General features: G+C 31.5%; 1 protein-coding gene across 1 annotated transcript; it reads right to left on the bottom strand.

The window, feature by feature from the left end:
• Positions 1-26,127: 26,127 nt before the first annotated feature.
• On the bottom strand, positions 26,128-54,195 carry LOC125072597 (titin homolog). The gene is made up of 6 exons (XM_047683226.1): positions 54,079-54,195; positions 52,442-52,653; positions 47,850-48,063; positions 35,918-36,095; positions 26,767-26,903; positions 26,128-26,210 (listed from the first exon to the last, which is right to left on the bottom strand). The coding sequence occupies exons 1-6, from the start codon at positions 54,152-54,154 to the stop codon at positions 26,128-26,130; spliced, it is 900 nt and encodes a 299-aa protein (XP_047539182.1). The 5' UTR covers positions 54,155-54,195.
• Between the last annotated feature and the right edge of the window lie 17,894 nt (positions 54,196-72,089).

The following is a 72,089-nucleotide window of genomic DNA, read 5'->3' on the forward strand; positions in this document are numbered from 1 at the left end:
GAGAATCAATGTTGTATCACCCGATTTTTTTGTGTTTGGCACATAGAGTTATTCACAATGTTTCATTCAAAAAGAATTCATTGTATTTGTTGGATTTCGTATATTTATTGTAATAGGAAATATTAAATGTTGTATTTAATTTGCGTTCTCGTTTATTTTTATGATAAAAGCTCGTATCGTACTATATATTTTTTGACTAAAATGTTTTTACTAAAAATACATAGAAACATTAAAATTATCTGACTTAATATTATGCTGTTTTTTTTTTAAATAATAGTACAAAACATACTTATTCATAATATCACAGTAGAGTATTTTGCTGTGTGCTAAGTCGTGTTTATAATTTAGAGAAACGATATGAAGCCTGTTTGTAATTTTAAAACATTCGTCTACTAGAAACTTGAAAAGGATTTCAATAGAACTCTTTATATCAAAGGTATTAATGTTTTCACTCAACTCCTCGAAGGTTCATTCAAAATTTTAAAACTACTTTTTTAAAAACTTTCACACAGCTTAGAGTTGAATAAACGTTTGAATCGAAGTAAACGTAAAAAAACCTTTTAATTACTTTAAAGGGAAATACGGATTTCTCTTCATCCATAGCCTTTTAGCTTTCATGTATTCTGATAGTTGTTTTTTCTGGATATTTAGAATTGAAACTTAGAACTTCCCGTGTACTAATAAAAGTGGTAGATGAAAACCAGTTAAAAATCTTAATTAAAAATGGAACGACATTTATTTTTCATAATGCCTAGCTGAAAATAACTCTCTTTCTCTCTGGCTCTCCTGTGCATTTATGATTCCCATCTGATGGTGGGGTCTGCTTTCCCAGTCTTTTGCTTCCACTTCGCTCTATTTGACGAATAACTAAATAACTATTTAACCAATATACTTAAAAGTGTTATCAGAAGGTCACACAGGTTTGTTCCGGTTCTCGTCGACATATTCGTATATTGTATGGTGTCTATGGTACTATAGCAGGGAAAATTGCTGATTTGCACGTGTCATTGATATGCTGAAAAAACAGTGTAGGATATAGTGCGCAAGATAATGGACAACTGTTGATAGATGCATGTTTTCCCGAGACGAAAGGAAATTTCGAAAACAGCGATTTGTACTCTCCCAAATCAAAGCTATGTCCTAACTGTCCGCTAATGCTTGCCCCATGGACTCAACTGCTTGCTGCTCTATGCGTCAGAATAAGTAGATCAAAGTCTTGTCAACCCAAAACGATAGCTAATCAGCTGGTGCTCTTTTAGGTACCGCAAGAACTTCACAGAAACTATTTAATCCATTTCTAGGGGTCGATGCCTTGTCCCTGATAGCCTCATTATTTGACATCCACTACACGCTGACCCACCTATCTCGAGTTTTATACAGTGTACAATTGTGGGCCATTCCTAACTGCTTCCGATTTCATGAAGGATGTAGTTGTGTGGTGGCCTTAGGTGAAAAATAAAACTGGTGATGTCAGACAAAAGTAACTAAAACCTATTTCTCTGGTCACCAATGCCAAAGTGTTTGACTGCGTTCTTAATATAAAATTAAATTTGTGCGTTAAATTGCAATTTGGTTTTTGATCGGCGAATTTGGAACTCCAGGCAATGGGCATGTTAGCATAGGCGCGAGACAACTGCTTCCATTAGAAATGCGAAAGAACAATACGTCACTCGTGAGCAGTTCGTGGGCAAGAACCAACACCATTTTGAGCATAATTGCGTATAAATTTCACTGTTTTTAACAGACTTCAAAAAGAAGGAGGTTATCAATTCGTTATTTTTTTATATATATATGATATTGCTGCGATGGATATGTTACTACAATATCAATGAATATTTAGATATGGATCATTCATTCAATATAAATTTTAAAGCCAAATATTTTATTTTACGTAATATTCATTCTAGAAAAAAAATGCAATTTATTAATACATAAAATAATATTATATAAATATAATTCAGACCCAATAGCACTCAGGAATAATGCAGTTCTAAATTAGTGTTTATTTCTTTTAATTAGATTATCACTTCCGGTGACTTACCCCCATAATTTTACCTGCTTATAATGTTAGTACAGATATTATCGTTCTAATTGCAATTAATTTAATCTATGCTTAAAATTATTCCTTTTATGTGAATTAAAAATTTGACGGCCTGAGTTGAGTTTTTTAAGGATCGGGTGCACCAAAGCAGTCTTCCTATATATTCAAATATTATTAACACAAGTAATTTTTTTGGTACAAATTTTATCCAAAAAACATGAATAACTGCTATATAAGGCAACCATTGCTCTTTTTGAACGACCTTTAAAACTAAATTAAAGTTTTAGTACTTCAGAAACGCTTGAATTTGAAGACCAATAAAGATTCCTTCTTTTAGTTTAGCATCGCTTTGACTCAGAAATTTACTTCACAGGTACTCAAAGACTCCATCTTTGTTGAGTGCCATGACAAAGTTCTTCATGAGTCCCAATTTAATATGTAAAGGTGGAAGAACTTTTTGAAATTCTATTAAAAGTAGCTATTTCCCTTAAAGATTCCTGTGGGTTGTTTTACGTTATAGGAACAGACGGTCAGATGGGCTAACTTATGATAAGTGGTCACCGCCATTAGACATTGGCGCTGTAAGAAATATGTATTAGCCATTTTTTATGTCGCCAATGCGCCACTAACCTTAACAGCTGAGATGTCATGTCCCTTGTGCATGTAGTAACAATGGTTCATTGACCCTTAAAATCAGAACACATCAATATATCTGATGTGTAGATGATACCTATCCAGAAGGGCTTCCATTAAGCCCTACCTTCATGTCATGGAAGGAATGATGCATAAGTGTTATTATACAATATCGCATTTTACAAAAGTGATGTAATTGAAGCGTTTGACTAACACTTAAACTCTTACCGTTTCTATAACCTAACTCAAGTATATATGGGCGCAAGTCGCCATTTATCGGCAATGGTTTAAAATATTAATAATATAAAATAATAATTATAAGTATATTGTCAATTATCATTTTAATGTTTATATTTTATTATGTAAGTAAAACTTAATTTGGATTCGTCTTGTAGCGCCACCTGTAATGTGTCATAACGGACTATGTAATAAAAATATTATATTATTTTTTAAGTAATTCAATTGTAATTAATTAACAGCTATATTTAATAATAAGAACCAAATAGAAATTCATCTTTAATATTAAACTATATTTTAAGAATGAATTTGCAGTAATTGCATTAATTTATTATAAAAAGTTGTAGTTGTGAATATCCGTTTGATTCATTCGAAAAGGACGCCTTAGAAACGGGCATTGTTATAGCAACGCCATATTGCATTGACATTTTTTAAAAAAAAGACAATAAATTGTTAACAGAACTAATAAAGATTATTTATATTGATTGCGTTTCACTGCGATGGAAGCTGTAAACCCGACTACTTCTCCGACATATACATATTGGTAGAATTATTTATCATATATTAAAATAAATAAATTGGAATGTCCTTCTGACATCCGATTTTATAGGTTTACCAGAGATAATGTAGGGCTTAATATAGTATGTAAATATTAGTCTAAATAACTGAAAGCAAATTATTCTATCAAACAATTTTTATTTATTATATAAAATGTTTGTGGAAAGGATATAGACTATTTTTTTTAATTCATACCTTTTGGGGGTGAAATTTGTAGTGATGGCTTGTGACTTTTTGTTTTTTTTTTTTTTATTTGAATTCTAACTAACTAATAGCATAAAATAAGTTTATATAAAAGCGTTTATTATAAAAGAGATATATAGAAATCAAGGGAGAGGTCGCCCGGGAACATAGCGCTTTTTCCTTACGTATAAACCGCTTAAAAGAATTTATTACCAAAAAAAAAATATGTTTATTATATTATAATTATTATTATTCAGAAAGCGTATAGTACAAATAAAAGAGTACAAAGGAAAGTTACATGTTGCCATATTAAAGGACGATGTATATATTACATATTACACGAATTCATACAAATATTTCCACCCAAATCTGGTAAATTACCTTAGTGTTAATATTTAGCACGATGTCACCGCTCTGTACATATAATCGTGTAGATCGTAGACAGTAAGCACACAAACACAGAATTTGATTAAAATTCGTTGAGGCGTTACAAATTTCGGCTTAGTTTGGTTCCCACTGGAACTATGCATTTCAACGGGACGTAAAGCATCTAAGGAGCAATTCCAACATTAAACCAATCCACAAACCAAATTTTAATCAGATTGACAAACCGATTCTAGAGTTAGTTATAAACAATACACCACTGAAACTAGATTAGTCATGTAGGGTGTGGAGAATTTATATGTAATTTCAGGAAGGTAAGCGATCACCACCGCCTGCAAGAAATATTAACACTGCTTACATAGTCTATGCACTACTACCGTTCGTAACTTGGGCATGAAGTGACATAGGCTCATTTAGAATTCATACTGGAATACAAAAATACTAAATATTGCTGTTTGGTGCTAGTTGACGAATGGGTTTGCCCATTATCGCATTTTACAAAAGTGATGTAATTGAAGCGTTTGACTAACACTACTTACCTTTTGGTAGAGTTTACTACTGCCAGTGCCAGGTTATTGACATTGGCGTATTATGAAATGTTAAACATTTATTACAAAAACCAATAAGCCACCTTCGGCACTAAGTAGTATGTCCCTTGTGCCTGTGGTTAAACAGACTCAGCTTGTAACCGGAACACAAGAACACTAACTGTAGCTTTTTGGTGCTATAATATCTGATAAGTGGCTTTACATACACAGAAAGGGCTTTATGTTTCATATCTTATATACGATTCATTTATGTCTCAATACTTAGATAATTATCTTATTGGTTTCAAATTAAATTACTTCCATTACGATCCCAAATTTGTTATCAACCCACGACAACTAATGCTAAAGGTTTCTTGATTAAGTTATTGAAGTTTATTCATAATTTATAGATTCCAGTTAATACAATTATTGATCTAAAATACGTGAGGAAATTATAAAATGCAACCAAATTATGTAAACGTGGAATTAGAACGATTATGAAACGATTTTGATACTTCTAAACTTGATCCGTTTTTATTTGCCAGTGATTTAATTTTGAAAATGTCTCTAATAGTGGAAATAGTTTGGAATTCTGGTGGAGTTGTCACTGTTATCGTTCTAGCTTTATCGACACATTTAAGTTAATTGCTTTTTATTTAATGAACGATAGAATTTATCATATATACTATACACACACTATGTAGGTATGTAAATAATATTATGATTATTTATAACAATGATATCGTTTTTTAAATACTTTGTTTATTGTTATTTTGCACGTTTACTTAAATCTTTCGTATTTATTTTCGGGTCGACTGATAGTTTAAGCAGTTAAATTCAATGTCCGATGAAATATTGTATTATATTTCGGCGGATACACTATGCTACGAATAATAACGTCTTGAACACGGTCAAAAACGTTTTCCTTGGCACAAATCCATTCAACCGGATAAATAAAATTAATCGTACCAAAAATGGTCTTGGCTTACAAAGCCTAGGTAGATGTTTGATGAAATATTTATATTTAAAATATAATAAGACGTTTCACATGAATAAATTCTTTTTTGTTCATGTGAAACGTCTTTTGGTGCATTTTAGGGTTAAAGCCGACTCATATACCGTCGCGGCAAAGGACGCTCTCTTATGCCGTCATTCCAAAAACCATCCACCACCCTTCTCTACACTCTTTGGTGTGCAATGTGCAGGGCACCTATAGCACTTATAGTTATACTAGTGTGATATTAAATAATATACAATTTACTTAAAATTTCGATATTTCACACCAGTCATGTCACGCGACAGAATAATATGTTTTTAGTGTAAAACGTAAACTTTTCAATGTATGGATTAATAAAATATAATATATGAGTTTATTATTTTTTTGCATTAACTTTTTAATTTGTTGTCAATGTCTGTATCTTTTTTTTTCTGGCTTTATTTGTGGCAAAAAGGCACAGATTATTTCGCCAATATCACGTGCGATGGAGAAGACACGGTAGAGATTGATCGGTGCGGTCGAGATTACAGGCTCAGTTTAATTTTGAAGGCATAATAGTAGTAGACGGAATTAAAAACCCACAACCTAAAATGTCTGTATTTTATAGTTCTGGATTTGACGTGACGTGTGTCGTGGTGAATACTCATCCTGTAATCGGATTGCCAAATTAAAAAGACAAGAACAATTTCTGGTATTCATCGTTTGTGTGCTAAAAGTGTCTAATAAACGATTTATTGAGAATGTTTTATAATTGCTAACAACCCCCGTAAGCTGTATAGTAACTGAAGTGCTCTAACGTGCATTAAAATGTATATAAATGCAATATTTCGTCTGAGCAAGTATCGTTTCCGTTTGATTTGATCCGTTATTGTAAATTGAAAAATAAGTCTCACAATTGTATTATAGTTTACTTTTACTTTTTCAAATTTGCTGGCATTGTTACGTATTGCTTACATTTGAAAACTGTATTGGTCATTGTTTTGTCTTTGCATTTTGTTTAAGTGGTATGTTTTGTATTGTTTGTTTTATAAACAAAATAATATACAATTCGATATTCAAATATTTTTTTGTATGTGTGTTAAATATTAGTAATTTATCAAAAACATAAATGCACTTGTTTATTTTTAAGTTTTAATACGTAAATAATGTAAAGAGTCTTGCACAATTCATCCTTCATATAGTTCTTCTTTTTTTTAAATTGCATTTACAGATCGTGATAGAATAGTGTTATATATCATATTATAAAAATGTGGTTTACTTGGTGGTAGGGCCTTGTGCAAGCCCATCTGGGTAGGTACCATCCTTTCATCAGATATTCTATCGCCAAACAGCAGTACTCAGAATTATTATGTTTCAGTTTGAAGGCTGAGTGAGCCAATGTAACTACAGGCACTAGGGACAAATATCATTGGTGATGAAAGGAATGGTTAATATTTCGTGCGTATCGGCGTCATTGTCAATGGGCGATAGAGACCACTTACCATCAGATGACCCATTTGCTCGTTCACGTACCTATACCATAAAAAATTGTTTATTTATACTTATTTACTATTATTCCTTAAAAATATTCAGCATTTAAATCATTTAGAAGTTGAATTGAAAAATCATCTCGTACGTGTAAACTTTTTACATTCTGTTAGATTCACTGGTTTAGGCTGTGTAGGTATGTGCTTATGTCAGTTAGACATTTTTAAAAATATATTCGACGTGTGAACAACACTCTTTGTATTATAATGCTCATATCTCCGCGTTCCATGTCCAAGCCACGAAAGCTAGTTTTAAAGTTATCTTATATTTATAATCATTTTATATTCTATCCATTTTCGTAACTCCAGAGATACTTCACACCATTGTCGTATCAGCTGAATACTCGCCTGTGATTCGTCATCTTACTGACCAAGAAGCACTTTATATAACAAAATAATAATATTTTTTTGATACTGATGAAGTATTCAAAAGTGTTTTCGAATAAATATTTAAATTATTATTAATACCAGCTAACGACCCGTATTGACTTTACATGGGTATTGACTTTAGGACTTTTCTCTACTTGTTGATGAAAACCGCATTAACATCCCTTATGTAGTATAAAAGATCTAAGCGTACAGACAGCGGGAAGCGACTTCGTTTTATACTACGTAGAGTTTTAATCGAGTTGCTACTGACTTATAAAAAGTTATGATATTAAAAATATATATTTAATTAAATAATAATTGAAAAGCATTTTGTATGCGTTCATTTTGTGTTCTTAAAAAATCGCATACCAGTTCCTTAACTTTGTCTGCCACTGACTCAATAATGAGTTACAATTATCATTTTCATATTATTTATATAAAAATACTAGAAAAATAAATCCATAATTCTAGTGTTTTCGTTGAAATATTTGTTTAACAATTTCATTATGTCAATAATTGTTCAAGTTTTTGTATTTATATTTTCATAATATCGTTTAATGAGATCTATTTAAGCACGCTTCTAATAAACACGCTTAAATTATTAGTAATTATAGCAAAAGTGTTATACTTTTATCGTTATGATACATCGTTTACAATATAAGTAGGATTTCACTAAGTTACTTTAATTGGAAATCGTTAATTAGTATTCGAAATTATAGACGCATACAAAAATATCTTACGACATCAATTAAGAAATTAATATTTTTGTCTCTTGAATTTTAAGTGCTAGTGTACGAAATAGCACTCTGTATCTTAAACGAAGATCTCGAGTTCAAACTGGAGCAAGTACTACAATTGGAAGAAATAAAAATCCGTTGATAATAATCGTTTGCCATAACCGAAATTGATGTCGAGTATTGTGCTTTTTTCAGAATAGCTATTAATTTAATTTGGTAATACGACCCTCGTCAAACTCAAGGATAAATATTTTATTATACTTTTTAATATATAAGCTTATTTTCATTTCATTTCAAGTATTTTATTAAAACTATGGACTGTCTATGTATAGATTATCATAAAATAATATCTATACATCGTTATAATAATACTAGTCGTCTGTCTCGACTTCGTACGGATAAAATAAATATTTTATCCGAAGCATATTTTCAAATCCATGAGATAAATATCCACCAACGTTCTCTTCGCCCTTATTACGGTTGAAATTTTATATGGTACAAAACGACCTGCGTATTTTTTATGAACGTTTCATTCGTCCGTAATATTTATAAAACTAGTTCCAATACCAGAGCATAATAGAGGGTATTTATTTAAATAAAATACGTATAAATAATATTTACACATTTATATATGTACATGTAGGTGTAAATAAAGCATTTCATATTTATTAATAGTTTGTAACAGGTAAATAAATACAGTTGTCCTTTCTTTTCCCTTTACTGAGACTAATTTTTAAAAGACTAGTTCTCAACCGCGCCTTCGCTCTCATTTTAGGAGTTGGTTGTCAAGCGTTAGGCATAAAAGTGGCATATTTCCTACATTTTACTTGGTGAGAGGGCTTCGTACAAGCCAAACAGCAATACTCAGTATTGTTGGGTTCCGGTTTGAAGGGTTAGTGAGCCAGAATAACTACAGACCCAAGGGATATAACATCTTAGTTCCCAAGGTTGGTGGCACTTTGGCGATTTAAGGAATGGTTAATATATCTTACAGCGCCATTGTCTATTGTCAATGGTGACGTCTTTCCATCAGGTGGCCCATTTGCTAGTCCGCCAAACTATATCATAAAAAAAAATCATAATTCAAGCTTGCTTAAAGACTATTTTCACTGTTCTTGTTTATTTTTTTTATCGAGATATCTTCATTCAATTTTTAATGTTAAAATATAATGTTGTGTCATTAGGGTTCCGTTTACGATACTGTTATTCTATTTTGTAATGTATCTTTTCGATCATCTATACTAATATAATAAATCTGAAATTATATGTCTGTCTGTCGGTTGTTCTTTCATGACCATGCTACTGAATCAAATTTGACTATATTTGGCATGAAGCAAACTTGAAACCCTAGGAAGGACATAGGCTAGGCTAGGCTTTATAATACCTAACTCCTGACGAATAAAACGCGAGCGAAAATTATTTTCTCTAAAGAGCGAGTAAAAATTATTTTCTCCATATAAGTTAGCGTAGTGCTGAATGTCCTAAAGACAACGCTTAGTTATGTTAGAGATTTTTTTTTTTTTTTGTACTAAGCAGTTTATTCGTTATAAAGTAAAAACAATATTCCTTCAAATATTAAACAAACACTATTTCGTGCAGTAACAAAATAAATTCCTTAAAACTTTAATTACAAAACAAACCGATGTATCTCTTTTAAAATTTATCGTTACAGTTTCTGGAATGTTAGTGAGAAATACCACAATGAATAAGTTTTCTGAGACGTGATCACATGCCGCAGGCGTTTTGTTTAAAATTGAATCTTTCGTTACTTATTTTACAAAACGGCCAACTATAATAACATCCGTTTTGAGGTTGTACTTCGTTTGGCGCGTTAAAAAAATTATAAGAGTGAATTTGTGATGATGCGCGCACAGGGTGGCATCAAAATTACATAGCGTTGAATGGTAAATTAAGAGTCAAGTTGCTCGAAATAGACAACTTCACACCTTAAAATTGTAAATGAGTGTTCTATAGGTGATGAAAAAGAAGAACTTAAATTTATCATTATAAGTATTATTATTTTATGGCTAAATAGTTATTAGTTGAGATCGTGGTGTGTTATGCCGAAGAATGATAACCATTTTGTGAGAAAGGTCTTGAGTATGAATGTAGATGGATATAGAAGAAGGCGACGAACAAAGAAACGATGGATGGATTGTGTGAAAGATAATAAAAGCTGGAAAGGTTACTTGTGAGATGACGTCAGAAAGAAGTATGGAAGAAGAAGACATGCTACGCCGACCCCAAATAAAATTGGGATAACGGCAGGAGGTTGATGATGATAATATATTATTAAGCATTCAGCTTTTTTAAAACTATTTTTTTTACGAAGTAAAACTTTTCACGCATATTCTTAAGTACATGCATGCATTTCAATATATATTTTATATTATAATAGATGGGCCATTAAATTTAATTTAATTTAATTTACCCTGTGAACGCTTTCGCACCATCCTCAATGGTGATAATTCCGAAAATATAAATCATTAATCTTTTATTGTGATTATAAGATAACATAAAGTAATATGTTCCACTGCTGGGCTACGGGCCAAAATGTGGTAAGCCTCATTTTATATTTTAGGAAGTTTCCACAACAATATAATCCGTATATAATATATACAGGCATCCTCAAGACTCCTTCACCACCGACCATGAGATAAAAATCCAGTAAGATTCACGTGTATCAACCACTTAGCTCAATGGCAACACTTAATCTTTATTAATCTTAAGTATATCTTAAGCTAAGACTCGACGATTACTTGAAAATATATAAGTAAACATGTTTAACATTAATATAAAGTGTCATCCAAATATGTCTGTATTTGAGAAATTCTTAGAAAACTTTACGATCCAATTAAAATTGTCTAGACATGTACCTACTTACAAGATTTACCATTTAGTGACAGTATTTTTTATATAATTCGTGTTGTTAGTCTTAAAATTACTAACGCCATCGTGATATATCTTTTGGGTTTGTAATATACGTCTCTGACGTGTGTCTGTTAGTTATACGACTTATATGTTAAATATATTTTATTATTAAACAACACTATTATTCCTAAGCTTAATGTAAAGTAGCCGCCTGTGAATTTCCCACTACTGGGTTACGGCCTCCTATTAACGAGAAGGTTTGGACCTTATTTTACCATGCTGCGCCAATGCAGGTTGGTGGATACACGTGTGGCAGAATTTCGTTGAAATTAGACAGATTAAGGTTTCTCTCGATGTTTTCCTACACCGCCGAACACGAGACGAATTATATTATAACATACAGTTTAAAGAAGTTTATACAAATTTATGAAAATTTGTTTTGTCCCAGCTCATCAAGATGGATAGGTATCGATTATTCTACTGCCAAATAGCGATAATCTGTATTGTTAACTAATAATTTGACAAAAAAAAAATCCCACTGAGTTTCTTTCGCCGGTTCTTCTCAGGTCAGGGTGTTCCTTTTTCGAACCGGTGGTAGTGTTTAATTTGACCATCAATAAGTAAGTGTAATGCTTCTATGTTGAATAAAGGAATTTTGAGTTTTGAGTTTGAGTTTTGGTGAATTCTGGTTTGTAAGATGAGGGAGCCAGTGTAACGTTAGGTACAAGGGATATAATATCATAGTTTCAAGGTTGTTGGTTGATTAATGTATTAATGAAGAGTTAATGTTTCCGACAGCACCAATGCTGAGTATCTTTCGCCGGTTCTTCTCAAGTCAGGGGTTTTTCTTTTCCGAACCAGTGGTAGTGTTTAATTTGACGAAATGCTTCTATATTAAATAAAGGAATTTGAGTTTGAGTTTGAATAACACACCTGCGTTTCCTGAAAACGGGAAACGGGAGAAGAGTCGATTAATTATTTCTGAATAAAAATGTATCATCAAAGGACTTTTTTATGCGTTTTAATTAACAAATATATATTGGAAATTAGAGAGAGGGATGCGGCAAAATGTGATATTATCATATCTCAGACAGAGACATTGTGTGTAAGATTAGTTTATAGGAACTGCTTTGCGTAGTTAATCGTGATCAATAAAAACTCACCTACGAAAAAACTCAAGTCATTAAGTATGTACGTAATTATTTTTCCAAATTACTCTTATCACAATCGTCTTATTGTGGAAAAACTGGCGTATAAGCAACATTTTTTTTATTGATATAAATAACTGTCTAATTAAAAGTTACAAATAAATTATGTTGGTTTAAAAAATTGTTAATACAAATACCGTTTTAAATTTAGATACAATTGTTTGAATTGTTCTATAACTAAACATTATGCCGGCTAGACTCAGTGTGGGTCACTTGGGATAAAAAAAAGATTTAAAAATCAATGTATTATACTTACATTAATGCCTTCGACTTTTTGAATTGCAAACTAAGGCATTGAAGCACAAACAATAATTAAAGACTACTTAAAGGTCGGTAGCAACATGTTGTAAAAAGTTTTATCAAATTCCAAAACTCCATTATTTTTATGAAAAGATTCAATTCAATTCTTAGTTGCAGGAAGAGATATATGCTATTAAAGCAATAAAATACTATTCAATCACAAATTGACCATCTAGTGTCGCCAGTATCACAACCTAAAATACCTTAAATTAAATTATATATCTATTAAGCTATATCCATATTCAAATCAAAGAAATAAATATGGAATATATAATTTATTAAAAGCCACTTATAAGTTAAAATAAATCGTTTATAAAAAAAACACCAACAATTTTTATACAAATGTTAATCTCAATCGTGGATGACAGGTAATAAAAAATGACAGGAAACGATGCAAAATAACAGCCAAGCTAATAAAATAAACGAATCAGCTTGTAAATTTAAATTCCACCAATAATTTCACTCAGTCGTTAATATAAATGTAATTTATTTTATTACTAAAATAATAACGCAAAAGTGAGTATTTGAGTTAGCAACCCCAGAATATAGGAAGTAGAAAAGGAGCTAAAGGCACGGAATCCAGCGAATTGACACTTTTATGTTAATTATAAATAAATTAAAATTATAAAAAAAAAATGTAACAATATATTAGATTATTTTTATAACTTTATTTTCTTATTTAAGGTCATTGCAAACTCATTAGTCATACGCGACAGTGTAAAACCTACTTTATTAATTATAAGCAACATTATTACTTCATTAAAGATAAACTTTGAAACCTGAAAAATCAAATTTGGCCGTTTTATTATTCCGCGTTTAATAATTTGATTGATTGAATAATTTACGTCTACATAAGACTATCATATAACGGAATAATTAGATATTTATATTTAGTTTCAGCTAAACGAAGCCAATTTAATTATTTATACATTGGAATTAATTAAAACACATGTACTATCACGTATTTATATTACGGAATTACGGATAAATTTACGGATTAAAAAATGTTTAAAAAATATTTTTACTATTGGAATGATTTTTCATACGTGGTTCACAGTAGAGTGAACTGTCAGAATCAAGGAAGAAGCGTTATGCAGGATTCTTTTGCCTCTCTTTCTCTTTATACCTGTCTCTTTTTATCGTATACGATGTAAACTATACTAGCGGCAAGATACGATGGCCGTTTTGACACATTAAAAAAGTGATGTGAAATGTAAATTTATTATCGATATAATATATTCAAATCTTTGTTTTTTTGCAAGTAATTTAATTCAAGTTTTTGTTGCAAGTAGTATCTGATTAAAAAGGTTTAATAAAAAAAATATAAAATAAATTTAAGTAATATATTCGAACGAAATCAATTTAAATCAAATATTGGAATTAGAATGAATAACTTTATAAACATAATACACACAAGAAATACATTGATACAAAAAAATAAACCAAAAACACTAGTGGCTATATTTAATCGGAGTCGTCCATACTGCTGCTTTCACGCTCACTGCTATCGTCACTCACATTAATTATAAGTTCATTTTCTCAACGGCCATCATAGCGTGCCGCTACTATAACTTTTTGTTATTGTTTTCTTTCACACGAGACTTTTAATAAGAATATATTTATTGTTATTTAATTCAAACCTTCTTGATTTTTTTATTGTGTCTTTTATAGTATTTAAAACAAAATATGGTGTATTAATTTTTCCAGCACCCATAGACATATGGGGGGTGGTAACCACTTACCATCAGGTGACCCGTTTGCTCGTCCGCCCACCTATATAATGATTAAAAAACAGGAACCGTGCTGTTTTTCGGGATAAAAAGATACTTATAATAATTGTATCTTTGTGCGAAATTTCATTCAAATGGGTTCAGCCGTTCTGGTGTGATTGACTAACAAAAATCAAACTTTCACATTTATAATAATAGATAGGATAAATTAAAAAAAAAATTAAGATAATAATCACATACATTATCTTAAAACCTTAACATTAAGATGTTTATTTCATATTTGGATATATATATCCTTATCCTAAATTCCAATGTCGACAAACTCTCGTCCCCGTGGAAATTAAACTCAAATAGGAATTTCGTATGTAACATAGCTACGAATCCAAATTCAATTTCGAACATGTATTAAATAACATAATATAACATACAACATATTGTTAGAGATAATTCTTTATCGTAAAAGATTAGACACTCGAATTGATACTTTGATTAAAACAGACTTTGCTCTGGGTATTACATTACATTACATTACATTAACAGCCTGTAAATTTCCCACTGCTGGGCTAAGGCCTCCTCTCCCTTCGAGGAGAAGGTATGGAGCATATTCCACCTGCTCCGATGGAATATGCTCCATACCTTACGCTGCTCCAATGCGGGTTGGTGGAATACACATGTGGTAGAATTTCTGGGTATAAGAATTTTTTTTCTGATGCCTTATTTATTTATTTAAATACTATTGACCAACACAAAGTAAACAGAGCAAAAGGCGGACTTGGCTGGACTTGACATACCCACGAAGTAATTATTCTAGCGCCAAACATTGATACTTCGTATTGCAGCTATGTGCTAGTTCGAAAAGTGACTGGTACCGGTGAATGAACTTAATTACAACTACAAAGAATGGTACACTTCATTTCATAGTTAAACACTTTTAATCAATCTTGTAAAGTGACAATTGTTCTTCTTTTTTTATGGCATTGGTTGGTAGACGAGCATATGGGCCACCTGATGGTGAGTGGTCACCAACGCCCATAGACAAAGGCGCTGTAAGAAATATTAACCATTCCTTACATCACCTATGCGCCACCAACCTTGGGAACTAAGATGTTATGTCCCTTGTGCCTGTGATTACACTGGCTCACTCACTCTTGTAACCGGAACACAACAATACAGAGTACTGTTATTTGGCGGTAGAATATCTGACGAGTGGGTGGTACCTACCCAGACGGGCTTGCACAAAGTCCTACCACCAGTAGAGCCTTCTAAGAGTCTATTTAACTAAGCTATAATTACCACTTTACCTTGTATGGTCCAAGTGCCCGTCTGACTCACTAAAGCAAAAAAATGTGGAGTAACTATTGTATTTATATCGTGAAATATGATGTTTAGTTTCATGTAAAGTAAATAAAAAATTATAATAATATCTACAAATAAAAAAAAAACAAATCAAGTTATGAAAAGTAATTTAAAAATGGAATATTTTTGAAGAAATTAAAAGATTATTCGTTTTATTACACGAAACGGCAGATTCACCGACATTACTTACCTGTATTTATTAGGGTCGCCCTTTAAAGGGTCGGAGAAACTTGAGATTTTATACAAAACCAGTAAATAACAGTTCCGCACGCTTGAATAAAATGACCGTGATTTTTTCTAAAACTAAGACGAACTTCTGGAAAACTTTGGACGTTACAAATTTTTACAATCAGTTTTAAGTAAATTCGTTACTAAAATAAGTCAGTTTTACTGTATATAAATATACGTATGTCTTATAGGACATAAATTTATAATGCGATAAAAATGTACTGCAATCAGTACAAAGCAAAACCAATTAATTTGATAAAATAACACACGAAGAGAGAGAGAAGAAGAAGTATGTACAGAAGGCGATCTTTTCGCCAAAATATCGTTCTCTTCGAGATGACGTTTGGGTAGAGGACTTGTAAAAGTTTAGGATATGGAGTATGGACAATAGTTTATATAAATTAATAAAATATTTAATTTTTACTTATTATCATTGCATATATTCATATTATCAGCGGTGATTTTCGATATTATTTTACAGAATACCCATTACAGATAAAATCATAGAACTGAATTAGTTGTGAGAAAGATTGTAAAGAATTTTAATAGGAATTGCAAAATATTACGCAATTTGCAAATGGGCAACCAGAATTAAAGTTTTTTTTTAAATATTATATATACTTTTGCTTTTATTTTTAAAATTTTCCTAAGGATTAATTTATTAGAAATTTATAGATATATAAGTCAAGGAGCTAAATTTAAAAAAAAAAAAATTTTTTTTGCGATTCAACGACCAGGCCTGACAACTAATGTTAAGCGATTACCATCGTTCATGGACATTTGCAGAAGTAATGCATTGCTGCCGTTGTGGTATATGTGTGTCCAGTTGAATAGACCCATATTGGAATTTATAATCTACAGTTATAGATTTTATTAATGTATTTTTTTATTTTAAATTAACATGGTTATTTTTATTACTACATGTATTGAAAACGGTGGAGCTCGATTTTTTGACATTTTTCCCGTGTTTTACAGACGAAATTCACCGTATATCTTATTGATACACCGATCCAGTGATAGAGTTATGCAACCTTCGTATTATTATATAAAAAAAACGTGAATCGATACGGTGAGTTTCGTCTGTAAAAGACGGCATCGAGTGTCGAGTGCACGTGAAACAAATAAATAAGGGACAATAGTAAGGGGTGAAGGGACAATGTTAATGGTGACCAATGTTAACGCAGCAAACGTACGAGAATGGAGGTAGTCCGATATGGACTCCTTTAATGCCGTCAGCATCTACCCGCAAACTTCAGTCTCATGAATAAGACATTCGTAGATAATGTCGAAATATCGAGCTCTACCAAATAAAAATAAAAAACATCGTAAATATCCCTTTTTAAATACTTCTATTAATGTAAATGCTTAACAATAAAAACTGTCACTTATTTCATCCGTCATCTTCTTTCTGTTCCTAGACCTTAGTCAGTTTGTAACAGTAACAGTCTGTAAATATCCCACTGCTGGGCATGCAGCATCTCCGTTTGAGGAGAAAGTACCACGATATTGTTCAAAAATGTGGCAGAATTTTATTAAAATCATATGCATGCAGGTTTCCTTACGATTGTTTCCTTTACCGCCGAACCCGAAATTCTTTTTAAATACAAAGTAAGTACATAAATATTCAGAGGCGCTGGGTTTGAACCCGTAACCAGCGGTTAAGATGCACGTGTTCTACCCACTGATGCACATCGGCTCAGTCAGTTTGTGCTAGGAGTAAAAAACGTTACCGGCATATCATAGAAATAGGCTTTACAGGAGTTATTCTCGTACAAACCTTGTGGCCTATATCAGCGTTGAACTGTGTACGCACTGGAACCCATCAACTTTATAGTATCAATGAAGATAAAAATACAAAAGACCTGTGAAATTCGAATCCGATAATTGTTTTTTTTTTATAGTTGTAGGGCTTTGTGTAAGATAGATACCATCCACTAAGATGGATAAGCTAGTTTAACTACAGGCATGAGGAACATTTTAGTATCCAAGGTTGGTGGCACATTGGCGCTATAAGGAATGGTTAAATCTTCTTATGTCGTCAATGTTTATGGATAGTGGTGACCATTTACCAGTGCGCCTACCTATGCTATAAAAAAACAATTTAAGTAGAAAAGGTAAACAGGTGGAAAACTCGTTATATATATAACAGTAGCTGTGCTCGCGACTTCGTGCGCGTTTGAATTTAATAAAAAAGCGTGACTTTATTATTATTTTACATATAATTTTAAATAAAAGTAGCCTAAATTACTCCTTATTACATCAGTTATCTACCAGTGAAAGGGTCGTCAAAATCGGTCCAGCCGAGATTAGACGGAACAAACAGACATACAGACAGACAAACAAAAATCGTAAAAAATATTATTTTATGTGTTATTTTTATTAGGTAAATGTACCGTGTATACATATATACATATGCATTTAGTAAAACCCGGTTATTTTAATATTACAAACAGACATTCCAATTTTATTATATGTATAGATATACCTAATAATATATACTAAAATTTAAAAGGTATCCCTAAAAACGGAGTGACATTGATCCTGTACAGACTCAAGCATCTTAACATACCCGAAGATAAATTTACTGGACAGTGATTGTCCAGCCTTCCATGGTGGATACTCCATTCCATGGATATTCCTACAGCTCCCCTCGCGTCTGAAATACGTTTGTCACGTGACCAATCGTGGTTATACCTACTACAATAATGGTGGTGAAGGGAATACCGTTCTGTTTACCTAAAAGATCAGAGTCAGTAACAATAAAGTAGATAAACTTTAAAAATTGCCCGTTTTAGCCTCGATCGTAATGAAATACTTTGCTGTAGACGAGAGGATAATTTTCTATTATTTTATTGTAAATTTCCTTCATTTTGTTCAGTTTTTCTATACGCGATTTTATTTCTGTAATGGTTTCGTTCATTTATAACATGTTTTATGTTTAATAATTAATTTAGCCCTATCCATATATGGACAGATTTAAAACGAAATTTCGATGAAGGTCATTGAATTTGAATTGCTGAAATATCTAAAGTACGAAATATATACTTTCACAGAATTCGATTATTTTTTCGTAGAAGAATGCCTTTTGGTATTTATTTAATATGAAGATTCGGTTGGAATTTATTTGAAAAGATATCGGATGGAAACTAATTTCGTCAGCCGTATAAAATTACATTTTTATCGAAAGGTTTCAATATACGTAACTCAGAAAACAAAACAATAATTTGGTATATGCTCGAGATCTGATGACGGATGACGGATCTGGAAGGTGGACAGTGGATACTTTAATCACTACTAATAAGCTAATATAGTTTGAGCTCATTAAATTACAAAACAAACTTGAATATATATATTAAATTGTGTTACAATAAATTGAACATCAAATACACGTGCATGCGTATACAGCGTGTGCACTAAAAATAGAGTCAACTGCCGAGATGGCCCAGTGGTTAGAACGCGTGCATCTTAACCGATGATTTCGGGTTCAAACCCAGGCAGGCATTATTGAATTTTCATGTGCTTAATTTGTGTTTATAATTCATCTCGTGCTTGGCGGTGAAAGAAAACATCGTGAGGAAACCTGTTCATATGTTCTACCGCCAAGCAACAACACTGATATAGTATTGTTAGTTCTACCAGTTCGATTATATTAATGACAGTTATTATTTTTAAAAAAATCGTGTGATAAAATAAAAAAAATGCAGCTTCAAATATCTCTTTATTATGAACAATCATTCATATTCTTCCTTTATAATTACAATATCAATATCAGACAAATTGAATACAAGACAGGTTAAAATATATAATTATGTTTTATACACATTTATACACTGAATATTAAGTGACTTTGTACAATAACAACAAAAAAAAAAGTAAAACAAAAACATTAAGTTCAATACACAAGAATACTGCTGAAATTGAAAGGTCATCTAATATTTAAAATAATATCAATTGAAGGCAACATAATTTACATTACAGTATTAATTGTAACTTTCAAATGAACAACAAACAAAATTGAATTTTGTAATCCGATTAACGAAACGAAATAATTTTCTCATTTTAACTGGAAACAAATAGATTTATTAAATTGATTACTTTAAATTAAGTAATTTACCATTGTGTATATTATAAGAGTATTTATTCGATACAGTGATTTTAATTATACATATATACATAAATATATAACATTATTATGTAAAACAATTCAATACATTACACATTTTTTTCTATCTACATTATTATTTACAACGAGCATAATTATTGTGTACATAAATTCTTAAATACGATGCAATAATTTTACATAAGGCTCAATTTTCACTATGGGATATAAAATTTATTTATTCAAATAAACCCCTTTAGATGATTAATATAATTTTCCAGAAGAAATATCCCATAGCGAAAACCCAGTTTTAAATACATAAAACAGATGTTTTATTTATCGGACGTGTAAATTATATACATAACGAAAATGTATGAGAATGGCGTTTGTAATAATTATTGATCCAACTCACGGCCGTTTATTTATTTATAAATTAAATAATAAAGCCGATAAATATATTTATATATTTTCTACCAATGAAGTCGAGACTACCAGTCGAGTTTCGAATTTAAAGTAAATTAAAAAAAAAAGTGCGGTATTTCTTTATCACATTAGATATATGTAAGTAAAATTTATTTTGCTAAAACATAGTTTTATTACTTCTCGTCCGTATAATGAACACTTTATAAATGTAAAAATAATAACACACATGCATACCCTCTCGAAAGCGCGTCCTTCCACGTAAGACCGTAAACATAAAAATAAAAACAACAAAAAAACAGTTTTAATTTTGGTTATATGATGATTTTTTTTTAAGTATATCTCGTAACAAATTATAATTAGGTCATAAAAAAAAATTAAATGAAATTATTGTTTTTAAATATTAAAACCCAATAAAATTTTAAAATGCAACGAAAAATCTTTTAGAATATATGTGTGCAGTAAGAGAGGATTTTGCAAGATTCATCTCCTAAAAGGTTTAAATTGGGGATGAAAGTCTGTATGGAAGTTCATCATTTTTGAAAGTTAGAAATATGGAAATTGTTATTTAGCCTTTTGTATATTAGTTTATAGGCTGCTGTTAAAGCGTTTTTTTAAAAATTCATCACATAAAATGATGAAATTAGCGATGCAATTTTCTATGGCAGTCATTATTTAAAATAGAAATGTGAAAATCAGCGTTAAAGATTGTTTTTATAAGAAAAAACCATCGTTACTGTGTAAATCAAATAATATCTTCAACAGGAAAACGTATATTTACCTACATTATGTTGTCTTTCGAGTTATTATTATTTACATAATGTAATTTGTTTTTTTTTTCTGTCTTTACTTTTAGTGGTCTCACCCACACTAAGATATCTTACAAGCGGCACTCATGCTAATGCACGCCGATAATAAACGTAGAGGGTCGCGCCTTTAAGAATGAATAGTACTTAAATAAACATATACATAGTATATAAACACGTCTCGTTACTACCAACATAACAATTAGTATCTTGGCACTTTTAAATTACATTTTTTTTAATATTGACGGAATTGAAAAAAAACTGTAACGTCACATATATTTTCAATATCATTTGAAATACGATTTTTTTTTAAATTATTATCTCTGTTAAACTTTACGAGATGTTTCAACACGAAGTTGTTTAACTTTTAAAATTGTAATGATATTCAAATAATATTCTATTAAGTAACAATTTAAAGGAATATTTAAAAATATAGTGTGATAATACGAAACCTGCTTGCCTTTGAAGTTTATTAATCTGTTCAAACACTTAATATAGTTCATGTATATAATTCTTAGAATTTTTAAACGAAGCGAATGGACCGACTGTATTTGATCAGTCGACTTTACAAAGCGATAAATGTTCATAGCGGGCAACAACTTTCGACAGTGCCGACACGAATGAAAAGAAAATAACACTGAGCCCAGGGTTGCCAGATCGAATTTCAATTACAATAAATCAAATGTAAAATTGAATTAGCCTTATTTTTGAGTTTGAAAATAATTTTCAAAATTCGAATGATATTTGGTTTTATTCGGAAAATAAACTCGGAAACTAACGAAAGGGATACTAACAACCAACTTTATCTTATAGTTGCTAAGTTTAGTTTAGATTGCACATCTTACTTATAATACTTTGTGGAAATTTTGCGGATTATTTCTTTTTTAATATTTTATAGATACGTTTAAAAACTCTTTATAGTGATATCATTTTTGTATTTGTAAATATAATATATTTCAATTATAACACATTTTCGAAAGGTTATCATTTAGATTAATGAAATAATATTTAAAGCCAACTAACTTAAAAATACTTGCAAGTACTTTTGTTGTATCAAATGTATTAAATAAATTTTCATTACAAATATTAAGCATGTATTTTCTCGGTAGAATCCATTCCGAACCGGTAGTAGCTTTACTTTTAATATAGTTCTGTAAAATGACGAATCAAAAAGCCTGCTTGAATAAAGTATATTTTGATTTTGATTTTTTAAAACAGCATAAGTCAATACTAAAATTTGATAAATAATTAATAAAAAAAATTACGACGAAAATCATTAAAAAAATAATTTTTTTTTAGTCTTTTCTCTTGTTTAGATATCCGCCATCTAAATTGCAATGAAACATTAATATTACGATATTTCAGGGTAAGACGTCTAGGTCGAATTTTGGAATAGCGATGTTCATATTTAAAAAAACGAATAATTTCTTGTAAGAAGTACTTATTTTTAACTGTCATTATTTAATTTTTGAAGTGATAACTTCTTATGGGAGGGTAAACCGCTTCGTTACGTAACGCGTTACGTCGCCAGTCTATTGGCTTCCTTTATTGCTATTTGGTAGGGTAGGCAGGCTCTTCCTCTCTCACTCTAACCCACAGCGCTAGCCGTATTTCGGACAGACTTTTTTTTTAAATCGGGCGTCCCGAAACGCACCCGTATTTTTTTTATTTCAGTTAGGTAAGATTTCGGAAAACCCATTTATTAAATGTTTCATTCTTATGACGTAATTTAAACTGTTATTATAAACTAAGGCCGTTCTAAATGTTGATTAAATTAAGACACGATTTATGTGTGTTTTATCCCATATGTTTTGATTTTCTTTATATTGTGTTATTTGTTGTTGTGTATCTTTATAAAAATAAACATACGCGTTTTTCCGCATACATTTACAAACCTAAACTAAATAAAAAATAAAATCAACAATAAAACCGAAGTGGGTAAGCATTTCGGTATATTGGGTGTTGTATTTGATAATTGATATATTCCGTCACAGTGTTGCCATATGTAATGATAATAAAATTGGAAATTTATAACAATAATTTTATATCTAATTCTGAGGTCGATCGTCCTAGACAAATATTTACATCATTATAGGGAAATAAATACAAATATTATTTTTTACGTTCATTTGTTTTAGTGTAACTTTCGGAAAACGAAAAATTTAATTTTTAATATATTTTTTTTGTATACGTAGATTTTACACTTTTATTTTAACTCCACGCATCCAGCCTAACAGCACAAGGCGTTAGCAACAGGTAAAACCATAAATTGGTATTGATACTGCTCAATTAATATATTTTGTTTTTTTTTTTGTTAGTATTATATCGTATGTATACTCGTTTGGTAATGCAGCTATTGAAACTGTTTTAATTTTACTAAAAAGAGCAATATTGTTTATTTATAGTCTTAATGCTCGAAAATTCCTTGGGTATATTTTTAGCAAAGTATGTTTACGTACAGCTACAACAATTTTTTTTTTTTTATATTCACCATAGTTCATTTGCGTCAATGATATTTATATATATTTTTTTATTTTAAATGTAAATTTGTAACACCAGATTAATCTTTTAATGATTTAATATTAACATTATATAAGCCGTCGCGTCACAATAATGATTAACTTCTTAATGACCCAATTTTTACTATTAGCTATAATAACTCTTATCATCATATATTCAAATCATATACAAACTTCAACCTCTCACAAACCATTCCAGTTTGCTAAAAGATGAATATCACGTTGAGATATTTTATTTAATTTCAAATCAACATTTATTTTACGTTACTTGAAAGCCCGGTGAAGTTTTTTTTTTTTTTAATTTCACCAGGCAAAGGAAAACTAGTCGAGTTATATTCGTTGAAATTCAAAGTTAATCTCGAGTGGAGTGAGTTTCATCGTAAACAGTTGCAGTTAGACGGCTATGCGAAATTTATACACGTTGTTCTAGAGAAAACAATGTGAAACGGAAGAAAAACGAACGCTGTAAGATAGTGTTATGACACTTTACATTTTGAAATGGAAGACGCCGTTTTAGCAATAAAGTAGTTTCATACTTGTCGTAGAATTTTTAAATTAAAAACTTTTGACATGAAAAGATACGATTTAAACCAAACACGAAGCGAGTTTATTTAACCAATGCATTTAGTGACAATAAAATATGACATAACAATTTTTTTTATTTCTGAAAAATATATAAATATTAGAGGTAAAGTATCTGTCTGTTAATTATTCACTGTAAGCTGAAATAAGTCATACTTAAATGCATCAATTGCGTAAACACCATTGATATTGTTATGCGATACATGACAGAAATGTTTGCAAAGACATAGTAATTATTTTTACTTTTTAACTTGTGGTCTCACTGGCTTTTTTATTACAGACACTTAGTTTTATATATATTGTTGGTATTATTTTTGTTTTATTTTTCATTTATTTTCCAATTCTCAGTCTCTTTTAGTTATATGTGAGAACTGTTATTGGCCTAATAGTTATTAAGTATTTGTTATTTTTGTTTATCAACGGCTGTATGTTCTCCAATTAAATAAATAAATAAATATATACGAGGCAAAAACCATTTCGTATAAGCGACAGTTACATATTTATTTTAATTTATCATCGTTAACAAATAAATTTAAATACAAATTATAAGTAACAATAATTTAAAAATCCGTCCGGAAAAATACCAGTTCTAGGTAAATTGATTCGAGCGTATTCCATCCCACTGTTCCAACGTTTATTGGTCGACACAAAAGTGAGAATTTCATCCGAAAATTATATTAACAATAATTTATTACTTTAACACTGAAAACTTAATTATAAACACGATTAAAGCATGTGATAACTCAGTAGTTCTCGGTGTTCTTTTGGACCATCTCAACTGTCCATACAATATATACAAAACGAAAATATAAATTCAACGATATTTCCGATATTAAATTTTATTTTTGCGTTTAAAACGCATACATAGACGACACGTACACTGGCCGCAATAAATATCCGTATGGCTTTAGCAAATATTTGTCACGAGCACCAACCATACCTTATCACTGGAGACAAATTGAAACGACTACAACGTGCGAATGATATTTTTATTTTTGAATTTCGAATGCAGTAATGACTACACAACAAATATTGACAACAGTATAATAAAAGGTCTGGATGTCACCCGTCCATTTGGGATGTTTTATTTTATTTTTTATAATCCTTTCACGTTTTTTCCAGGATATGACCAAAGTGACAAATAAATGAACACTTTTCAAATTAAGTTGATGCTAAAACTAATTCAATATTGGTTGACATATAGTTTCTATGAATTTATGCACGATTTTATTTCAAGCAAGCTGATTCCCGCGACTCCGTTTGCGTGACTTTAAGCCTAAAAAGTAGAGGTATTATATGGTTGATCAAAGAATATTTAGATGTATTTTTTTTAAATTGTCATAGCTTTTTTATTTGTGGACTGATTTTAATAAAACAACCACAAGCCTATATGTTACCCCGAGTTTACTTCAGTGCATCAGTGAAAACCGCGTCCAAATGGGTAAAGACGTATCCGAAATAAGCGGTAACAAACGAACAGACAAACAGACAAAAAATCTTAAAACAAACATATTTTTTTATCTATTGCTCTAATAAATACCCCCAGTACTATTTTTTCTCAATGTACAGATATAGATCAAATTTTTAAATAAGGAGGTGCTTGATTGAATTTTAATTAATAATCATGTTTAGTTAGAAATATGTCGAATATTCTTTACGCCATTTAAAATAATTTAAATTAGTTATTTAAAGTTGAGACATTTTAAAATTATATAATAGCCACAAAATTTCCACAAAAATCTTTGTCCTTATACTATGATTAAATCTAGTCTATTTTTTACAGAATGTTGCGCGTACATAACGCGCTGGCTATATGTCAGCTGATGTAACTGCCAAACAAAATCAGCGATGGATGTAAGATGGACGCCTTCCCTCTTTGCATTGCTAGCGGATTCTCGCCTGTAACGATTTGAATAAATCGACAATTCGTAAAAAGGTATATTCGAAAAATGTTCGCAATGAAGCGGTTTTGTACTAAAATTTAACAAAAAATTTAAGTTTATTTTTTTGTTTGACTATTCAATAACTTTGGAAAAATAATTTATTAAAATGAACCAGAATAATGATGATATTCCATATGATATAAGATCGTTAATAAGAACGCCCATTATTCTAAATATAATTAATTCAATATTTTAGAAAGGCTGTCACTCTTACTAAAAGGTCATTGGCCTTAAATAGCCGATATAATACCAGCCGCAGGATCTAAGATGTCATGTTTCTTGTGGCTGTAATTACAAAGGCTTAAGCTACCTTCAAACCTGAACCCAAGCTTGTTCAACTTTAAATTTTGCATTGAATTATTTTTATACATTTTGTAATGATCTTGACTATTATTTTAGGCTATTTTTAACCTTCTAGGAAGATTCATGTCATTAATATACCTCAATAACAAGAAAAAGAGAACATTGCTTGGGTTATTTTTTTAATAAATATACTTACTCTAAATACTTACCCCTGAGCACGTGCACAGATACTGCTGAAGCTGCGACATCCGCTAGTGAGCACGTGTAGTTACCGGAGTCGTTTCTATTCGCATTTGCTATGTAGAGTCTTGACAAGGCGCCGTTAGATGTGGCTTCTGTCTTGACACTGTTGAAACGAGATCATTTACTATTACTTATATCCATGGCATTAAAAATTCACTGTTGACATTATTTCTAGTTAAATATACACATATATTTTATTGTATATTTATTTATATTTGCACAATTGCTGTCATAATTCGATGTAACTTAAAAATTACTGCAAACAGATACAGTATACAATTTTTCATCGTCTGTTTATTTAAAAAAAGCCACTGTTCTATTTTTAAAAATACTTTATAAAATAACGCTAAAACTACCTCGGTTAAAAGTTCTTGACATTTTTAATAATATATAAAAGTCGGTCCATTTCAAACTGTTAAGATCGTAACTTTCCAAACGTGCCAAGTCACACGTAATGACACTTACGACCTGGAATCGTCTTAGAAATATATGGAATCAGTGTTTTTATTAAACTTATTCGATTTTGATAATTCTCAAACGAAATTCACGAGACTTAACACCGCAATATTTCTTTCAAATAAATCTTGCCCCGAAAATGCCACATGCGTTAACAAAGGACCGCAAACAATTTCTTTGTTCAAGTTTCTTGGATGCAAATTGGCGGTGAAATTAACGCTCAGATCGGCTATCCTTTTCGTTATGTTTCATGGAATTTCGTGATAGGGCTCAGTTCAATTACAGATACCATTGTTTCTGTTTATTGGTCCGTCGAGCCGGATAAAGGAAAGTTGATCGCAAAACAATATACTTCTATAACTCCGTTTGATTGCGTCGGGGATTTCGTGTTTCTATTCTTATAGTGTTGTTGGTTTGTTAACATTAAGTGGATATTAAATACAAATAACGCAATATTTCAGAAATAAATAATAATTAGTTAATTAAGAGTAAGCATCGCCGTTCGATTTATTTGAATTAAATGTCTCATTGGTATAGAACATATTCTTCGTCTATACGATCGACCTGACTATCATAATTAAACCAGTTATAACTCTTTAGTGGAATAGTATTCCACTAAAGATTATATGTAGACCCGTATTCGTTCATTAGTTACTCTGCTGCCAAAAATCAATATGGTGATTTGTGTTTCGGTACAAGGTTGAGTGATATAGTGTAATTGTAGGCACAGGGAATATGATATCTTAGGACTTATATACAAGCGATTTGACGGTAAAGTATTTGTGTGGTTAGTAATATTTTTTTTATGATATTGGTAGGCGGACGAGCAAATGGGCCACCTGATGGTAAGTGGTCACAACCGCCCATAGACAATGGCGTTGTAAGAAATATTAACCATTCCTTACATCACCAATGCGCCACCAACCTTGGGAACTAAGATGTTACGTCCCTTGTGCCTGTAATTACACTGGCTCACTCACCCTTCAAACTGGAACACAACAATACTGAGTACAGCTGTTTGGCGGTTGAGTATCTGGTGGGTGTTACCTACCCAGATGGGCTTGCACAAAGCCCTACCATCAAGTAAAAGCCTACAAAACTAGTTATCAGGCCATGGATTTTGCTTCTTTAAAACAATTGACGACCTCCGTGGTCGAGTAGTGTGTACACCGGTTTTCATGGGTACGCCACTCCGAGGTCCCGGGTTCGATTCCCGGCCGAGTCGATGTAGAAAAAATCATTAATTTTCTATGTTGCCTTGGGTCTGGGTGTTTGTGGTACCATCGTTACTTCTGATTTCCATAACACAAGTGCTTTAGCTACTTACATTGGGATCAGAGTAATGTATGTGATGTTGTCCAATATTTATTATTTATTTATTATTTATTATTTAATTGTTTTCAATCAAATTATACTCCACATACAAAAAACAATATCGCAACACAATTCCTTACTATGCAGTAAAGGAACAAATCTCAAGAGTAAAGTTTTTCGCAAAAACTAGCGACGGTGGCCGAACGTCGCCCTCGTTTAAGATTTAATAATATAACAATTTTAACAAAAGAACGAGTAACCTTGCTCTATATAAGCCGCGTTTTAGATTTTTAGCACAATTTGGCAACAGCCTTTATTACTATATTTATAAAGCGATTCTGAGTATTGCGGAATTTTATTATGAAATTGTTAAAATATTTGTTTTAGGGATTAACTGGATTAACTGGATTTTCTGATTTTTTTTTTCAATATGACAAAACCTTGACCCACCCAACAATTTGTTCCACCTAACTTTAAGAACCTTAGCCCGCGATCTCACAGACACTAGTAGTACTATTTATTATTTATTTTAGCATTTTCTTTAGTTATTTTTTTAGCTTTAAGAAAGTATTCATTTGTTTTTACTTGGTATTTATACTTTTATTTTCAATTTGTGGTGCATTTAGAAATAAAAGAGAATTCCATTCTCTCATGTCGTTAACAAAATTAATTGTGATTTTTTGATCCTAGTGTTCTTATCCTAGTGTAGATGTTCTTTTATTAAGATTAAAACGTATGGTTCCGTGAATCTTGCACTGTAATGATATTACGCCGAGATGGCCCAGTGGTTAGAACGCGTGCATCTTAACCGATGATTTCGGGTTCAAACCCAGGCAGGCACCACTGAATTTTCATGTGCTTAATTTATGTTTATAATTCACCTCGTACTCGGCGGTGAAGGAAAACATCGCGAAGAAACCAGCATTTGTCTAATTTCAATGAAATTCTGCCATATGTGTATTCCACCAACCCGAATGGAGCAGCGTGGTGGAATATGCTCCAACAAACTTCTCCTCAAAGGGAAACAAACTTGGCAGTTGAAACAAAATATTTATTTAAAAAATGCCTATCATCATCCTAAAACTATTCATTCTGTGATAACAAAAGAAAAAAAAGTCAAAAGCATTTGAACCACTTAGTAATTCAAATATGCTCCAATTAAATTATTCAACGGCTAAGCCCTGGGTGCCTGCCAAATTTGAAAGGCTTAATTTTTTAACACTTATAATAGGTAAATGGATTGGTAAATTGGCCTTCTAATGGTAAGTTACTATTAAAATGGTCGAAGCTATCACACTATAGTCTATTTCAACCACAAGAGGACAAAAGCCAAATAAACAACATCTAAAATCGAACTGACTTTTGAAATTTGCGAAAAAAAATTCGTTTTCAACGTTGACGCTACTATTGGAACATTGGAAGTAAAATTCAAATGGATATAAGCAGTTAAGTGGAACACTGTAATATTATAAAAAAATGTTTATTAAGTACAGTCAGAAGAAGAAGTAGTCTACAAATTTAATGAGCCATTAGCAAATCGCATGGACTATGTAAATCTAAGATTTGTTTATATTCATTTCTTCTATATTGGAATCAGCTGTACGGATTCATACTAGAATGTTCGTTTTTATATTTTTAATTATGTAATAATTCTTTGTTTCAGTTTCGTTCAGTTGATTTCATTGCTGCTACATTACACACGACGCTCTTTATAAATACCATCTTTATAATCTGAATTATCAGGTATTATTTTAAAGTGACCACAAATAGATCACATCGGTTAGACAGCGAAGTTATTAATCACTAGCACAGATAATAAATGTATTTGATCTAAGCGTACATGTTTTATTTTAAACTATCAACAGCTGTAGAAACTGTTGCAATGATTTCGTATAAAATGTTGCCATTAAAAGCAACAGATACTCGCGTCGACTGGAGAGAATTCAGAGCTTAGGATCACAAGCTGACCAATTAACGTCCTTTACACACGCAATGTTAAAGTTTATATTCACACAAAGTAAAATTTATCGTTTAAAAAAAAAGACTTATTGTATTTTATTTTTATAAAACCGTACGTAAAAAATATGTATTTAATTTTTTAAAAGCTTTATGCTCTTCATATTAAATGTTCCTACGGCGTAGAGTGAATTATGAAATCATTTTAAGGACAATATGAGAATACTTTTTTAAAAATAAAATATACTATTAATATTCATAATATTATTAAAAATGCTTTCTGTATAAGATTTAATATTTAAGCTGTTGCCTGTTTTCTGAGTGTATGTTATATGTGTTATTTTAGGCATAAATATAATTTAATATATTTTTTTTTTGTCTTTTTTTATTATTATATTATAAAATGTCTTTATGTAATGTTTCGTTCCTTTTCTCTGCTATATCCTAATGATGTGTAGAAAATATCGCTTTCATTGTGACGTTAGATGTATAAGTTTTATGTCTGTATAATAAAAGAGTATTCATAATTATAATATTGTACCAGCTGATTTTATTTGTATCGGTTCAGCAGTTTAAGCGTGAAGAGGTAACAGGCAGAGTTTCGCATTTATAATTAATATAGATAATATATATAGTATAATAAAAGTAATAACAAGGAGTTTTACACTATAATCATTAAAAAAGTAAACTGATATATATATATATTTTTTTTTAATTCGTTTAATGATGTAAAGTACTATGCACTTATGTAAATAAATTTTAAAAGCAAAACTTTATCTAAATACAAAATTATAGCTAAATCGTTAGAAGCGTTTTCGAAATAAAAGAAAAAAAAATTAATGATGATTTTGATGTCGTCCTGACTGGTTTCTACCATCGCGGCCTATTGCTCAGCAGATACATTTTGAAACTGAAATAGCGGCAATATTTTCCTTGATTAAATAAACACATAAAAAATCACGCAGTGTATACATTACATACATATTACTTGCCTAGAAACAGAGCATTTATGTTATGTCATTAACTTAATAAGTAAATAAGACATAAATATGATTACAATAGTTACCTTAAAAAAATACAGTGTTATTCCTAATTATATATTTATGAGTGTTTACTACATGCAATAATGACATCATTTTATACAAATTTTCGACGACTATCTACATGGTGTAAGCTATGTAAAAATAAGTAAGATATATTGTACATAAATATAGTTTTGATTTGACTTTATGTGTTAAAATTTAAAAAAATTGACAATATGGTCAAGGATTTGAAAAAGACTGTTTGAATAGATTAGTTTTCAGTTCGTTCGGTGCTTTGATGGCGAAATCGATTAAAAGTAAGACTATCGTAGTGTTTTATAATAATTATAATCATTAATGTTAAAATCCGATTTATACATACAAAGTAAGTAAATCAATATACTATATATAAATGAAATCAAACTCATCACGAAATATTAGAATCTATTGGTCCGATTTAATTGAAATTTAACATAGTTACTACAGTAACTTGTAAAGGATTTTTGGAAATTTCAACTTCAAGGGGAAGAAATCAAGCGTAACTTTAAATGAATTTAACCCGTACAAAGTCGTGATGGTCAGCTGGTTGGTATATTTAATAAACCTAACCTATCCTAACCCTTTTCTCTTTTGTTAATCGGAACGCTTATAATAAAGAAACAAAGTATCTCCAAGTACAAATTGCATTATTCTAAATACGATAGCACTTTCTTATCAACTACATTTCTCCAAATATATACAAAACGCTTTATTTCCCAAGAAATTACCTAAATTAAAGCTGCCCTTATTTATTTAAGCAGCCGTTAAGATTTATGGGCGATTGTATTAAATAAGTCTAAATAGAAAAGGGAATTATCATTCCGTAGAACTTTAATTACACTTCCTTTGCTAATTATAATTTTTTAATTTATTGTACGAAAACAAGATGCCGTCTGACGGTAACAGGTAAACTTTAGCAATAGACAATTGTATAAGGAATAAAAAGAAATTCTTATGGGACATCAATACGCCATTCGATTAAACATAATATATACTCATTGCCTAAAATTTCGCTGCTACACTCATCAACATACAAAGTAATGATGTTCGATAGGAATAAAGGTGGTGAATGATTTCTTGATATGAATACGTTACTCCTATTACTGCTTATCGTATTAACGGAAAATATATTGCCTTGGTTCTGAACCGAATTGGGCAAAGAATAGATCTTATTCTGTGATTTCAGCTACACATCCGGAAAAATACTGATAATTTTTACGTTAGTATTTTTTTAATAATATCGCTGTGAGGCAACCTACTTATTTGAATTCAATTCTGCCCTATGTTGTAGAAATACTATTTTTCATAATGAGCAATTCGGTTTTACAAGAGGTCGCTCGACAACTGATGCGAGAAAAGCACTTCTCAAACATATTTACAATGCTTGGGGAAAATCATAGAATGCTATGATTATGTAATGGAGTATTATGTGATTTGTCTAAAGCATTTGATTGTGTAGAACATGAGACGCTTCTTTATAAGCTCAAATACTACGGTATTAATGATAAAGGTATTGATCTCATTGCTTCATATTTAAGTTAAACAATGCAGCACGTTTTCATTAATTATATAACGTCTTCTGGATTTACTTTAAAAATTGATGTACTACAAGGATCAATTTTGGGTCCCTTTCTATTTCTAGTATATATAAATGATATTCCTTTCTATGTTAAAGGTATTTGTGATAAAGTGTTGTTTGCTGACGATACATCATTGATTTTTAAGGTCGACAGAAAAAAACTAACACGATAACAGATAAACGATTGGTTAACAGTAAATAATTTAGTTTTGAATGGTCAAAAAACAAAATGTGTAGTTTTCATCCTACCCAATCTTTAAACGATGGCCGTCTTGATGTAACCAATACTACGATGTTTTTAGGAATAGCATTGGATTCCAAACTTCAGTGGAATCCTCATTTATCGTCCTTGACAGGAAGACTCAGCTCCGCAGCATACGCGGTTAGAAAAGTTGGACAACTAACTGATATAGACGAGCGGTGTCTAGTACATTTTGGTTATTTTCACAGTATTATCTCATGTGGCAACAGCGTGGTGAATTAAGCTTCAAAACCTTACAAGACAGGATTTCTGCACATCGAATTTACTGGATATCGTACCTAGTTTACAAATATGTCCACAATATTTTCATTCTTATTTAGTGTTATGCGTAATTGATGTTATTATTATAAATAAAGGAATTTGAATTAATAATATTTATTTTACTAACAAACCACAAACAACTTTATTGTGTCTCATTATATAAACAGGACAACAACACACACAGAAACACACAGAACAAATACACTTATTGTTTCTAACAAATCCATAAACATGCTTCACACATAAGATGTAGCTATAAAACATAGACAATGTTTTGATACATAACAATAACATATCAGATGTCAATGTCGGCAGCGAATGATTGATATAAACAATATTTTATTAGTTAATCAGATAAAAATATTATACTTCAATTAAAGTATGGCCACCGAATAAGAACATATATATTATAATAATTTTTAGAATGTAGATTCTACTGAGAACCGGTAACTCAAATCATCTTAATGAATTTAAATAAGCTTGACCGAATTATTTCATATGAGCGTCGCTTCAGGTATTTAATAATTGTAGGTGATAGTTAAATTGTATGTACTACTAGATAGACATACATAAAAACGAAACTCACCGAAATATTATAAACAATCGAAATTAAATACGTTTTCTCTTGTGTCTTTTGACAGCTTACAATCTCGCGAGATAGATTATAATCTAGAGGTTTAATTATATGTAAAATTATATAAAATAATTATACGATGATATGTATGACATTTCTTTTAAATAAAATTTAAAAAAAACTCGTTTGTGTACAAAAGGAGCGAGCAATGAATGCGTGACCACATTCTACAAATCCTTCCTCCTGGAATCCAAAAGCGAAAAAGCGCGGCATTGGTATGTCAGCCTTACATAGTTTTGGTCGGGAGTTATATATTTGTATCTTTGAAATCTATACAACAAAATGATAAAAATAAATTTAAATAATTGAGCGAACACACAGCCAATGATTACATTATAATATACCATAAATATTTTAAAAACTTAAAAATAATAAATAATTTTAACTATATATATTTTATTTTAATTTCATTGCTTAATTAAAAAGGTTTTATTGTTTTTTTTTTAATTCAATCACGTTTCTTCCACTCATGGATCACTGATCAAAAGAAAGCTTCCTATAGAGTATTTTGAATTATTAATGAATTCACGACGATGTTTTTATACGTTGGGACGATGTTTAATTAAACTCAATTTTCTCCCTTTCTGACATCATTGATTTGATATTCAAAAGTAGAAGACAACATGATTTTAGCAATCACTGCTGTAAAAAAATATTGGTAAAGCTGATATTTCATACTATTCATTTTTAAAGATTTTATACATATTCGTGTTCTAAATCAATGTGAGAACAATAACGACTGGACAGTTTAAACGACTTACAAATAATATTTGAAAATATACGCAATTTAACTGTAGACATATTCATGATTGATTTATGTATATTTATATATCAGATAAATCTCATTTATTTTAAACTCATACCTACGACATAATATTGTATAATCAACGAGATTATACCTATTGAATAAATCGAAACGATTCGTAATAAATTACGGCATTCCCTTATTAACGTTAATTTTATTGGATCTGCGGTTTTGATTTATTTTATAAGCATGATAATAACCCAAACATCCATACAAAAACGCAGACTGCAGAACATGAAAAATATTCGCCATTATTCCACAAAGAAAAAAATATCGAATTCGCTTTTATTTACCGAGCAACCATTACGCTTTAAAAATGATTATATATCTCGGCAGAATTACGAGTGTTCTATTTTTCCTTCCCAGGTTATAAAACAAAAGGCAGTTGGAGTGCGACGAGCATTACAGAGAAGCAACAAAAGCGAATACAAGTTAAAAGCGAAGGTAAATTCCCGTTATTGCAAAATGATGCGTATTTTGGTCAATACGCGAAAAGCTTAAATAGTTTCACTTTAATCATTAATTTAACTATTGACTTACAAATTGTTAATTCCTTACACACGATATTAAGGTAATATGTTAAATTTAATATCCAACGTTTTAGTTATTATAATTATAAAGTCAATATCCGAATCTAAGATTGTCCAAAATAAACAGTCATCGAGTTTTGATACATCTTGAATTTTATTTAGAAAAGTTTCAAAACCTCCGTTATTCAACCAAACAACTTTAATGCAAATAGTTCTTCAAATAATATATCAAAGTTGAATACAATCAATATCAACATACCTAACGCCTCCTCTCTTCGTATCATAGTTGAGCAATCTGCCTCCATGTTTCCAGCTGACTTGCCGCGTTGGTTGTGGAACTTCGCTGACCACGCATCTCAGTTCTATGATCGAACCTTCTTTGTAGAATTTATCTTGTAGAGGTCGACCACGTTCGTCCACTATCTCAACTTTTGGCACTGTTAGGACAAAGAAAGGAACATCAGCAAGGCAAAACTATTATACTTTAAAAAGTAACGTTCATACAAAATTGGTTTTCAATAAATAAATAAATCTATATACTTTTATTATTGTTATATTTGTATTCGCACACATATCTTGTCCGTGCGTTTGATGTTTATCTATTCTTATGTTTTTAATTTCCATCTTTTTTTTTAGTGTGCCAGTTTTTATTACCAGACAGCATAACTTAAAGTCTAGTTATGTTCCCTTTTTCTCTGTAAAGTAAAAGTAAAGTCTCCATGAAATCCTAAGCGAACATTAAATGATAGTAAAAACCCAATGTATTCAAAACATTATATTACTGAACTTTAGGAAAAACCCCAGATTCAAAAAAATGTCTGATTTCCCTATGGTGTCTTCCTTGACAACCAAATGAACTTTAATACGCTTACTTTGTATATATTAGAAATATCAGAAGTTTACCACATAAAAAGTCAAGATTCACATGCCACCCGAATATCTCGGTTCCATGATATTTAACACGATAGTAAAATCCCACAAAGGCTTTTTATATTACAAGTGGCCCAAATAAAAACTAGCACTTTTCTTTGTGTGTTTCTGCTTCAATACAAAGATTTCATGCAGACCCTTATTTTATCCGTGCGAATAGGAAATAGCTGGTAATTTCATAAAATATCAAAAATTAAATATTATTGATAAAAGATTATAACACATATGACAAAAAAAATATCGATTTTTATACGTATTAATTGATTGTTATTAAAAGTATTTACTTCGATTCAACAGACGGATAAAATAGTTCAGTAAATCTGTGAGCGCAATATGCTTGAAAAGGAGTAAAGTTATCTCTTCATAAACAGTGGACATACACTATTTAATTAGTTATCACTACATAGTATAAAACAAAGTCGCTTCTCGCTGTCTGTCTGTCCCTGTATATATTTAGATCTGTATAACATTTGCATAATTTATTAGAAAAACAGTGATAATTTTAGAGGTTTTTAATGAGATGTCGTATATAAACACATTGTGTCCGTCGCGGCTAAATCACCGACCGGAATTTGATGAAATTTTGTAAAAGCAAACTAACGTAGACTACTTTTGTATACTTAAAAAAAACCCTTAAACGCGAGGAAAAGCGCGGGCGAAATCTAGTTTCTATATTTAACTGGAAATGTTAGTAAGGCATTAATTATACCTAAAGGCTTTAAATCTGGTATGAAACAGAAACATAAACTTATGGCAATCAACAACGAAATTAATTCTTAGAACCGGTTGAAACTAGTTTATCCCACCTTATCCTACTAGTATAAATAAACTTTGTATATTAATATAGAACAGTCCTATATCACGACTAAGTACTAGGTTGCTTGTGACAATTTTGTCGTTCTATAAATTTCTAAGTTTACAATTAAGATCTCAGTTTATGTCTCATTTATTAATTTCTGCATGTATAAAATATCTGACGAAAATAAAAATCTACTTTATTCAGGTAGGCTCGTGAGCTACGCTACCTCAAGGTCAATCAGGGAAAACTATGTTATATTCTTTTCTACTAATCAAATGACATCAAAAATCTGAAACGTCACTAGCGCAATTGTTTCCGGTGTGCCTAGCGATGAAAAATTCGTAGGTTCGATTTTGACCCATATTTGTACCATGGGGGTAATCCTCTCCACTCCTACCACAAGTTTAAAGCGTAAAGGGACCTTCCATTGCTAATATTCTTTAAAAAAATATAGTTGGTTTGTTATGGAAATACAACATAATAATCTATATAATACTGTAATGAGATGGCCTAGTGAGCCGAGATGGCCCAGTGGTTAGAACGCGTGCATCTTAACCGATGATTTCGGGTTCAAACCCAGGCAAGCACCAATGAATTTAATGTGCTTAATTTGTGTTTATAATTCATCTCGTGCGGTAAAGAAAAACAACCTGCATGTGTCTAATTTCAACGAAATTCTGCCACATGTGTATTCCACCAACCCGCATTGGTGGAATATGCTCCAAACCTTCTCCTAAAAGGGAGAGGAGGCCTTAGCCCGGCAGTGGGAAATTTACAGGCTGCTAATGTAAAAACAAATGTAAAATGAGTATATCTATACCTCATTTATCAATGATTTCAACGTTTAAAGTGCAAATGTTTAGTTAGAGCTCTCATAAGCAATAATCCGTAAATTAACACGTAAAACAATATGATTTACGTAAGCTCCAATAAATTTCGAAACGTGACACTAGCCCAGAATTAACAAACACGGAAAGCAAATGTACAGTATTGTTCACCTGGCAATTGTAACGCTATATAAATACAGGTCCACTCGAATTTACACGATTTACCACTCTCATAAACATTTTGTTTTAAATTGTAATCGGATTTATACATTACAAAGCGCCTTATTCAAAAAACAATGTTATTTTTTTTTTTAATAAAAGTTGATACAATTTCGTTTTACTTACAATTATTTGAAAACAAAACGAACAAACGACCCAATTCATAATTTTGTTTGATGAAATAAATGTTTTGTTTTGTTTTAATTTAAGTTTCTTTTAAAGCTGCAGTTTGACAAAAGTGTTTTAGATTTCACAAAGTTAAATAATATGTCGGTAGTATAATATAATATACATCAAATTTATTCCTATATTTATTAAAATGGAATTTCATTAAAATTGCTAGACGATAATAAATCTAACGGTCCTCGTTTCATCGAATAATACGAAAATATTTGACCAACAAAAATGGTAATATTTTACTTGTTAAAATGTCAATATAATCATGATTATATTATATTTTAACGACGTAATTGTGCCCATTCCTACGACAAAATAATAAATGATTTAGCTTAAATAATAATCTTGCGGTTATTATGAATAAATCTTTTCTAAGGTCGAAGTAAATGTTAAGGACTATTGGATCATCTTGGATCCTGGAATTTAATTTAAGCTAGATGTTATTATTAGTTATGTTAAGGCTTGTGACATAGTAGGTTGATTTATTGGCAGACTACAAATGAATTATAAACTTGTGTTTACAAGTGTAGTAAGATTTTCTTTAACATTTAATCTCTATTCAAATTATCTGATATAGGTTTTAGTCATATTATTATTGAATGCCTGGTGTAAAGGTTTGCACCAAAATGACCCTAACGCTCGCTTTTAGATTTAACGTGTTTTTCTCTTTCATTTATAAATTTAATTTTATGACGATGATGACATTTCTAGCAATTTCGGCTACAAAGCCTAATAAACGAGACGAGTCAACTATGAAGGAGTAAATATAGTGTTAAAGTTTGGTCGCAAATTTAGGTACTCTCACTCAGTCTTATAAATGGTATGAAGAAGAGATGAAGAGTTGGCGGACTAGCAAATGGGCTACCTGATGGTAAGTGGTCACCACTAACCACAGACAATGGCACTCTAAGAAATATTAACTATTCCTTACATCACCTATGAGCCACCAACCTTGGGAACTACTAACACCAACTGGGAAGATGTTATGTCCCTTGTGCCTGTGATTACACTGACTCACACGTGGAGATAGCCACAGGCTCTCTCTCTCTCTAGTCCTAAACACGGTTATAGTTCACCATATTCTGCACGTCATTGCTCACTACATACATACATCATATTAACAGCCTGTAAATTTCCCACTGCTGGGTAAAACATCCTCTACCTTTGAGGAGAAGCTTTCGACCACGCTGCTCCAATGCGAGTTGATGGAATACACATGTGGCAGAATTTCGCTAAAATTAGACACATTCACGTTTCCTCACGATGTTGTCCTTCACCGCCGAGCACGAAATGAATTATAAACACAAATCAAGCACATGAAAATTCAGTCGTGCTTGCCTGGGTTTGAACCCGAAATCATCGGTTAAGATGCACGCGTTCTAACCACTGGGCCATCTCTCGCACAGTGCATACAACGTTTTTTGTACTTTCTTTTGCCAATCATAAGAACAATTAGCACTTAATCATCAAACTAATATTGTAAATTGGAAAGTATCACGACTAAATTGAACCGTTCACAATGTAATTTTACATAGAGACGATAGTTTGGTGCACGGTTAAGGGCAAAGGTATGTAAATTACGGGTTCTAACGGACACGAGTGACGTGGATAAAATGTAAATATTATTTATTCAAGTAAACTCATATAACACTTGAATCATTATGTTTCTGATTTAATTAAATATAAAGCTAACAGTAAATCAATCTACACTAGTGGGTCGCCCGCGAAACTTCCCGTTTAATCGTCATTTTTAGGAATTTCGAAACCCGTGACAACTTTTGTTTTGATTTCATTTCATTGTGTCTGTTCGCATGTTTTACATTTGTTGTTTTTTTTTTGTATACAGACATAGCGCCGCTCTCTACTCGGCCAGTAACTTTTTCCGCTTTCTAAAATTAATTATTATTTGTTAAATCGTAACAATTTATTCAATTGCAATCAAGAATCCTCTTTTTCCACCAACCTGCATTGGAGCAGCGTGGTGGAATATGCTCTTAACCTTCTCCTCAAAGGGAGAGGACACCTTAGCCTAGGCTAGCCTAAATTTGCAGGCTGCTAATCTAAATGTAATGTAATCCTCTTTATTTTTCTGCACATCTAACACTGGAGCTCTTCAAAGTAAGATTATAAACAATCTTCTACGTGCAGCTATCGTCTCATAATCACTGGGATAAAAATCGACCTATTAGTGTATACTAATTAAGATATATAAAATAACATGTCCTGACTGTCTGATTCATAATAGCCGAACGTAAATTATTAACGTTAAGTCTATGGAATTTGGTGAGTAGGATCGTTTTATTGAGTAAACACTCACTGAGGAAGGAATTTTGAAATTATACACCTAATGGGGTGAAATAACAGTTGAAGGTTTTTTTATGGAAGAGGAAACTATATTTAACTTTATTTTTTTTGTTTTTAAGTTAGAGGAAACTTTATTTTTAGAATACTGATAAAAAATTAGAAAATATCTATTTAATCGTTTCTGGATATTCTTCCTCTAAGGGGGGAAATAAAGGTTGAGATTTGGTATATAGGTTAGTCTGAAAGTCCGTCATTTTTGAAGTTCGAAGAATGAAATTTTATTTTAGGGCTACTGATTATAAATGAGTAGATCGTAATTAAGCGTTTCTGGATGTTCTACCCCAAGGGGTCTATGTTTTTCCGGGGGTGGGTGTTTGTAGTACCGTCGTTACTTCTGTTTTTCCATAACATAATTGCTTCAGCTACTTACATTGGGATCAGATTAATGTATGTGATGTTGTCCAATATTTATATTTATTTTATATTTTTAATATATTTGTTAATCCTTTATAAGTATTCAATTTCTATACATTTTTTATTCTATCTATACGTCGATTACCGGGGAAGTATGCCTTCGCTTCGATTTCATTACAGTCGTAAGGAAACAACAGGTAAGCTATTTAACATTCAGCCTTTCAGTAATCAGTTAGTAACTTTCATTATCCTCAACATCAGCCCAGCAATATATAAAAAAAACTATTTTTCATTACATTACATTTTTAAATTCATAACTCTTTATATAATCACATTTTACTCAAATTTAAAAGCAAATACAAGTCCTCAACTAATTTAGGTGAGTAATTACAAACACCGATAAAATTTAAATTTTGATAACTAACCCAATTTACATATAAAATGTACTTAAACGTAATACATTTAACATCTGTGTTAAGGGTAACAAAACCTGTATGAAATACTTAATTGCATACAGTAAGGTAAGTTAGTAGTTAGTTTTTGTTAATCCTTATTCCAATCGAAGATTCTTTTATTGAATTTACTTGGAGATAGGCCTTTGTGCACGTCAATCTGGGTAGGCAGATAAGATATTCTACCGCCAAACTTAGTATCGTTCCGAGTAAGTGAGCCAATGTAACTACAGGCACAAGGAATAGAACTTCTGAGTTCTGGGTTGGTAGTCTATTGGGGATGAAATAAATTGTAAATATTAAAGCATCACTATAAATTTGTCAGTACGTCTAGCCAAACGCTACACGTCATCCACCCAAAAATAACTTAATGGCTTATCCATAAAAACAAAACAGACCAAGTTGTTATTGCGTTTTTAATATTAGTATGATGGTTATATTTTGTTTTAATCTCGGTTCTTAGCAGAACATAGACGTGTAACTGGAGACTGAGATCGGATTATGCTCGGTATAAGAGTGACCATAATTTTAAACTCTAATCCCTGAGTCGGGTATTCGTGCAAAGTTAAATTTCATTATCTTTTTCAAACTTCTAGCATTGGTTTTTGAACTATTTACTTAACCTTTTTTTAAATTTTACGGAAAAAGTTACTTATATGAACTAAAGATTATCGGCTTAATTTTATATAATATTTCGTGAATTTGATAAAATACATATATACTCTATTCTAACTAATAAGAGGAGAAAAACCGAATATACGACATTTGACAGCAAATTGACGCGATATCATTGGTCGAGAGCTTGATTAATTAATGATATTAACTATGGATTTGCGAAAAAAGGACGTTTTGAACGTAGACGAAACTGTTACCGGAATTTCGGACATACAATTAAAGTGGAAATTAGAAATGTAATTATCACATTTGTTGTATTATAAACAAATATATATTATCAAAAACTTTTAGTAGTGCACAACATAGCTGCGTTATTAGCAAATCGCATAAAATACGTAAATCTAAGGGTTGTTTATCATTTTTTCCTATTTCAATTGGAATAGTCTATACGAAGGTATTCGGAGCAATGAGAGAACCAAATAAAAATAAATAAATATAAAAAAAATTAATGTCATTCCTTAACGTTCATTAACATATGTATCGCGTACTTTCCAGACGCAAATGGCGTACGTGTCTCTCAATGCGTAAATTATGCGTTAGAGAATCTCTTAAGCTACCATTATTCAAGGACCAATAACAATGCAATAAAAATATCACATTACATACTTAGTTGACTTTACGATCAAACCATTCAACATCTGAAGATAATAACTATTACATACCATTTTGATTCGAGGGTATCCTTCGACTTTAAGGGGTATTGTTTTTACGACTGCTGATTATTACAAAGTTTTTGAAAGGATCATTAGTAAATTTATGACTCAACTCCATTTCGTTTTACGTATATTTGTATGACATAATTTTATCACTAACGATTTTAGTTTATATTTTAATGTATCTTCAAAATACTAATAAATTATAAAGTATACTTTATGTACCAGTAGGACTTTTTGTAGGTCCATCTGTGTGGATAGAATCTAGTTAGTCATTGATCTACCGCCAAACATAAATATTGCCATTGACTTACTGATGATTATTATTAACGTTGTGTGGTAAGCTTATAACAGACCTTAAGGTCTCCTACCTCAAACAGCACACAAAGTTTAACATCAAATAAGTTTCCTTGTAACGTAAGAAACATAAACTTAGCAGTCAAACTCAATTATTATATGTTACTTTTATTTTGATTTATCGTATAATCAGTTACATGCTTATATTTAAATCGTAAAATTGTAATCAGTTTATTATTTACACTTGCTTATAACCTGTTAGCATTCATCATTCAGTCATCGAAATATAAATTGTATTTGCGATAAAATACCGACCAAATATACGAAAATATTCGATTTCATACAGTTATTTTGGCATGATATTGAACCGCAAAACGTACCGTTGCTGTCTGGAATGTTGGCATCGTGAGTTCTCGTATGAATAAAAAACTGGGAACGCTTGGAATGCATTTATTATGAAAACTCAGAGTCGTGAGATGATTGCGAAACATTATTTACTGAACATAAATACATCATAATATTTCATTAAATGCTGTAAATTTCTGTTCATTTTTCCCTAAATTGTAATTTCCACCCGCAACCCCATCCCATTCGGTTGTGTATAGGAAAAGGGAGGGGGGGGGGGGGATGTTGTATTTGTTGTAGAGCAAAAGACAGATAGACGTACAGGCAGAGTTACTTTCGCATTTATCAAAATCATGTTCTGAATTTCGCTTATATCATTTATTCTTCAATATACTATTAAAAGAAATAATAATATTTAGGGTCTTTATCTTGACAACACATATATGAATATCAAACGCACGAACTCACGGATATAAACCCACACACATCCATTATTTTAATGGTGCAAATTACAATTTATCTAGATAATGTATTGAACTTCTAAGATAATGATGTTTTATTATAATATGTAAGATTGTACTATTCTTTTTATGGGAAAAATTCACGTTCATATAAAAATCGTGCGGATTTTACACCTACACCTTTAAGACACTACACTTTGACTTTCACAGACGTCCTTCACATGGTCGGTTAACCTTCGACGCACGACCCAAATCAGCTCTTTCAAAGCCACCCTAGTAAATGTCATTACGCATATCACATTACTGGATATATTAAGATAATTCGCGACCGAACGAAAGTCTTTTGTCACTTAGAAAACAAAACCTTTCGAATTATGATATTTTGTTAACATTTTCTATTTAAGATATTTTTGTTATTATCGCTGGCCATCGACGCAAGATTAGCTTTCTGTTATCTAAACGAGAATTGTGCTTGGAATTTTATCTCTCTCATTGTTTGACCTAAGAACAAAGACTACCTTAGAAATGGTCTTACAATAGCTGGTGTAGAATACAACATTTCACGAATATAATTAAATTTTTTCTTGTATAAAAGAACGATAAAAAAAATTACATAATTTCCATTCCATATTCAGAAACATTAATCATTAAAACGTGAATATAACTAAACAAGGCAGATATTATTTGGATTTCATTAAATTTTTCTCGATAATCCCTATTAAAAACTTTTTTTAAATATAATTTGTATGATATAAAGCAATAACACTATACTTAAAAAACAAAATTACAATTGGAAGTAATATAAAGCAAAACACGGAGTACCCTCTGTTTTCGCAATTATGACCCTTTTTCCAAAAACTTCCATTATAAGATTTTTATTTAGTATTAAAATAATATAATACCAAGAGAACCTTCAGCTTATTTTTGAAAAATATTTATATTGTATAATATTTTTCATACGGTCATTCATTAAAAATATACGGCCACATTATACAATCGCCCAATAAGTAAACACGGAATAAAACGTTGTTCAGCACATCATTTCTCCGCAAAGTGAACAGTCACAGGTAAAATTTTCAGCAGCAGTCCGAAGTGTGGCTGAACTTGGCAGTCTTCACACTGCCTTGCCCAAACAAATAAAGCTACTGCTCCTGCAAATGACTTCTGCCCGGTCTTTTCCTATTGCCGTGACGATTATAATACTGAAAGAATATTGAGGGTAACATTTGGTCACACACACATTTTTGTAATGTAATATTTTGGCAAATAGGTCACTTGTCACCATAGACATCCTTCAGCCTCACATCTCCAATGCACCACTAACCAAGGGATATATTTATGTGCCTAAGCCACACAACAATACAAAGTATGCTGCTTTGCGAAATATATAATGAGTGGGTACTACCCACCTGTCTGAGTATCTACTCAGACGGGATTAAATCCCTACCCCAAGTAAAGATACTGATTGTATTTATTATGCGTATTAAAATATAATTTATAGAATTATATATTTATTATGTGGCAATTTACAGCAACAAGTCTGAATGCAATAATATTTTCAATTTAGTTGAAATTAATACTACAGAGCGCCATATATTTTTACTAGCAATGAACTATTCTCATTCATGTTTATGATAATGATAGTTTAAAATTAGATTGCATCCATGTGTATTTATGTTTTCAAATTAATTTAAACATAGCACAACCTATTTTTAATCTTGTTTTAGTTTTTTTATTTTAATATGGCAAACCAGAATTACTTAAATTTATATTTATTTTCTAAATAAAATATTGTATAATAAAATCCGCCTGCGAATGAAAGGGTAAGAAAACTTCGTGAAACTCGCTTTAGTTTTTCGATGCAGTCGAGTCGATGGAGGAATAGAACATTTTATTTGAAAGACATCAGCAAAAACTTGGAGATCTAGCTAGGTAGAACTACCTTTATGCCACTTCTTCGCTATTTTCAAACTAGTGGACAAAGTGTCCTTCGACTTTGGGATTTCTGTGTCTAAAGTCTAGGTATGCTATTTGAATTCATACGGCCATGAATTTATAAAGTTCAACTATTTCAAAGGAATACATTAATACCTATTCAAAGACGTTTTCATGAAATACATTTTGTACAAAAGAATAAACACCTGAGCCATTATAAGGTCGCATTTTATCCGACCTCGTTGTAAACACGGCAAAGAATGTACTTAGGCTATTTTTATATATTTCAACCAATTTAGAGATATAACAAGTTAAATAACACGCCAAGACGTTTTGAAGCAACCCAGGTAGGGTTATAAATGTTGTTTGAGAAAATCACCCTTCCAGCTACTTTAACCGCAAACGCTGACAAAACTATAACTGAAAACTTTTGTATGGAAGATTTGTATAACTCTGAAATATTCTCAGAAAAGTTTACAATCCATCTGTTGTTAAAGTTTACTTGGATTTATTTATAGAAAAGTAAATTAACAATCTAAAAATGTCGCTCTACTGGGCTAAGGTCTCCTATCCATTTAAGGAGATGATTTTGGAGCTTATTTTTGCTGTATTGTTATTTTGATGTTGTTGGAAGAATATTCTGTGGCAAAAGTAAATTGAAACAAGACAACTGAAAGTTTCATCCTAAAAAATAATTATAAACACAAATTAAGCACATGAAAATTCAGTGGTGCTTGCCTGGATTTGACCCCAAAATATCGGTTAAGATGCACGCGTTCCAGTTAGAGCGCGTCCTAATTTCATTATCTTTCATTATATTTCATTAATTTCACACATATTAAAATACGTGTTAAATAAAAAACGAGGAAAAATCGGAGGCTTTCATTTAAATACATACACCTTAGTTAAGGTAACTGATTACAATTACTAACATTATATCTATAGTATTATAACATCAATAACTCGATGGCTTCTGGACCGCAGGGTGACGTGACGTAGTTGGCTATTGATCCTGACCTATTGGAGTATTGGCTTTTCCATTCCTAATAAGTTGTTAAAACTTATGTAAGTAGAAATTAAAATTAACTTGTATGCTTTGCTAGTAACAATATGAGTGATTTAGGGATACAGTCTGGGCTACTGGATGTACAGTTTAATTTATTTTTATAATTCATCTTGTGCTCGTTTCTGAAGGAAAACGTTTAAAGAATCAACTGTTTTGGGATTCAAAACACAATAAGCTCCCAATCTCCTCCTCAAACAATGGATGCTTTAGCCCAATTAAACTGGTGTCATGAACCTATCTGACTTCAATACAAAAAAGGAAAAAAAAATAACACGCTTTTGCAATCACAATACGTCACAATGCATACACCAATAAACATTTTTTTTTTTGAGATAAGTACACTCACATAGACTGTAAATAATATTTATATTATCTATATTATCTTTGTAGTATTGATATTGGTGTAATACGTGTATTTAATTATTTTTTAAATTAAATTTCGAATAGTTCCATATGTGTAAACCATTCGACTTTTACGAAACACATGGGTTAAGACGGAATAGCACTTTTTTACTCGTCACAACGTGGCACGTCAAGGTTCAATGTGAATCTTTAGAAATAAATTAGCAACAAACTACTTTGGATAAGCCGTATTTTCTTGGAAAATTAATGTAATTATATAAAATTTTATTCTTACCAACGACGGCGAGATGAACTCTTCTCACGAGGGGTGGATGAGTCGACATCTGACATTCATAATATCCTTCGTCTCTTTCACTCACATACTGAATGAGTAAGCGCCAATCATTAGGATGTTCAAACGCCAAAGAATATCTGGAGTCTGCTGAGTATGTATGACGCCCGAAAGAAAGTAAATGCAGGTCGTCTCCTCGCCTTCTCACCCAGGATATCTATGAAAAAAAATCAAATAAAAATATGTTAGAATATTCCATTGATATTTGTTAACATCATTTAGCCAATCGTGTTCCATTGCTGGTCATAGAACTCTCCTAAGATAAGTCAAAGGATCTCGGCCTTCTTCATCCAACGAAACCCTAGTTTTAAGTATTTGTTACGACTAATTAAAATTTAATACTTTAAAACGAACTGCTACCTCAAAATCGGTTTTCTAAATTTGAATTCAACACAAAATATTACAGTAGGAACATCTGATTGAGTATAAGTTGAAGCTCATATCCCGCAATCCTATATTTAGAGAATAAAGGGGGTGACAAAGTATAACGTAAATCTTTGTTTTTTTTTTAGTAACTCATAAAAATATCTTTATGATATTTGAATTACAACTGACTACTGTGGGTATAAGATAAATTATATGATTATTTATATTAAGCCATTTTAAATGATAAAAATCAAAACAAGGTAAGAAAGATAAAGTATCAGACGCGAGTTTTCATATGCTATAATTGGCCGATGTTTTCATTTTGCGTCCTAAATGTCTATCAACGACATAAATTAATATTAAGCCTACAATTCAAAATCTTATATAAGTGCCAATCTACGAAGCGATCTTCAATATACGTCATAATAATGAAATTGAAACGTCACACAACGGCGTTACAGAAATCTCTGTTAATAATAATAATAATAGTTAGCTGGAGCAGTCTTTAGAAATAACTAAACTACAATTCTTTCAATGCTTTTAAATCAAACGTTTTTTTATGTCATTTGAACGTGGTGGCAGTATGATATATTTTTTTTCACTTTCAACAAAGGAAAGGAAAAAAGGAAATTCGAAAGCCTACAAATTTTATTCTCGTTTAGTTATTATTATTTTTCATTTAACGAATGCCATTCTCCAGTGAATTTTACATATAAAGTAAGCAGTTATTTTGAATAAATAACAAACAAAATACGTTATGATAAACATTTACTCTATCGTATTTTCCATCGTTTACTTACATTATAATACTCAAATACTCACCCTTTTCTAACTGAAACACAAAATCTAAGTGAATGATGTTTTAAAATATGACGTAAGAAATGATAATTATATGGCATCGGTATATGACATTATACGTAACATTTGAAATTAAGCTTGGAATAAGTTGTTTGGAACAGATTTACAATTGACTTCCCTCGAAGAAAATGGCCGCAACACCCACGTGGACTTACACAAAAACTTGCCAACCATTTAAGTCAGATAGCACCTTTACATTTTCCGATATATCACCGTTCTTGTTATATAACAACACCGATTTTTTTTTTCTTTTTATATAAAATGACGTATTGTAGGATAAGACTTAAATATCAAGGTCAAATTTGTGTTTTTTTTTATTGTATTAAATGATGCGTATCTTGATGTACATACGTTTGTACGCGTAATTATCAATTTTTGTTCGTTTGCTTCTCGAAGTACTTTCTGAATCGAATCTTAATAGGATATCCCTTCAAGATTTAAAATCAAAAGGATCTGAAAGTCATAAGCCTAAGCCTATAGGGTTCTACATAATACATGGTAATAAAATACAAATAATACTTTATTTACTATTATACTTTATAACTATCTGTTACCCGTTACTTTACAGGACATTAAATAAATAAATCTAAAAAAGGAGAAATGATCAACGGATCAACCATCTCAGGGCAGTTCCATGTTGATCGATTAAAGTGATTAACGATACCCAAAAAACACATGAAATTGCCATGATTATGCCATGATAAATAACAACCTAAAGTTAAAGTGAATATTCCATGAATTATTCAAACAAAAAGTAACACTATTATTATAAATGCGACATTCTGTCTATCTGCCTGTTGCTTCACGGCCACTGCTGGGGTATGAAGCAAGCTTGAACTCCAAGGAAGGGCATTCTTAGAAGTGAACGAAGCTAAACTACTATAATATATACGACTATAGAACTCTTAAATAATAACAATTAATGTATTTTTGTTGTTCTGTATGCCATATTATAGCGCTGATATTACTTTGATACAAATAAATGCCTGTTTTTGTTTGTATTCTAAGCGTCCTCCCTTTCGATCGTTTGAGTTCGGACTTTGTACAGTTGTTATTGATACTTGTAGTGAAAGTTTAGTACCATCAACGTACAATAGGTAGAGAGTGATCCGTATAGTTTACTGCATAAAAAATATCAGTGTTTCAACACATGCCGCTTCAGCTAGTCGACAAAAATACTTTGAAATTCAAAAAGGTGTTTTTAAATCTTATCTGTGGACATTTTACAAATCAAAAGAGATTAGAGATTTAATTAATTTTTTGGCTACAATTAATTTTCAAAGGGCTAGTCCGACAATTTGTTTAACCATATGTGCGTCTGAGCACTTCGATATGTAGGCAGGAAATCAACAAACTGACAATTGCAAAAGCGTTACAAAGAACGGATGACATCAGGTTGACGTTGCAGAACGTACAAATCTACCAGTTATGTATACGACGATCTTAAATCGATTGATTGGAGTCAACCAATGATGATAAAAAGACACTACAAAACGCTATATTATGAATCTAAAATTTACCTATTAATGTAATTTATTAGCTTAAACTTCATGAAAAATAATATGGCTAATTCTAAGTTCATTATTATTTTTTACTATAGGTAGAGAGTGTTATGGTCCACCTGATGGGAAGTGGTCATCATCACCCATAAGAATTGGCACCGTAAGAAATATTAACTATTCCTCAAACCAATCCACAACCGACATTGCTTGTAGTTACACTGGCTCTTTCGCCCTTCAAACCGAAAAACAACAATACTGAGTTGGCGGTAGAATAAACAGCGGGATATAAAGTTGGCAGATAGTACCTATCCAGACGGGCTTACACAAGGCTCTTCCACCAAGAAATTGTAGAGAATTCAAAATTAAAATGGCTACTAATAAATCAAGATCGCGAAGAATGATGGCAAGTATTTCTATTAGTAGCATTTCCCCGTCGTATTGCAATTCCGCGCTTCGTGAAAAATAAACCAGCTCCTGTCACCGGTGAATGGCGGGTATTTTATATTAAATACTCTTGCACTATTATTCCCAGATCAAAGTTGTGTGCTTTAAGTCAATATAGAACATGAGCCGAGATGGCCCAGTGGTTAGAACGCGTGCACCTTAACCGATGATTTCGGGTTCAAACCCAGGCTGGCACCACTGAATTTTCATGTGCTTAATTTGTGTTTACAATTCACCTCGTGCTCGGCGGTCAATGAAAACACCGTGAGGAAACCTGCAAGTGTCTAATTTCAATCAAAATTCTGCCACATGTGTATTCCACCAACCCGAATTGGAGAAGCGTGGTGGAATGCTCCTAACCTTCTCCTCAAAGGGAGAGGAGGCCTTAGTCTAGCAGTGGGAAATTTTCAGGCTGCTAATGAATATTAAGTGTGTCGAAACTATTATTAACCTACTTATATTTATATCACCAAGGTATTTTTCTTGTATTACTCCTTATTAGATCTTTGTATATTTCGTAACCATTGTATGGTTGTTGAATTTTGATTTGATTGAGTTTTATAGTGGACGAACCAGCAGCTCGCACGGTAAGCACAGATCTACACATACATTGTATAGTTAGCAACGTTTTGACCACTTGCGAAACGGCTTATCGTCCCTTAAATTAATCGTTTATTTAAACTTTATTGACTACAGATAATTCGTGTTACAAGTTATATAGGGACTTAATGCCTATTTGTCGAAATATAAATATAAAAAGTACATCACCAAAAATTATGACTTTTTTAAAAATATTACAAAATTAGACAATTTTAAGGAATTCCTTCCATTAAAAGTAAAGCTTGTGCTGAACTTTGACTGGGGATGACAACAGTCTGTGGGATCATGATCGAAGCTACGTTTTTTTACATCGCTAAGTGGCCCGTAAACCACTACGCTGTATAATATAAGAATAGCATACGAAGCCTTCAAATTTAGTGTATAAAATATATTTGTGTTGACACTTATTGTATTAGATAAACTAAAGCCGCTCACCCACGACCACTTTTTGCAGCGATGCTATAAACGCGCGTTAGTCGCATTTGCAACGCTCTACAGAAGTCATTGCTGTGATGCTATCGCGCTAATGCATCGCGACTGTTTCTGTTTGTTTGTTGAAAAGAACGGAGGGATTGGCGTTACTGAATCGTGTTTACATAGCAACAGAAGCGAGACGGTATCTTGTTTGCGTCGCGACTGAATCGTGATTACGCGAATGAGAGCAAACAGCTAACGACCGCATCGTGACTGTACCGATGCAAACAGTCGCCGTGGGCGAGCAGTTTAAAAGTTACCTCTCACTTGTCACTATGGAAGTAAACTTACGGTTTTTTCGCCTAAATCGTGCACTCGACAATGCAAGTGGACTCGGCTCCCCAACTGTGCAGTTACATTGTTCGTGGAAGCGTCATCTTCGAAGAAAGGCAATGGCTCCGATGTGGTCGTGGAAATGTCTTCTTCCTGATCTTCGTACACCTCCGTGAAGACTTCGTTCCAAAACGGCCCCTTTATCACATTCTTGTCACCGGTTTTGAAATCTGAATAAAATGCAAAATTTCTAAATAGTAAAACAATTACGTCATAATGTAATTTATATAATAGTACTCAGGGATAATAATGTAGCTTTCTACGAGTGAAAAATATTTAAAATTCGATCATTAGTTCCTGAGAGTACTCCTTACAAACAAACCTTTTTTATAATATTAGTAAAGACAAAGGAAGGCAAAAGATTAATTAATTTCCGTTTGATGTAATATAAGAAGCATATTACGGAATCGAACGACAAAAATAAATATATTTATTTATTATTGTAAAGGAAAATGCCGTAAATTTTTATAACGTAAACGCTTGAAACTGACTCAGTAGAAAATTTTCTAAGCGTCACATTATTTTTCAACTTTGCCATTTGAAGACTCCTGGAAAGCAGAAATAAGCGAGAATGCTCGTATAAAATTGCGAAAGGCGAGACAAACGAATATTAAACAAAAATAAAATGGACACTTTAAAATTTGTTAAGGAAAGAAAATTTAAAGCTACAGAGTTAAGTGAGGATGTTTCGTGTAAAACGAATGTTGTTTTCTATTTGAATTGAAATTCTATAACAGCACTATCGGGAACGATATGTCTTGACTATATATATATATATATAAATAAACACTTAATTATTATAATTAAATTATAAAAAAAATACCTTAGTAATATTTATTTTAGTGTTCGGTAAAATATTAATTTTTATTTTAAAATAAGGACAAGCGCTTAAAATCATGACTAAAATTATAAAAAAATTTAAAAACACTTTCTTAGCTAAAAACTCTCGTTAAAAAATTAGTCTCTTTACTTTTATTACAAATTTTCTTCTCCAACTTGCTTGTAAACATGTTGTACAAGTGGATACAATAAAACCCCAAGGGGTCAAGAGCATGAATGACTTTAAGTGGAATGAGCTATTTAGGCTCAGTATACGGACATAAAATTAGACCAATATATTCTTGTATTTAACCCGAGTTAAGGATTTATTTTCTTTGTAATTGGAATGCTCAGAGTTAATATATTAATAAATTAGCTTTGTATTTTTAAATAACAAATTAAATTTCTAATTAAATGATTTAAGAATTGTAAAATGTAGATTTATTTATTATTTTTTTAATTTGTGAGTATCGATATAAAATCGACGAATAACGTCACTAATATGGTATTCCAAATTCAAAACAAAATACGTTCAATTTAATGAGAATCATCTAAACATAATGAACTTGAATGAGCGAATATTAATTAAAGTTATTTCTAATAATAGTGGCAATATTGCATTAATAAATGATAATTATCAACAATTGCATTGTAAACCAACTTGATAAGTGGATTTAAAGCAGTAATAAAGTATCATAGAAGCAATACTTTACATAGAATAATTGATAACTATGAATATTAATAATCTTCTCTTCCTTAACAATAATTATAATTACCTGGTATTTGGGGAGCGATTACGCATAATGTCCTGGTGAGCAGTGCGCTGAAGACGAACAGGGCAGCTGACGTCATCTTGTCAATCGCTAGCAGACGCCATAGATTTCATCTGGCTAGACGCCTTTGTCCCTATAAAAATAGTTATTTTTATATGTTACGAATATATTCCAGCCCGAAGATTGAACCAATGATTTAACCCTAGAGATTCAGCCTTATAAGTTAGATACTAAACCCGTTAGAGCTAGACTAGACGCAGTCATGCAAATATTAAAATACAATGAATACCGTGCCAAGCTTCCTCAAGCCCAAGAAAATTTGTTCTCATATGCTCTTTGTAACATTTTATTATATCTTCAAAGATAATATATTATAAAAGAAATAGAAGAACAAAGTGAAAACATTTGTTTATGAGAACTGCCTAATATAAGGCGTAGGTAAAACTTATTGTTAATAACAAATATATGAAGATTATGAATATTTTTCTTTTCAATAAAGAATTTGAATATAGTACCCGTGACTTAAATTAATATATAATCGTAGATTATTTTATGTAATATTTTGGTATATTTCTAAAGTCTTGAAATTTTAGATAAACTATAAAATCTGTTTTACCAGTTATGTTAAAAAATACAATAAATTACGTACTGGTATATATATACCAGGACAAATAATCTTTTATTCATATTATAATTGTTAACATAAGTTTAATTGCTCCTTTTTTGATATCGTTTGGCGGACGAGCAAATGGGCCACCTGATGGTAAGTGGTCACCATTGCAGGCGCTGTAAGAAATATTAACCATTCCTTATATCGCCAATGCGCCACCAACCTTGGGAACTAAGATGTTATGTCCCTTGTACATGTAGTTACACTGGCACACTCACAATACTGAGTACTGCTGTTTAGCGGTAGAATATCTGATGAGTGGGTGGTACCTAAGCAGACGGGCTTGCACAAAGCCCTACCATCAAGTAAAACCTCCCTAAGCCTACTAGAAACTTAATTAAAAAAATATATTATTACTTGGGCAATTTATCTTCAAATTCACAAGTTTGTTAAAGACTATAGTATAAATATTCATAGGTTTAAATCTCTTAAAATGTAATATTTATCTTGCAAATCCTACTTCAGACCTAGTTACATTTATATAATATAGTAAATGAGCAAAACTAGACAATATATTATAATCAATGTAAAAATAAGAATATTCGTGCGTGTAGCGATACAGTTTAAAAATTAGGATAAAAAATAACGTCACCACAAGTTATCGAAATAGAGTACAGCTTAGTGATGAGAAGTGTCTTTTAAAAGTCGATACTAAAAGAAACTTAAAAAAAGAACTCTGATTAATTGATAAATAAATTATCCAGTATTGCGTGTCATAAAAATTCGCCTTATATGTTTATTTTTTATTCCCGTCTGTGGCACGATACATTTTCGTACAGTCATAAAATAATATGATTCATTTACCCCCATCCCCCTGCTTTTATCTAAACAATAAATAAAATTAATGTATTTGTTTGTGATTTCATAATAATTGCATGTGTGCCGATGAGTACTGACAACTTACTAAAACCAAACAAATGAAACAAAAAATATTTCTCTTTTTTCAAGTCCGGGATAATCTTCAAAACGTGTTAAAGGTAAGTAAGAAAATGTTCCACTACTAGGCTAAGGCCTCCTCTCCCTCTAAAGAGAGGGTTTGAAGTTTATTCCACCACGCTACTCCAGTGCGTTTTGGTGGATACACATTTTGGCAGAATTTCATTGAAATTAGATACGTGCAGGATTCCTCACGATTTTTCCCTCGAGATAAATTATAAACAAAAGTTAAGCACATGAAAATTCAGTGGTGTTTGCCTGCCTTTTGACCTCGCAATGCTCGCGTTCGAACCACAAGACCATCTCGTTTCCAAATTCAAAATGGATCACAATTACAAAATATAAGTGTAATTGTTATAGGGTCATAAAGGTTTTCTTTCACTTATAATGCCCAGCGGAGTATACCCATTCTTGGTAGAGGTTTTTCTCGCGCCCGTAAATAAAAATAATATTTTCATCAAAATAATTATTTTCATTATTTTTCTACACGTCTTGATATCGAATAGTCTGGAATGGAAAAAAGAATTTGATGCAACATTGACGCAACATAGGACGGGGCTCCATACTAAAATGGGTATTGTCCTTTATTTCTGTATTTTTTCAATATTCCACTAAAAAATGGATCAAAAGCATTGATTTACTATATATTCCTATACTTATTCCTATACTTTGGTTGCTTATGAATGTATATGTAAAAATACTTCATATGATACAACAAATATTACATAGCACGATGAGAAAGAAATAGGAAAAAAAATCTCATACATTTTCCATGTTCACGTATTATAATCGTTATAAAATTTTGAATGGTATATTTTTTCAATGCGTGACAACCCTAGTTGCATTTTACTTTCATGCACAATATGCGAGGCGATCATCCGAAGGATTTATGCGTGGAGGGTGATGTAATGAGTTTTCCGTCCCTTTCCTTCCTTTATAAATGAAAGAGAACAAGTGATGTCGAGTGTCCTTTTTACTTAGTGAAAAGGAAAACTAGACGACTTTTGTTTGTTTTTCTGATTAAAAGTGTTATTGTGGGAATTATATTTTTAACTAAGGAAATATTATTTTATTTTAGTGCTTACGTTTTTGCTGTAAAATCTTTATATAATATATTAGTAAGTAGTTTAGCTAATTGTACATTTTTTGCAATTGTGAATAGGCCTTTAAGATCACTATATAGTTTAACAGAAGACGTATTCTGTAATAAGAAACTCGAAACTCACTCAACTCTCCACGACTGAGACACGAATTATAATTATACAGAATCGCACTGCTGAAGTCTATGCCGTTATTTCTTCATTGACTCGGAAGTTTGATAGCCAGTTGTCATACAAAATCAAAATAACCTTTCAAGTAGGCTTACTTTTGAATCGTCATGTTGCATTGTTGAATTAAATTCAAGTCTCTTATACATATGTAGTTAAAATATACATATGTAGTTAAGTAACCAAAGTATATGAATAAGTATAGGAAGTTATCAATATACCAGTGTTCCAATCTATTTGGGGTCGTCGAAGCATGCCTAATTTTTTCATTCTTTATTATTCATTATCTAATCGTTCACATACACCTCTCTCATATCCCTCCTCACAACCTCCAACCATGTTTTCTTAGGTCTTCCTTTCCCCCCTTTACTCTCATGCTCATCACTCTTTTAGTAATGTCCTGGCCTAGTAGTGCAACACTTAATTTTCCAAATACTCATGACCATTTCTAATTTAGTCATTTATTAATTTAAACTTTGCTGTAATAAATATATAAAACAAACTGTCGAATTAAATTACATCATCATTCGTTTCCTTAAAAAGTCAACATACTTCAGAACTCCATCGAGAAATGTTATAAAGTGATAAAACGTGTTAAAACAAACTCCTCAACTTGCGTATAAAACTCCTCAACTACAAGTATGTTTAAAAGTGCAGCTCTCATTTGGTTCTTTGTCTTTTATTCATCAAATTACAAGTTCGCACGGCCACTGCGGACTTGTAATGCGAAACAGTGACAAGTTTCATTTAAATTAATTAGTTCGTTTTCATTGTGATATTTATTTAGTCTAGACTAGCGCTTTTATTGTTATAAACTAGTATTTTATACTAAAACAATATAAATGCAATTCGTACTGTTGATATAAATGGAAATGTTAAGAATTGTTTGGTAATCCTGTAAATTTACGATGGTACCCCTTTTTGTATGACGTCCGGGTATCGTATAGTCATCAAATTTCTAAAAACAGGTTTCTAGCCTAACGAATCTTGATTCGTAAATTGGAGGAAGATTAGAGGTCCAAAAAGCAGCAGTCCGCAACAGACTGCACCAGTGTCTGGATCGGGAGGAGTCGCGGCACGCTGACATTATGGCTGATGCAAGTTGTTACCGGATAAAACTGTGTCCTGTACCTTCACGAAATAACCAAGTAGAAGGTGACACCCTCCTAATATGAGTGAGATGCACCCTTGGACATGGCGAACCACACCCTGATATACTGTGCTGTTTGCGAACTCTACCGCCAGAGATATGCCCAGTAGCGAGATATTTTGAAAAGAGAATGTCTCCTAAAATGCTAAAATTTTAATCGCGGAGCAGATGCAAGAGGAAGGTGACTTCGCTGACTCACCCACCAAAAATGGCATTGGCACTATATTATTTTTAGTGGGTATTCCAATACACTCGGTATCGGCGAGCTCCACATAATGTAATAATGCATACCTGGATTTAAATCGTGTTTGTACTAACCAATAAGTCGTTATAACTAATATTATTATTATAACTAGGCCTTTGCATTACTAGTCATGAAGAAACATCCCTAATAGATTTATTATAATGAAATAAAACCTTATTTCAATATTTCCATTACATTTTCAATCTTATTAAGTATAAAGAGACATTTATCCCTAAATGGAATTTGTGTGTCACAGAGGCAAGAAAAGTACCTAAGGGTTAAACCAGAATCCGATCGTGGTAACGCTATTCCCCGCAGCTATTAATTCATTGAACAGGCAATTCTGTGTAGACATTAGAAGTTTTATTAAATTAGGAATATTTTTTATTTTCGACGAGAAATTATGTTGTGATGGTTTTTGCTTACATTTTAATGTAAGCAAAAACAGCATGCTGTAAAGTGGCCTCCAGACTTTTCACATGCGTAATGTAGAACCCTGCATTTGTCACATTTTGCGGTTAGATTTCCAATGTGTGACTATGGCAGTAGTTTTGTGGACTCGAGTGCCGCCGGAATTTGTGCACTATTGAAACTTCTCACATATTGACAATATCTATCGGCCACTCGTGTACTACGGATACGAAGTAGGTATGTCGTAGTAGGTTCGCACGTTTTTCATTTTTTTATACAGCCGTAGCACCGCTCTCCACAAATTAAATCGTGAAAAAATATTAAATTGTAAACAAGGATCCTCTTCGTGCCCATTTTTTGAACATCTACAGCTGGAGCTCTTCAAAACGAAACCACAACCGATTTTTTATGTGCAGCTATCGTCCCATAATCACTGGGACAAAAATCGGCTTACGCTATTAATATATAAGAAGATTTGATATATTTTTAATGATAATATTTGTCTTATATTGTAATCCTATTGCGCTACCGAGTATTTAAGTTGCGTCTACCTATTTTTTTAATAATAATTACTTAAATGTTAACATACTCTTAGTTTTTGATCATTGTCATAAAAAGTAATGGGAGTCTAGTTGATGTTTGTTTTGTTTAGTAAATGTATACGATGTATAAATATTTTCATGTTTGACCCTGTTAAATAGATTAGTTCCTATAAATAGAACCCTACAACAGTAATAGACCAAATCCTTTTCAGTTATTGCCAAACTTCTTTGTAGTATCACCATAAAAAGGGACGCTATTTCACGGGGCGTGTTAATTATTTATTTTATATATTTCGATTGTAAATAATAATAATGTATTTGTATTACATTAATACCTAGCAGTAAATCAATTGTAATTATATAAACTCGTGATTTAGTTCAACAAAAAAAAAAAGAATGAAATAATGTTTAGTGTTGTCGCTACGATTTTTGAAGCGAGCAACATTAAAAAAAAAAGAAAACATAGGCGGGAAATTTAAGCTCTCTTCTGGATACGCTGGAACCGGGAACGTTGCTATAACATTATTTTACAATACTGTATTGTTTTACTTTAATTCTTAACGTAACCAATAAAGAAAAACCGTTATTAAATAATTTCAAGAGTGATACATACAACTTACATAAATACACCGTACAATAACTAACAGTAGTTAATTAACAAATAACTTTCTTTTACATTAGTTACATTGAATTCATAGGTTAAGGTTGGAAATGCACACACCATTAAGATTATAAAAATATATATTGTCAACACGTCCGAGAACATACCGGAAAAACAAGTGAGAGAGCTGTCATAAAAAACAACTAGACAGCTAGGGTCATTATTCGAGACCCAATTATTATTAATCATTTATACGGTAAGTTACAATTAGCATTATGTAAGACCTATTTTACTTTATGACGTTGCATTTATAACTTCAGCTCTAACATGAACATCTTTATTTATTTGTCTGGATATATTAATTCTTTTGTACGTATTAAATTTAATATTTGGTATTTACAAATAACCTTGTCCCTTCCCTCATATTTTATATTCAGTTCAAGTCCAAATATATTGTGGAAGAGATCGCTACTGTAGCTATTAGGCCTCATAGAACTATTGTCAAACAAATATCAGCATTTTATATTCAGTTTTGGATTACTATCAGTTTTGAGCCGAGATGGCGCAGTTGGTGCATCTTAACCTATGATTGCAGGTTGAAACCACTTGAAGACCAGCATAACTGAATTGTCATGTGCTTAATTTGTGTTCATAATTCATGCTCGATGGTGAAGAAAAACATCGTGAAAAAACCTGCACGTGTCTAATTTCAATGAAATTCAGTTACATGCCGCATTGGTATACTTACAGGCTTTCATTTACTTTATTTTAACATTTAATAGGTCACGATTTTAAATAATTCCAAGAATCCAATGGAAAGTGGTCACCGAGGAGAATCAGTTACTCTAAATGGAATTTTCACTTCTCACTTGGATAAAAATGGCCGCTTGCGGCGTCGACTCGTAATCCTAAGATATTCTTGGCAAGTAAATTGACTATTGTAACCATGGTCTCTATACATCTGGAATAAAAATGTAAATATTTTTCTAGCGATTTTATAAAAATATTTAATAATAGTATTTATCAGCTAAATTATTAATAGTCGATGAAAAATATATAGTCAAACTTTTTGGAACGAAGTTCTTTTACGCGGCGAGTGATCTCCAAGCGACCTTTCCCTCTCTTTCTCTTTCTCTCTGTCTCTTTTCATTCATTGTATACGGCTTTTATGATATATTATTGTAGTATATTATTTCTTATTTAATTCAGACTTTTTTTTTCATTTAGTTGGTATTTAATTATTATCGAAATTTAATTGATTTTATTGTGTCTGTTATTAAATACATAATAGCGAAAGCAACTTCGTTCCATGACATTTACTTGGGGTCGGCGCAGCATGTGATCTTCTTCTATACTTTCCTATCTGACGTCACCTCATTCTTTCCCGCCATATCATCTTTCACACCTTTTTTTAAATTCTAACTATGATGTTTAACGATAGAATATCTGATGAACTAACTCTTTAAACCTAAACTCGATACAGAGTTATGTTGTTTAGTGATAAAATAAGTGATAGGTACGTACATAACAAGACGGACTTGTGAATAGCAAGTATAATATAATATTGTACTATAAAATTGTATACAAAAACAATTTAAAAGAAAATTTAGTAAAATGTACAAAAAAGGTTCTTTTTCATACCACAACCGTCTTAAATTAAGAACAAAAAATACCACACGACGTACAAAAGGGACGAAGTAAATTGGCCGCAAAAAAACCTAACATATGGTCGCCCGAACACTTTGTATGAGAAAACATTCCCACTACAACTCTCTGGTTATTTTTCGGATATAATATATATAAATTATTAATTAATAAAACACTCTCGTACTAGTTTTTTATTTATTTTGGTTTATTTTCATTGGTAATATTTCCCAAAACGAATTTTATAAAAAACATTTTTTCTTATTATTATTTCTTAAAACAATGATGATTGGTAAAATGATAATGATTATTCTAATTTGTTTTAATTAAAAATCACAATTTGACTGTAATATATAATTTTCTATAATATAAATATATATTTTTAAAATATAGGTAGGTGAACGGATCATCTGATGATAATTTAGTACCACTGCCCATAGATGTTAGCGGTGTACGAAATACTAACCTTTTAGCATCACTGAACTTTCATGTGCTTAATTTGTGTTTATAATTCATCTCGTGCTCGGCGGTGAATGAAAACATCGTAATGAAACCTGCACGTGTCTAAATTCAATGAAATACTGCCACATACATATCCACCAACCTGCATTAGAGCAGCGTTGGAGTATGCTCCAAACCTCAAAGGGAGAGGAGGCCTTAACCCAGCAGTGGAAAATTTACAGGCTGTTTGTGTTACTGTTGGTAGAAGAATACCTGATGCGTGAATAGTATTTACCCAGGCGCACTTGTATGAAGTCCTACCACTATGTAAATACAGTAAATATAATAACGATTAGGTAAAATATATAAATTTATCTTGTGTATTAAAATGATATCGTGAAATGGAAACGCTCTCTCCTAACCCATCCCACAGAATCGCGAGAACTGTGGTACCGTAATAAAATAATATTTTCCCGACAAAAAGTGTCCCTTTTGGACGCCTTCCAAATATCCTGGTATGGAAGCTAATGAGGCGTATACGTACGTTAATTGTATTACACGGACAGTGGGTGTATGGCTTTGGCTAACAAGCGCTTTGCTGGTGGAAATAATTGTATTCGTTGGATCCTTAAGACATAAAAGCGCTTTAAGCGCCAGCTTATTTCGTTTATGGGTGCGCAGTTGTCTATTAATTTATTCTAGAGTTCAGTTGCGTACTACTTTTGCACCTGTTTACAAACACTACGTATGACTGTTTATAATGAGTTTAAGCTTCTATTAGATATAAACTGATCTGGATATATATATATTACGTGTTAGGATTTCAAACATTTTTTTCATTAAATATAGGTTGGCTGACTGTAATATGGGTAACTGCTGGTAAGTGATCACCACTCATAGATCTTTCAAGAACATAAATATTGACTATGCTAAGATGCTATGTTCCTTGTTACACCTTGTTACAGTCCTTGTTACAGTACTAAGTAATGCTGTTTTAAAACATGTGACTAGAAGGTACCCTAACTAACCCTTTAATAATGCCATGGTTTTAATGAAAGTAATATACTTATATCACCTTGTATATATTTAATTTATCACACTTATGTTATTATTCATTAGTGATTTTAGGTGACCTATATCCGCTCTTGCAATAACAGGCTCCAGGCGTAACACTCTTTGTATTAATTGGTAGACTGCCAAAATTAGGCTGATATGAACGAAAAAAACAAAAGAAGTCATATCGTCTATATTGTCTACATTTTATTAACTACCCCACATAGGACATTATTAAAGTGAATATTGATATATTAACTAGTGATTTATATTGAGTATATTAATGGTCTAGAAGACAAGCGTGCTAAGTGTAAAAATGTTCGTAAATCGTGCTCTTTCACTCTTATCGGTATTTCAAAAGTCTGTCCCCTTCTGCCATTAAAGTGTGCATTTGTTTTAGCTGTCATTCAAATAAATTAATGACAATGTGAGAATAACAAATCATAAACGCACTTAGAGCATTTTCTGTTTTTCGTTTGTCCTCACCATTCACAAAAGGATCTAAATGTTATTATTACTCAACAACATTTAAGCTTAAAAATAAAGTTATGTGACATTAGTGTGACAATCATAGTGGTGTAACTTTTTTGTTAAGATGATTTTTTGAGCCCAGATGGCCCAGTGGTTACAACGCGTGCATCTTAACGGATGATTTCGGGTTAAAACCCAGTCAAGCACCCACTGAATTTTCATGTGCATCTTAACCGATGATTTCCAGTCAAGCACCTACTGAATTTTCATGTGCTTAATTTGTGTTTATAATCCATCTCGTGCTCGGCGGTAAAGGAAAACATCATAAGGAACCCTACATGTGTCTAATTTCAACAAAATTTAGCCACATGTGTATTCTACAAACCCGCATTGGAGCAGCATGGTGGAACATCCTCCAAAACCTTCTCCACAAAAGGGATAGGAGACCTTAGCCCAGCAGTGCAACATTTACAGGCTGTTAAAGTAAATGTAATGTAATGTTTTTTTACCAAATCTGTTATTAGCGTGTTTGTCTTGTAGACCATCGATATATTCCTTCTTTAAAAGTGTTTGTTTTTCAAACGCACTGAACTCCCAGCATATGTGAGATATCTCAAAGAAACTCATAAATAAATATGAAATAATACAAATAAAAAAGTTACGTTAATAAAATAAATTAATAAAAACAAATTATAAAAATGGAGGATACAAATAAAAATTCCAATAACAAAACTAATTAATGTCGATCAATACGAAATAACTCTCATTCATTAATATTCTTCAGATTTGAATGAATGGATTACAGTAATTACGGACACGATGATTGGACTCGATCCTAATTTAATTTAATTTGTCAGAGAAACATTATTTTAATCGTCTAATCTTTGTTCTCAATAAATTCTATTTTCAAAATTAAACGTCGTACATATAAATGGGTGCGATTACTTAAATTATGCTGTATCTTTTTCTTTCGTATGATAAAACAATGATGTCAGAAAGAGAGAGAGAGTGTTTATAATTAACGCAGAACGAGTTCTTATAGATGGACGAATCTTTACAAATAATAAAATTGGAGTGTCTGTTTGTAATATTAAAATAACCTATTTTAACTAAATGCATTTGTATGTATACATGGTACATATATCAAAATAACATTTTTTACAATTTTTGTCTGCCTGTCTGTTTGTTCCGACTAATCTCTGGAACGGCTGAACCGATTTCGACGGGACTTTCACTAGCAGATAGTGGATGTAAAAAGGAGTAACTAAGGCTATTTTTTATTTTAGAATTATATATATAATAAAAATAAAATCACGCTACAATATCCAAATAACTTAAATTCAAACAACGCGCACGGAGTCGCGGGCACAGCTAGTCTTAAATATAAATACAACAAGTGCAGTTTATAAGTGTTTACAATTAACACAGTTAATAAACTTTAGCGCTATTCTATGTGAACAAACTCGAAACTAACAACACGATTGCGTAATGACGGGAAGTGATTTTTTATATAGGTAGGCGGACGGACAATGTTCCACATTTTGGTAATTATTCACCAAACGCCCATAGACATTGGCGCTGTAAGAAATATTTACCATATCTTACGTGGTCAGTTCTTCAGCAACCTTAGGAACGAAGATGTTATGTCCCTTGTGCCTGTAGTAATATATATATACGATATTAATAAATGTATATTCGCATAGAAATAAGTAATTAAATAATAGTACTCTTGGCTCATATCTAGACACGCGGTAGCGTGTCAGCCAAGTTCTAGTAACAGAACTGGCGAGTAGCACCGTGTGTAATATTACACGAACCATTTGGAGCCACTTTTGACCTCCTCATAACTCAAAAACTATTTGACATAAATGTGTCAAATATAATTCATTTGTAACAGGCTTAGAACTTACGAAGGCTATAATATAATTCGTATATGAGAACTAGCCAAGTCAGACTTTAGGCAACAATATATTACCCAAGTTATAAGAAGAAATGATATTTTATCTAGTTATAAATAAATTCCAGAAAGGACTATTTAACTTGGCACAAATTTAGATCTCACTTATTTTGTCGTTGAAGACAACAACCAAGGTATATATCATAATATTTAACTTGGCTCTCATTTTTACATTTATGTTTTCGATGGGATTGTATTTATTTCAATTAATTAATATTCGACGCTTATGGAGACAATGTTATAAGAACAGAAGTTTTAATATATTCAACATCTTCACAATTAACCAGATCAGATGTTTTTGTATTTATATTTAGGAGTAGTAATGTCTGCTTTTTAGTATTAATTTTTTGTTACGTTTATTTAATTAATACTTTGACCTAAATAAGTTTCAACTTTAAGGTAAATTACGGTATACGAATGAGCGTTTCAATGTAAAATTTATTAGTTGATGTAAATAAAAAAATATGTTTAATTTATTGAACTAAACATGTTTTATATTTTAGCCAAGATGTATCACTGAATTATTTTAACGTTATCGTATGATAGCAAAATATTTTTTTTAGCTAGCTACCACCCCCACTCATCAGATATTCTACCGCTGAGTACTGCTGCTCAGTATTTTTGTGTTCCGATTTGAAGAGTGAATGAGCCAGTGTTACTACAGGCACAAGGGACATTACATCTTAGTTCCCAAGGTTGGTGGCGCATTGCTGAAGCAATGGTTAATATTTCTTACATGGTGGTGACCACTTACCATCAAGTGGCCCATTAGCTCGTCCGCATATCTATATCATAAAAAAAATTTAATTTGTTATAGCTGTAGTAATAAATCTACGTATTAAATATATATATATATGTATTAATTATTTTCTTCTTTCACTACTACTTAATACTCATTTAGAAATTTTCAAAGTTTACAATTTAATAACAGTATTTTTTACAGTCTCGTGAACAAGACATTTGTAGATAATGGCGAAATATCGAGCTCCACCAAATAAAAATAAAAAAACATGGAAAAAATCCCGTTTTAAATACTGTTAGTAAAAAAAATTCACAATTTAAATTCGTAATAAAATAAACTTTATTTTGAGCTATTTTGAGCGACTCGACACTTAATTGGCGGCTTAGCGAGCTTCATCATGTAGTTTTCATATCACTCTGTACCCGCGTATCATAAAAATTTACTCTCATTAACTTTCATAACCAAAAGAAGTATTACTTCTATAACGCATTTGAATGAAACAAAGAGAGACCGAAGTCTACTCAATTGAAGTTTGACTTGCAGTTTGTCAGTTAAATTGTATAACAGCAATCTAGATATTTAAATCGTTTGGGAAAATTCACGCTATTCAATAACCGTGCCAAATTTTACCTCAAACAAAAAAAGGAGAAAATTTCTTCGCTGCTCAAAACTTACCATTTCAATTTTCTTAATGCCGAGTATTCTGGAACAAAAGAACAAACGGGACTCAATGAAAATTTTAAACTTAATTAAATCAGAAAATACTTGATAATACCTCATTATAATTCACGGAACTCAATGAAATCGGTTCTAAATTCAAAGTGCTCGCCATTAAAGAGTCCAATAATTTAAATGAAAAGTAGAAAAATACTGGCTGCATTCGTCCGCCGAAAAAAAAAAGCTAAATATCCTCGTAATTCAGAATCCATGAATAGGAAGCTATTCAAATTAAAAACAGAAGAGCGGTGCTTCTTTTTTGAAGGCATAATATATGAGAAAATTAAGCTATACGAATAGATGCATTTTAATAAAAAAATATTAAGACAATGTTGGAGAACCAAGGTTACATTTTAAATTTTGAACTGTAAAGTGGACTAGCAAATGAGCTACAGGATGACAAGTCACCACAGATAATAAACATTGGTACTATTATAAATATTAATTAATCATTCACTGGGAATACCCCGCCAACCATAGGAACTTAAATGTTACGTCCCTTGTGCCTGTTATTATACTGACTTGATTACTCTGTACCTTAAACCTTAACGTAATTTAATATCACACAGTTCAGAAATTTTAAGTGATTCAGACTAATCTTATGCTGAGTTACAGTGAGTTTCGGTATAGATTCGGTAAAGCTATTTAAATTACTAAACGTGATTATTAAACTATAAAGCTCAAGATCTAACGGGTTAATAAAGTATGTTGATACGTTTTAAGATATTTTTATGAAACTAACCATGTTGAGCGCAGCTTCGCTGGCGTTGTAGGAGCTGGTTGTCCGGTTTTAGGTATATACGTTTTTATACCTAAGTTCTAACTTCAAGGATTCCAACTTGCTCTATACTAAATTTCATCGAATTCGGTTCATCAGTTTAGCCGTGAAAGAGCAACAGACAGACAGACAGAGTAACTTTTGCAATTATATTATATAAGTATAGACATTGTACTCGTTTTCATAATTACAAGCTATTATTTAACTTGCAATGTAAGTATGTACGGGTGAAATATTGCGAATGAACAAAGAATTTCTTTTGAAAAATTTTACTTGGCGGTTAGGGAGCAGCGCGAAGGATGTATAAGAAAAAAATGAAAAACGTAAACAAAATTAAAGTAAATTGTTTTCGACAAACACCAATACTAACTGAACTAATATATATAGTATGTGTTAAAAATTTCATTTAAAAGAGGTTTCATGATTTTGGCGCCAAATTTAGATGAGTGACTTGCAGTTTACAATAAAATGAAATTAAAATCTGTCATAGGTTTCGAAATTCCTATAAAATCTTTTGAATAAATACGAAGTTTCGGGAGACTCACTAGTATACATATATAAAGTGTATAAATATGTATGAAATTTTCATATTTTGTTCATAAAAGTCTTTTATGAAAGGCGTGTTATAGTGCTTATTCATTTTATACATATAATGCGACTCCTAAGCTATTATCAAGACACTCATGTACAATCCTTAACAATTCTATATTCGATACACCCTACAAACAGTTAAACCGGTAAGAGGAAAGGCAATTTCTCTCGCTGTTTTTCCGAATATACGAGATACAAATCGCGCAATCCCATCCATGGCCATGTATGTTCCTTTCTGCATAATGCCGCAATGCGTAGCTCTTTGTTGAACTGTGAAAAGGCAAATATATTATTCGCTATCTGTCCCCCGAGTTACATTCGCTGTTCAATTCTCTTATGACAATATGGTTTCCTGGTACTTCTTTGATACCATCGCTTTATATGATTTAATTTGTTTTTTTATTTTTATAAGATACGTGTGATAAATGAAAACTTACACACAAAATGTTATCTTGCTTCATTTTTAACACGCACGAAGGAAAACTTGAATTCCTTCCGACAATAATGGCGGCTCTGCTGAAGACTTGCTTAAACATAGATGTAATCACTAAATTCCTTACTCTTACAATCCGATGGGGATGTAATCCAATCCGTCGACAAGATTGGTGAGAGTTAACACTCGAGACACATCCAGGTCAAGGTCCATCTGTTATCTTATTAGTGATAGCCCTTGTCCAAGCCCGTCTGGGTAGGTAATGACCACTTATCAAATATTCTACCGCCGAAACCTAACTCTTCTGGACACTTTCTTCAAATCGACTTACTATAATAAATAATAAATTACATGCCTTTCTCAAATAAATAATAAATTACAAAAACATCTACAATATAACTTTATTCTTAAAGTCCGTTAGAACAATCTAATTGCCGTCAAAATTAATGCATGTACTAAAATTTTACAAACAATTATGTGATCTATCTTCCACCATATACGTATATTATTTATGAAATCTTTTACTAAAAAGACTTATAGCTAACTTTCCTGCTCCTCTCCTAACAAGCTCCCTTTAAGTAGCAATATAAACATATACATAATCTAATACAAACAATCATGAACTGTAATGTCATGTAACCAGTTTATGAACAGCCTATATAAAATAATAATTGGAGTACTTAACTTAGAACTAGTCACTTCGGCGGCAAGACCAACATTGTCCCCAGAGACCAATCACAGTTCTTTATATCTCGTTTGGCACAATATAGGACTTACTTAAAATAATTTTATACCTACCCTCAATGATCTATTACATCAGTAAGACTAAATATTTTTTTATTTCGAAGATGGTAATCTCGGTCCGTTAAAAATATCTGATAATATTACGACTTTAAAAATAATAAAAGAAAATCTAATAGACTGCGACTTCGCCTGCGCAGATTTTTCCATTACTCCACCCTCGTAAACTCGCATTTGGACTCGTAGTTCTGTCCTGTAAAACATTGAGTCACTTATCCCCATTTGCTGTAAACAAATAACGCGACCTTGGATTTAGAACGCATCATTCCCTCGCGACTTTATCACGCAGGATAAAATCACACTCGATTTTCTAAATCAGAAATATGTCTTTTGTTCTTACTTAAAAATATATAACTGTGTAAGAAATAGACAATTGTTTCTTCTTTAATTTAGTAAACATTTCCCTTATTTAGCTACAAGGCATAATATTTTTAAATAGAGAGATTAATTTTAAACTAGTTCCCTCGAAATCTTGTTAAACGCGATAAATATTTCTACGATACGATTAAGTCATTCGACTCTTGATAAACATTACCAGTTTTTAAGCTATTATTGTTTATTAATAATAATATTAATAATAATTTACAAATTTATTATTTCACAAATTACAAATATAATTTTAGTAGGTACTTATTAAAGAAATAAAATATAATCCTCGGTAGTATAGTGGTTAGTATCCCTGTTACGTGGGAGACCAGAGTTCCGATTCCTTGCCGTTGAGCTTGGAGTGGACCTTGGAGTAGTAGTGCAAAAAGCTCCATTAAAAGTATAACACTTCGCATTATTGCCCGCTATGGTCACAGGAGGGCTGGTTCTATTTTTGCCTAAAAGCATGGAATGGCGATTCAACGGGGAAATGATGCAAGCAATCGTGTTACCATTCCACGTGGTCATAATTTATCCAGTAACTATTTTTAATTCATTCATAATTCATATTTGTACATATTTAAGGACTTAATTACAAATTGGTATCAAAACTATTTTTATTATGTTGCTGTTATTGTTATTTCGATCATTTTAATCTAGAAGGAAAAAAAATATGGCAACACATCAACCCAAATAACTCCGGAACTAGGACATTTCCTAATAACATTTCACGAAAAATATTACAATCATAGATGGTTCCGATTTGTATTATCATTAATGGTATTAAAGGCTTTATATACATATACATAACTAGTTTCACGAGTAAACGAGACGGTATGTGTCTTTCTCCCTCACTCACTTCTTCCCAACATACAACCGCTATGATTTAAATTGATCCATACACAAACAAATCAACCTGCAGAGAAATACGAACATGTAGTTGATTTGTATAAACAATATCAACAATGATTCATATTTTTATAAGAATCGTAAAAAACTACAAAAAATAACCACACGTAGTTTAAAACATTTTTTCATGAATGGAAATCGTTATATTTTATATGAAAAGAATCACTGAAGGCTCGTACAAAAAGTTGGTTGGGTAAGTATGTAATTGCGTGTCGTGTGCTGTTCCGGTACTCCGATTAGACAATGCTTTTCGAACCAAGAGCCTCAATCTTGGAATAGATTATCTAAACGATTATAATTAAGCTTATTTTTTTGTTTGTTTGATTAAACAGCCGATTTACAACAAACATTTTGTTTTGGATGACTCATTTATTCGAAATCGAAATCACAGAAAAATTATTATTTATTCAAATATTTTTACACTAGTTTCATTACGGAGTTTATTTATATATCAATACAATTACATTTACACACATCCTGGTTGAATATCAACAAATACTAACTACACACGATTTTATCATTGATGTAATGTCATATTAAGTAATGAACCTAAATTATCAATGTTTATTGACTTCAGTTTTAAATGTATTATTAGTCTAAATTAAAAAGGTTAGGCAAAGGTTCTTGAGTATGCCATAAATCACTGTACGACCCGCGGGAATGCGTAACGTAAGTTAGAACCCGCGCGTTGCAGCAGTTAGTACACATATACAATTATGTATATAATTAATTTGACGTAAAAAAAAAACTCCCGCTGAGTTTCTTTCGCCGGTTCTTCTCAGGTCAGGGTGTTTTCTTTTTCCGAACCGGTGGTAGTGTTTAACTTGACAATCAATAAGAAAGTGTAATACTTCTATATTGAATAAAGGAATTTGAGTTTGAGTTTGAGTTTGACATGCTGTGGCAAGTCACTAGTATAACTAAATAACTAAATAAAACATTTTTTATATCATAATCATAAAATTTATATCGTCATACTAGTGATACAAAATAATAATTATGTAATTTCGTGTTATGATGGATTCAGGAAAAACTACTAATTCGATTGAATCATACGCCTTTATAGTAAATAACGATGGGTGGTGGTTTTAGTACGGACATAGGCTTTGAGTAAAATATACCGATACATCATTTTGACGATGTCAAAAGAATTGGACGCTCCGGGCGCTTTTGTAACGCTTACAAATATAAACTACAATTGATATAACAAAATTTCGTTAAGGCTGTTTGTGTATTTGTAAAAAAATATAATTCCGTAAAAATCTCTTTGATCCAGACCTTTTGTCCGG

This window comes from Vanessa atalanta, chromosome 22, assembly GCF_905147765.1.
Source record: "Vanessa atalanta chromosome 22, ilVanAtal1.2, whole genome shotgun sequence".
NCBI lineage: Eukaryota > Metazoa > Arthropoda > Insecta > Lepidoptera > Nymphalidae > Vanessa > Vanessa atalanta.

Bases quoted from the DNA above. Each gene is read 5' to 3' on its own strand.
- LOC125072597 (XM_047683226.1), bottom strand. From the start codon at position 54,154: ATGACGTCAGCTGCCCTGTTCGTCTTCAGCGCACTGCTCACCAGGACA. The intron at 52,654-54,078 runs GTAATTATAATT...CATTTTATTCAG, and splicing joins AATCGCTCCCCAAATACCAG to ATTTCAAAACCGGTGACAAG. The intron at 26,904-35,917 runs GTATGTTGATAT...TCGTTTCAACAG, and splicing joins ACGAAGAGAGGAGGCGTTAG to TGTCAAGACAGAAGCCACAT.